Here is a 60,386-nt window from a genome sequence, read left to right as displayed (position 1 = left end):
TTATTGCTTAATATTTTTATTTATGGACAATCCTGTATTCTAGCAGAGACTCAAGGAGATCTCTGTACACCCGTGTTCATAGCAGCATCATTCATAAGAACCAAAAGGTGGGATCAACACAGGTGTCCACAGACAGATGAATCAATGAGCAAAGGTGGTCTATCCATACAATAGGATGTTATTCAGCCTTAAAAAGGAAGGAAATTCTGACACAAGCTACAAGATGCACGAAACTTGAGGACACGCTAAGTGAAATAAGACAGACATAAAAGGACAAATTTGTATGATTCTACTCCTGGGGTACCTCGACTGGCCAAACTTCTAGAGACGGAATGTGGAATAGTGGTTGCCAGGGCGTGGGGAGGGGGCAGGGGGGTTCATCTTTAATGGGGACAGAGTTTCCATTTAGGAAGACAAAACAATCTGGAGACAGATGGTAGTGATGTAGCACAGCAGAGTGAATGTACTTTAATGCCACGGAACTGTATGCTTAAAAATGGTTCCAATGATAAATTTTATGTTATATATTTACCCACAATAAAAAAAAATCATGTTTTCTAATGGGGAGTTATGTATCTTCCAGGCACTTGTTTTATTATTAAAAATTAATATCACCAAAGAAAAATATATACTACCATCAATCTATGAGCCATTTTCATATCTTATCCTTAATCATTTTTCTCTTTGCTCATTGATACAGTGCCGGAATTATCTAGAAAACTTATTAAAGTGCATACTGATTTAGGATGTCACCTTGTGGCTTCACAGCCCTTTTTAAAGTTCTATTTAGTTTTGTGAAAATCGTAGCTAGTGGTAGGATATGAGGAAGAGGCATAAGCAATGAGAAATCTTGTTTCTGTGTTAGTTTGTGCAAAAGTATCCTTGGGAACGGTATAGAAACAATGTTGTAATTCTTTAGCTAACTTTTGAAACTGTTTAATTTCTCTTTAGCATCTTTTGGGGTGCTGCCTCCCACAAGCTTACTCTCTACAAAGTATTCTTCCAAAGGACTTTCTGCCCATTCTGAATCTCAAGGTTGAGGTTAATGAGAGGAGCTTGTGGGACCTCTTCCTGCTGACATCTGAGGACCTACTCAGAGTAATGGCCTGAAAGCTGAGGAATTCAAGATAAACGTCACTGCTTTCCCCTCAAGAAGTCCTCGGTTGAGTGGGAGAACCAGATTTGTAAAACACACACACAAGCAGATAGGTGCTGCGGGAAGGTGTTTAGACAGTGGCAGGGTAGGGAGACGGGAGGGGAATCAGTAGGTGAATGGATAAATAAACTGTGGTACATCCAGACAATGGAATATTATTGTCGTGTAGCTCATTTAAAAAAAGGAGCTATTGAGCCATGAAAAGACATGGCTTCCGGAACTTCAATGCAGAGCAGTAAGGGAAAGAAGTCAATAAGGAAGGCTACACACGGTTCGATTCCAGCTACCGGACATTCCGAAAAAGGTGAAACGATGGAGATGATAAAAAGATCAATGGCTTCCAGGGGCTGGGGAGAGGGAGGGACGAATAAAAGGAGCACAGAAGATTTTTGGAGCAGGGTAAATACCCTGTTTACAATTATAACGGTGGATACATGTCATTAGACATTTGTCCAAACCCACAGAATGTGCAAGGCCAAGAGTGAACCCTCACGTAAACCACCTGCTTTGGGTGACTTTGATGTGTCAGTGTAGACCCATCCATTGTAACAAATGTACCTCTCAGAGGGGTGGGGGGGGGGGGGGGGATATTGATCAGGAAACAAATGTACCTCTCAGAGGGGGAGGAGGGATATTGATCAGGAACGAGGCTGTGCATGCCTGGGTTATCTCTGTACCTTTCTCTCATTTCTGCTGTGAACCCAAAACTGTTCTAAAAAGTAGTCTAGTTAAAAAAAAAAAAAAAAATCCAGTGTTGGGTGTGAGAGAGGGGTAGGACCAAGAATCGCCCTGGGTTTCTGGACGCCCGGTGGATTGTGAAGTCATTTGGTGAATTTAAGGCTCCCAGAGGAGCATCATATCCTAGACTAGCGCTGCAAGGCGCTTTCTGGGGAGCAGGGCTCAGATGGCAGAACCCTTTCTGTGTAATAATGCAAAAGCCACTGCGATCTTTCAGCAGCACGTGGAGAGCCAAGATGAATGAGGGCGAGGGGAAATTGGGGTGCTTTGACACCAAGGCTTCTCCTGTGGTGACACTTAGTGACCTTTGGTAACAGAATCTAATTCCAGGATTACCAGTGTTTTCAGGGCGTTGATTTGGTAACGTAGCCGCAGCCAATCGGCTTCTCTGATGTTAACAACCTCAGCCCCAGCAGAGAGTTGAGAGCTCTCTCCTTTCATCTGTGGTGACAAAGACCCACTTAATTAGGCGAACAGAGCTGCAGACTATTTCAGGCTTGCTCTCGGCGAAGAGTTGCACGTCATTTGCCAAAAGGGAAGTAGATTCCGGAATGTCCCCCTTTCCTAAGGACCCTGGTGTAAGAGCCTCACTGCCAAAGAGCATGATACATATGTTAGCCTGGGAGGTGCTTCCACATGACTAGAATGGGCTCGATATGGATCTTTCACATGTGCTCGCACGAAGACAGCACTGTGTGCAAAGTGTCAGCTGGAAAAGGGTGCAGGGCGGGACCAAGAAGGACCAGCATCCGTGGGGCCGTTCCCATCCCTCCTCCTGCACCGGAGGGAGATCCCAACCAGCAGCTGTGTCTTGAGTTGAAATGAAAATATGAGAAGAGAGGCCAAAAAAAGGTTAGAAATTTCCTAAAGTTTGTCCTAAACAATGTGGCGCAACTGTAGGTGGTTAGGAAACCCCAGAGACTTATAAACCAAGGCGAGCCCTGTAAGGAACACAGTGATTCATTCTGTGCAAAGATTTCTGGCCAACCTTAACGAACAACAAAGACATCAGCAAAATCGCACAGCGGAGACTGCAGTGAGTGGCTCTGGACGTATTACGTTCAAAATGGTATAGAAAATAATGCTGAGTGCCTGTAGCTTCTCAATCGCCCACCTTAACCAATATCGCTGGTGTTCCAAGATCAACGGACACCATGTGTATGTTCTGTGGTGCTGAGTCCCTGTAGCACCTACAGAGGGCACAGTGCTCCACCTTCTTGTGCTTCAGCTCCGCTGACAAATCCATGACAAGCCATGGTTTCCTCGCGCATGCAGACTCTTTCCACGACCTCAAACCAGGCAGTGCCATGAAGAAGAGAGAGCCTGGGCTCTAGGTTCTAAAATGTGAGTCTATCATAAAAGGTCCTACTTACAGGAGAGTGAAGGCTACGTACATCGTAGGCCACTTCTGGCCATTGAAAATAAAAATGAAGATTCTTCATTAGGTGAATGCCTGATCAACTTTAAAATCACAATAAATGCCACTTTACATCTACTGCCATGGCCCCTCACCGACGTAACAAGTGTCGGCGAGGACACGGACAAACTGGAATGCTCGTGTATTGCTGATAGGAAGGTAAAATGACACCACCACTTTCAAAAACCATTTGGCAGTTTCCTAAGGTAAACATAAATTTACCATAAGACCCACCAGTTCCATTCTTAGGCATTCCAGTAAAATGAAAACATATGGCCACATAAGGACATGTACATAAATGTTCAAAACAGCACTATTCACAAGAGCCCAAAGGTGGAAACAACCCAGATGTCCGTCAGCCGATGAATGAATAAACAGTATGTGGCACATCCAGAGAACGGGGTGCTATCCAGTAACACAAAGGGAGTAAAGGACTAATATATTTACAACATAAATGAACTTGAGAAACACTGAATTAAGTGAAAGAAGCTCGGTGGGAAAGACACCTATGATCCTATTTATATGAAATATTTAGAAAAAAAAAATCTGTGGAGGCAGATTAGTGATCACCTGGGGCTGGGGATGGGAACAGGCAGTGAATGTAGACAGGCAAGAGAGATCTTTCTGGGGTGACAGAAATGTTCCAAACTGGATGCAGTGATCGTTGCACAACTGTAAATTTACCAAAAGTCATTGAATTATATACCTGAAACTGAGGAAATTTTATGGTATGTAAATTATGCTGCAATAAATCTGTTAAAAAATAAGGATGCTGACTATAACCCAGCAATCTGAGAATATATGGGGTGCAGGATGCCTGCTCTAGGAGGCTGCCTGCCATTAGAAAGGAGGAAATTATATTCTCTGTTTAGATGGGCAAGAATCGAGAGGGGCAAGAGCCACTGTCTTGTTTCTGGGCAGATGATGAGAGATTTTCTCTGACCCCTGGAAGATGATAAAGATGAAAGAAAGAAAAAATGATATAATCCCATGGCTTAGCCAGCAGCCCCTCCATCACCATGGCTCACAATCAAGTCCTTTCAGGGTCCTTGAGGAAGCTTGGAGTGCAAGACCTAGCAGGTGATCCTGGGATCGGCATAGGTTTGGCGACTAAAGCTGAAGACCCGTCTTCTGGCAGGGTCCCTCGGGGGGACCCTGGGCAGCAGGAGGGCACAAAAAGGAGCAGAGATGCAGCATATCCTTCTGCAGAGAATCCCATGTTGTAGAGCATCTGTTCCCACCAAAGGAGGGCTAAGACTCTGTTCCTTTCAGCTCGACATCTTTGACACCAAAGTAGTGGTGCTTATAGGATGGGTGGATAGATGGATGGATGGATGGATGGATGGATGGATGGATGGGTGGAGGATGGATGGATGGATGGGTGGATGGATGGGTGGATGGATGGATGGACAGATGGATGGATGGATGGATGGATGGATGGATGGATGGATGGGTGGATGGATGGATGGAGGATGGATGGATGGATGGACGGATGGGTGGATGGATGGATGGATGGGTGGATGGATGGATGGATGGACGGATGGGTGGATGGATGGATGGAGGATGGATGGATGGATGGATGGGTGGATGGATGGGTGGATGGATGGATGGATGGATGGGTGGATGGATGGGTGGATGGATGGGTGGATGGATGGAGGATGGATGGGTGGATGGATGGGTGGATGGATGGGTGGAGGATGGATGGATGGATGGGTGGATGGATGGGTGGACGGATGGGTGGACGGATGGATGGATGGATGGATGGATGGGTGGATGGATGGATGGAGGATGGATGGATGGATGGATGGATGGATGGTTGGATGGATGGGTGGATGGATGGATGGATGGATGGATGGATGGATGGGTGGATGGAGGATGGATGGATGGATGGATGGATGGGTGGATGGATGGGTGGGTGGATGGATGGACAGTTGGATGGAGGATGGATGGATGGATGGGTGGATGAAAATGAACTCCTACTATGTTAAGCAGTATTATAGAAAAATGAGCAAGGTTGGGCAACCACAGAAGATGAAGAAATAGCACTTAGAAAGTGATTCAGGGTGGCCCAGGGCTGTATCTCTCAGACACCCAGCATTACAGCAGCTGATGAGACCAGAAGGTATGGATTCCAGAGCTCTGATGTTTGCTTCTCCTCAAGTAATTCATCTCTTTAAACAGTAATTTTTTTTTACTACACAAATAATACATGGTTATCTTAAATCAAGTTAAAAACTTGACAATAAAAATTTTTAAAAAATCACCTGTCCTTCCTCCATCTGGAGGTAATGGTGTAAACAATTCGATGTCTCTTTCCATACATTTTTATGTACATGCAAAAATATATGGTATGCGTTTAGAAAAACAGCTTCACATGGGACAAAATGTTTTAAAATCTGCTTCTTCACTCAGTAACATATCATGAGTGTCTGTACTGGTCAAGACTCTTTCCATTGTAAATGACAGAAACACAACCCAAGCTGGTTGAGTCACAAAGGGAATTTATGCACTGGGTAACTGAAAAGTCAGGGGCTCAGATGAAGTCCTCAGGAATCCTTCCCGGAGGCTGCCTTATTCTCCAGCAGATTCTCCCTGTGGTGGTCCCTGGTGCCTGCATCTGCAGACCCTGGCCACCTCAGGGGAAAGAAGCTCTCTCTTCTGCACCGATCCAACAATAACAGGGTCCCCTTGGCTCTCAGTGGCCCCTTGGGACTTCACCCCTCTTGTTGGGGAAGGTGCTGCTTTCCTTAGCAGGCTTTGTCTCAAGCCCATCCCCATTGGTGGAGACCAACTCCAGAGACTGAGTGGGAGAAGGCATGATTCCCCAAGGAAACATGGGGTGTGTGATGACAAGGGAGGGGAAAAATGACACCTTCTCCTGTGATACCTCTTGTGTCAACATAGACTCCCCGTCCCAGTTTCTGCTGACATGATACCTTTTCCATGTATGCGTGATGGAGGTTTACTAACCAATCCCCATGATCCTTTCCAACTTATTGTTCTAAAGTGTATTGTAAGGGACATCCTGATGCTTCAGCTTTGCCCAGATCCTTCAAGGACGCTTAACTCTCCTAAGTCAGGGTAAAACGGTTATTGAGTTTATAAACTAGATGATCCGAGGACTCTTGGCAAGACTGCAAAAGAAGCCATACTTTCTTTTACCGCCCTAACCTCCGTCTGTTCACATCCCAGAACTCTGGCCTCTGGTTGTAAAGGATTCCCAGAGAGACCTACCCCCGGTCTCCCACCCAGGCTGGCCCAGACCCAGAATCACATCTCCTTCCTCTCCAAACAAAACTCGTATTTTAGAAGTATGGCTGATCTCAGGATACCCGGGTGGCTCAGTCGGTTAAGCATCAGACTCTTGATTTCGGCTCAGGTCATCATCTCACGGTTTGTGAGTTCGCGCCCCACATCTGGCTCTGCACTGACAGTGTGGAGCCTGCTTGGGATTCTCTCTCTCTCTCTCTCTCTCTCTCTCTCTCTCTCTCTCTCTTTCTCTGCCCCTCCCCCCTCACTCTCTCAAAATAAATAAATAAACTTAAAAAAAAAAAAGAAGTAGGGCTGATCTCACTTCAGACAAAAGCAAGGTAAGTACTTGGACATAGTAAAATCCAAACGATGGTATAGTTTACTTTCTGAAGTGTGGAATGTGTTTGAGGAGAGATGTTTTTTGAGCGGGGTGGGAAGTTGGACTATCTCTTAGTTTCTTCAGGCCTACCCTCCCTCACCCCATAACCCCATAACAAGTGACCAGAAACACAGCCCCTTCTGAAAGGTGGCCTCCTCTTCTGTGTATTTCACTGTCAGGCCAATATGGCCGCCACTGCTGGGATGGGAAACAGAGACAGATCGGAGGAAAGCATGAGTTAAAATCCTGTTCCGACGATAACTTCTGCAAATGACTGGTGAAGACAACAAACGTTCGAAATGTTCTTGGCCTGTGGCAGATACTTCAACAAATGATCGTGACAGGTATAGACCCTTTTGCACTCTCACTTCTGGAGTGTGCTATGCCAGCATCGAAACAGGAATTAGAAGGTCACACCCAGAAGCAGGTGTGTGGGCCTCTAGCACAGCCACTGCCACTAACAGATCCTATAAAACAGGTCATGCCCTCTTCTGTGAGATCTTAAATAGTGGCATTCACTCAGTCCACCCTGCCGGGTCGCTCAGAGAATCACACGAGCTAATGCCTGTGAATGTATCAAGAACTATACAAAAACAGGCATAGCTGTTGTTACCCAAGCCCTTTTAGGAAGAAAGATATTTTCATAAGCTCAATGTATGTGGAAAGAAGCAGAATCATGCACTCATAAACCTATTTATCTAGTATAATCAGAGTCAGAACACTACAGAACTTTACCTTTTTTTCTAGCAATGACCTAAAAGCAAAACGTGCATGCTCTTCTCAGTGACAAGTTCAACTGTCAATAGAGGAGTTCAGAACCCAAAGGATATGTTCAAACATATTCCTAACCCTGTGATGTGTCTGGATTGCTCAATTTAGCCTCAGGAAATCAGAAAGAAATATTTATGTGTGAAAAGCACTTTCTCAAGAAAAATTCCACAGGGTGCTCAACGTTTTCTACCCTTTCAGGGGAAATGCTAGAATTGCCTATTCCACTCATTTCTTCAGCAGATACCTCTTTACATCAGGTACCAGATTGCAGGTGCAATAATAATAATAACAATAATCAGGTGCTGGGATTACAAAATAAAATAAGACAGTGCTTAGCCTCAAGTAGCCTCTAGTCTGATGGAAGAAATAAATGAATAAATACAGGCCAGTCTAAGTGCTTGATAAAGCAAGAAAACCCTGATCACATAGTGTGTTTCCTCCACTCTGTTGTGGAGGGTCCTGGAGGTCTGGGCACAGGACACGGGTCCTGGACTCGGGAACACGGGGGCCTTCCATCTGCTTGCGGACTTTCGCCTGGGTGGTATGCAGAGCAAAATATCCATCTCCTTCAAGACAGAGGAAAACTGCCTTGAGGATTTATGCATGACTGCAGCAGTATTGGGGGAGTCTCTGTGCCTGGCCGTTTCTAATATGAGGACTCGTTTTCATAGTTTGGCTAAGGGAGCAGGGGGAAGGAGTTCTTGGGTTTCACACCATTTTCCTAAGCAGTCAAAGCCTATTCAAATCAACCTGATGGGAAGCAGGCACTGGGCCAAGCCACTCCCCAGCTCTGCCTGTTGCCCTACTCCTGACCTGCAGACCCCCGGCCACCCCCTCCCCCGCCCCCGAAGGCTGTCGGTCATCCTGAATCACGAAGCACGATTTCAGAGCACCAATGTGTAGCAGGCAGGGCTCCCGGGAGATGAGACCCAACTTGTTTTTCTTTGTTCATAAAGCCAAAGCTTCACATTCTGTTGTTACTGCCATTACCTGTTTGTTTGTTTGTTTGTTTGTTTGCAGCTCTAGGGGGAATACCTTCAGTCTCAAGGGCACAGCTGGCCTGTAAGTGACCTTCATGTGACTACCCAAAAAAGCCCCCTTTGGACAGGTGATTCAAAAAAACCCCCTCCATGGGGCCCCCTAGGGAAAGGGTTTGGTGAGCTGAGCTCTGGTGGACTTCAGTCCCATCCACCTCTCCCTTGGCTTTGTGCCGTGTGCAAACTGCCCAGCAGGATAGCAGCCCGCATAGGTCCTGCATTCTGAGGATTTTATTTTGGTCTAGAGAGTACTGTAATTTTCGTGTTAAAACAATGCTGAATACGTGAAGGATCTCTTTATTGTGGGGTTATAATTTTGTTCCTGTGTTTTTTTTTTTCTTTATAAAATGCCAAAAGAAGTGTGACTGACATTTTTAAAAACTTACAGAGAAGTAGAAGCTGCCTTGCAGATCCTATTTGCAAGTTCTGCTTCCTGTCTGTGATTTTTATTTATACGTTGTAAAGGGTAAGTGTTCACGTGTCTTTACCTCATTTCTTCTTCCTATTCCAGCCCCGGCTCTCAAATTCTTGGGAAAAGGAATCAGCTTTACACCATCAAGTCAGGATTTTGAGGCAATATTCTGGGATGTCTTCTGGGCTCCACAACTATTTCGAAATGAGACAACCAAATTCTGATATGGCCAGTTTAGCAGAACATTCACAGCATTTCTTCTGTTTGGGTGTGCCCTGGGGAGTAGGACAGAAATGGGGGTACTGGCCATACAGAAGGAACCCCAGCACTGCTGGGGAGCAATGGCTTCCCAGATCCCAGCATCTGCTGCATTAAGGAATATTTACCCTGTACCTAAAGTGCTCCTTTGGTGGTATTTGTTAATTTGATGTTTCACAATTTCTAGAGACTCCTACCGCGGAGCCATGAAGGTTAAATGGGTGAGTGGCAGAATAGGCAAGGTTAAGAAGCCAGTTCCCCAGGGATAATCAGAGCGGGCTCTACCAGGGCTGGAGTAGTTCCTGTTTTTCCTACACTCAGGAATGGACATTGAGGCACAGAGCAGGCAGGAGAGTGATCTGTGCTGGGCTGGCCCAGGACACCGGGGAACAAACTTTTTAAAGTTGAATGCAAGAGCCAGGCATTTCTGGGGCCGGCAGCCTTCGGAGGCCGTCAGCTGTGACAGGTCACCTCCTGGGACACCCACCTGGGCCTTTCTTCTTGGGGGAGCAAGGCTTTTAGGGAAGGAGGAGCGGCAGCGCAGGGAGGGGTGGAGAGGGCTGGCAAGAACCCGAGGCAGCTCTGTTGGCCAGGGCGCCCCCTATTTGATATAACGACTGGGGTTTGAATGTGGAAGCGTGCTCCCCAGATGATGTTACAAACATACATAAACACGGATTTAGACGCATTTAGGGAACACTGTCTCCTAGCCAAGGGGTAAGCGTTTAAAGAGTGTGGCGCTCTTTATCCCTGGAAAGCACACTCGGGCGTGTTTTGGCATCCTGGGCCACAGCGGTGGGATACAGTTGGCTCCTTGGGAAAGGCGCGCGGGCGGGGGTCGCCAAGACGTCCCGAAGGTCCCAGGCCCCCGACGGGGGCTCACCCCGGGAGGCAACGTAGGAAACCCAAGTTGGGGCAGATTCAGGGGAGAGAGGAATGTAGCCGAGTGGTAAATGCGGGGTTGGGGTGGGGGGACAGAGCTGCAGCCAAGAGCAACCAGGGACCATGGCGGGGGGGGGGGGGGGTGTCTGTAGAAAGATAAGGTGCGGGGCACCGGGCAGCCACCCCGAGAAGAAGAGGGGAGATCTTGTCTGAATTAAAGGTGTGTTAACGGAGGAACTAGGAGCCTGACCCGGTGTGGGGGGGTGGGGGGCGGTGGTGAGTTTGAATCCACGCGGGTTCTGCGGATTCTGTTTCACAGGGGAACTGGTCTTCTTGGGGAAAAGGTGCAAAAAAAAAAAAAAAAGTGGACAAGGTGGCAGGGTGTGGCGGGCGGAGCAGGGCGCGCAGCGCGCAGACCCCGGGAGCGGCGAGCGGACGCCCCCTTCGCCCGGCGCGCGGGTGGCGCGCAGGCGGGGGCCGGCGGACACTCCACCCCCCGCCGCCACCCCCGGGCCGGGCCGGGCCGGGCCGCCGGGCCTCCCCCTCCCCTCGCGCTGCCTCTCCGCCGCGCCCCCTCCCCCGCCGAGCCGGGCCGAGCGGCGGAGCCGCGGGGAGAGCGCGGGGCGCGGGCGGCGGGTCATGGCGCGGAGCGGGCCGGGGCGGCGCGGGCGGCGCGGGCGGTGCGGGCGGGGCGCGCTGCTGGCCTGCGCTGCGTGGACCGCGGGCTGGGTGCTGGCGGCCGCGCTGCTGCTCCGCGCGCGCCCGGGCGCCCTCTCCGAGCGCTGCACCGACGAGAAGAGCCGGCGCATCCTGGCCGCGCTGGTAGGTCCCGCCGCCGCACCGAGCCCGCGCCGCGCTCCCCGGGGGCACGGGGCGGGACGCCGTCCGGGGGGCCCCGGGAGCCGGGCGCGGCCGCGGCACCCACGGCGTGTGTGTGTGTGTGGCGGGGGGGGGGGGGGTGGAGGGAGTGCCCGATGCATGCGGACAACCCGGTCTCTCCGCTCCGGAGTCTTCTGCGGGCGCGCGGAGGTGTCTCTCCCTTGTCGCCAAAATTGGTCCTTTGTCCCGAGAGTCTTCCTGCCCAGCTGCTGCCCTGCCGCCCCCGAGCCCGCGCTCGGAAAGTTTGCAGGTCGGCTCTGAGTCTCCGGCCGCGCCTCGCCGCCCGCGTCCGCTGTGGTGCGGCCGGGCTCGGGGCGCTGGCGAGGGCGCGGGCCGGCGGCGGGGCTCGGCGGCGGGGCTCGCCGGCGGGGATCGGCGGCGGGGACCACGCCTCTGCCTCTCGGGTCTGCTTGCCTCGCGCAGAGGCTGTTCTGGGATTCCAACCTGGGGGTCCCTTCCGAGCGCAGTGCAGGCGGCTCGTAGGGCCCCTGTCTCCCTGCGCCCCAAAGCCGCGGCTCTCCCCTGCGCGGCTTGTGGGACCCCCGGCGGAGCGCGCTCAGGCCAGGGGACCCCGGCAGACCGGGGTCCCGGGGGTCGAGACCGCAGTCTCCTCTAAGAGGGGTGGGCCTGAGGGGTCCTAGGCGGGCCGGGCGGTCAGAGACACAGCGTCGGCTTGCAGGCTGCCCGGCGCACTGGGTCCCAGATGCTCTTTTCGCTGAGTCCGAACGTTGGGTGCTGCTCAGTCTCGGTCTGGTCGGGAAGATTATGCGCATTGGGCGACTTGAGGAAAGGTAGGAATCCCCGCAAGGAAAGCCAAAAAGGCCAAGACACTGGCAACTACTGTTCCGTTGGTTTTTTAAGCGGTTGTCCGCTTCCTAAAACAGTGACCGTAGAAGCATTTGCTGTGAAAAATTATTTTCTAAGAAATCCCGAAGGGGAAGAAAAAAAAAAAAAAACGCATGGGAAGTTTACAGACCGATTGCTGACATATGAGTGGCTGTTTTGAGAGTGTAGGTTTTCAAAACTTCAGAGCCTAAAGGTTTAAAAAATTCTTAAGTGAGATGGGAAAAATTAAAGAAGTGAGTGAAACATACAAATGAACAGAAATCGTATTCCCTGATGGGAGTCTGACATGTGTCATCATGAACTCATAATAATGCAAGTAAGACCCTCACCATGGATTCTCTGCATCCTGTCTATCAGTCATCCATCCATTACCAGGCATGTATGGACCCTGACACTGAAGTTCTATCAAGTTTTCTGTAACTTGGTAACAACTCATTGAGTTTCTCAGTGACCTATGTAAAAACTCCTTTCACTTATAAAGGCTTCCCGCCGCCCCCCCCCCCCCCCCCCCCCGCCCCGCCGCTGTTTTTAGGGCGCCTGGCTACTTTTAATGAGCAAAAATAGTGTAGCCAGGATGGAATAGCTGTTTACAAAAATAATACAGTAATCTTTTACATTAAAATAAAAATGCTATTTTCATGTAGTTGTCTTTGGTTAAGTGGGAAAAGGACTAATGGAAATTATATGGCCTAATGTAATTGAGCTAATCATAACTTTCCCAGCATTCCAGCCCATAAATGAAAACCGATTCTGGTTAGAGGCTCTACCGCTGTATCTCCAATGGCAGCCATCTGGGCTCACTTTGAGTCAACACGAAGCTGGAATGATGGATTCTGCTCCCGAAGCCTCTCAATCCCGCCTGTGGCCAAAGGAACGAATCGAAACGCCGCCTCTGTCTGTCTCCCTGAAGTTCGTCTGACCCTGTCTCAATGAACTGAGTTTTTGGGGCGCGTCACCTGGCCGCCCTACTCAAGGCCATTATTTCTTACACGCGTTCGGGGCTTGGCCTTCTCTGCCTCTCCCCCTGCCTCCTCGCCTTCTACCTTCTCCATTCTGGATGTCAGCCCCCCTCAGCACGCTGGTTCCCAGCTCCCCAGGACACTCTGAACTAGAGCAGGGTTGGAACAGCACGGCGGGTCCACACCGCAGACTCCGCTGGGCCCTGGCTGCCGGGCAGAGGCCGCCACTGTGGCCTCCCAGGACTCCAGCTGAATCGGCCCTCTGTCCCCCGGCTCCCAGGCACTTTCAATGCATCCTGCCTGGCTTTTGTCCTTCATAAGAAAACGGGCTGTTATTTTTCTGACTGCTCTCCAGGCCCTCATTAGCTTTCCCTCTGAATACCAAGCTCAGGGGGAGCCACAGGGAGCCCCCTCCCGCCCTGGCAGAGATGGTGAGTGCCTGCTGGTGTCCCAGGCCTCCGGCATGACAGGTGCCATTGCCGGCCTGCGGGGGAGTCTGTAGACAAAGGTGCAGAGCTCCAGTGGCTGGGAGTCGGGCCTGCTGGCACCCCCCGAGAGGTACCCCGCCTGCCGAGGGAGCCCAGTGCGCTCCATGGCCCTGGACGAGGGGAGGGCTGGAAGAGCCAGCTGGCATTTCTCCAAGGAGTCGAGCCCTCCGTCTCCTAGCTTTGCATTTTTTGAGTCGGACTGCTGCGCTCCTCTGCGCCGTGGCTTTCCAGCACATCTCATAATCAAGACATCCGTAAGCCCCCTTCCACTTCTCCGTGAGGTTTCTAGAGCCCTTCTTTTCCGGCGAGCTGTGACAGGGGCCACCCCAGGCTGGCGAGCCTTATGCTGTGTCTGATTATTTACAACCCCGGCTCCCCCATTCTGCTTGCAGAGCGCTTCACACGGCCGCAGAGAGATGTTGCAGGTGCCCGCTGGGCTGACTCCGGGAAGGCCCTGTGCAAAGTAGTTTTCCCTGTATTATTTCATTCTGTCTCCCTCCACAACCCCTGGGGGGTATGGGCTTTTACTGTCCTCATTTCAGAGATGGGAAACGGCGCCCCACAGAGGTAGAGCATCCTGATGGCGCACTGCGTCATAGAGCCCGTGTGTAACCCTGTGCACTTTGGTAGTGGAAACTCCAGCACAAGAGGTGGCTTCCCCAGTGATGAATTTAGTTGCCTCCAGTACAGATTGCTTCTTCATAGGGCAGGCTTACCTTTCTTTGCTGTGGTAGAAACCCCATGACCCCAGTGGGACTACAGCATCCGGAAAGATTTTACAGGAAGGAAGGACTCTATTTTTCTGAGTGCTTTGGCCATGTTTGTGATATGTATCTTCCAAGGCATTTCCAGGGGCCAAGAAGGGCTGGAGGGTGAACTGGCTCAGTGTTCTGAGATTTTGCAATGCACAGATAACTGCTCAGGTGAAGAATTCTATAGTGGGATATGTTGCTAACCACATAGAGACTTAATGCTCCTCGAAAACAAGAACAGATACACAAAAGAAAACCCAGCCCTCAGGCATGACCTCCGGGACCCCGTCAGCAGTTTCCCAGACTAGAGTGGACAGGTTTTGTTTTTGCCTGAGAACCATGATACACGCTGGAGAGATCCTAACCGACAGCCTCTGAGACGCTTCCTACCAGACCTGAGAATTCTGGCAGTGTGTGTTTGCACGCATGTAGGCTAGAAATGCCAACCCACTGTGAGCTCAGATAATCACAAAATGCCAGTCAACTACAAGGAGAGTTTATTAATTTTTTTTTCAATATGATACCTGTGGATTTTATACGTGCACTCATTTGGGCACAGGGTTGTACCTGTCTCCACGCTGGCAACACCCCTTCATATGCAGAGAAAAGTGATTTTAAAAATTGAGTTGAAGTGAATAAACTGCTTTTTTGAGCTCAAAAATAGCTACTTCAGTAAGACATGCGGCACATAAAGTAATTTCACTATTGTCTCTAACATGATGACAATTTTTAATTAGCTTGTAAACTTGTAGTTTGTACTTAAGTTCACTGTTTTTTATTTTTTGTTTATTTTTTTTAAGTGCTGCTTTATTTTTGAGAGAAAGAGAGAGAGAGAGCAGGGGAGGGGCAGAGAGAGAGACAGAGAGGAGAGGGAGAATCCCAAGCAGGCTCCACACTGTCAGCCAAGAGCCCGACATGGTGTTCAAACCCCTGAACCCTGATTTCACGACCTGAGCGTAAGCCAAGAGTTGGAAGCTCAACCGACTGAGCCCCCCAGGCGCCCCGCTAAATTCGTTGTTTTTCAAATAGGAGATTAGTTCTTTCTCTGTGTTTAGGAGGCTCAGACATGCAAAAAGATGCTGCAGACCAGTCCATCACTGGAACCAGCACAGCCACAGTGGATGAATTTCACACTGTGTATAAGGGAGTGGGAACGGAAGTGGCAAACGTACATCCTCAGACAGGGTGCTGACAAAGAGTGGCTCTGACTAACCACGCTGTGTGTACCCTGTTGTAAAGCAAATTCTCTCCTAGGACGAGCTGGGTGACGGGGGCACCAGAAGTTAGGGCACAGATCTGAGGCCTCACCTACGGCAGCTGGCAGGCCCCCCTGGGATTCGGGGCACCCCGTTCCACTTCCCGGCCTTTGCGATGGCCGACACTGCCTCCCCGCAAGCTGCCAGCCGCGCAGGAGGCACACTGACGCCCCAACGTGTTAAGCTTCAGAAAACAGCCCATAGTAATGTTCCCCTCCAAAACGGATGGGCTCTACCCCCAATTCGATGATTATTCCGTTGTTCAAAACGTCTTGCGACTCCTGTTTGGAATCGCCGTCCGGATTTGTAGGGGCAACGCCGTAGAGACTTTCATTTGAGTTGAACTCGATTTCATCTGTGCAGGGTAGTTTTGTAGACGACACTGTGTGGTGGGGAGCCGGTGGGGGAGAGGATATCGCAGGCGAGTGTGGTGGATGGAGAGCTGGGGGCAGAGGACAGAGGTGAGGACCCCCAGGGGCAGGGGGGCTGTCTCCCTGGGAAGGTTGATCTGGCACTTGGGGGCCAGAAGCAGTTTTGTCTGGCAGAGACCCGGCATTTTTTCATAGGCCAGCCCCCTCGATCACACACAGCTGCTGGCACTAACTTTGCCTCCCACGCTGCTGACCCGGATCTGGTTCTCTGAACATACCAGGCCACTTTGCAACTCCGGCTCTTTGCACAGGCTGTTCCCGGAAAAGGAGCTGCCCTCTGTCTCCTCGTCTGCTAGGCGCACCTGCCGTTTGGCTTTCAACACTGAACTCAGGAGCCTCTCTCCAAGAAGAAGCCTCCCCCACCTCCGGCCGTCTAATGGCCAGGGCTGGAGAGGGGGGTCATCACTGAGATGACCAGGTCCTCTGCACCTGTGACCTTGGCTGACCTTCACAGGTCTCCTGTGACACCGTATTAGCACCCCATGCTACAGACCTGGAAACTAGCCACAGCTGCTGGGGGCGCCGAGCTGGGAGACAAACCCAGTCCGCCCGGAGCCAAGCCTGGCTGTGCACCTATCCTGCACAGGTCATACTCTGCTGTCCTTTATGAGTTTGGAAGGCAGCCACCGCTGTTCTGGGAACTCCTGAGCCTGGTGCCTGTGGTGGGTAGTGGCTCAGCTCACGGTCGGCTGGGTTAAGTTGGGAGAGAGAGCGGCATGGTTCATTTGGAGCTGGCTGGGGGTGGCTGAAGCAGCAAGCCCTTGCCCGTGGCCGTTGACAGCCTCAGAGGATTGGAGGGGTCTTCTTGGCCCACAGGTGTCTCTCCTGGCCAGGAGCAGTTCTGGATGAAAGTAAAGCCCCGGGCCATCGTAGCTGACGCCCTCCGCACTCCCCACTCACCGTCCAATGGACTCTGTCCATCTCCTCCCTTCTATCAGCCCAGGACTCCCCTCCTCCCACCAGACAGGTGCCGTCACCTGCTCTTTGTCTGTTCTGTACTTCATACAAAAGCACTTTTGATCAAGTTACAAATGTGACAACACTCTAAAAGCATTCTGGAATTTAATCAAATAACTTTGGAAATCATACTTAAAGAGGAATTTGAGGGCTTTATAAGGAAATCAAAAAAAGTTTTTATTTTCTGATCAGGTTTACTGAAGAAATGTGAAACTCTGTAAATTCCAGAGAGAGTAGGAGAAAAACTACAAGTCAGATGAATGCCCCACGGTATTTCCATCCTTCATAACCTTTCTGCTCCTGGTCGGCTAGACCACTTAACCCTTTCATCCCCACCTCTCCTCCACGAGGAGCCTGAAAGGTCCCAGGGGAGCCTGAGTCAGCTTTCTTACCAGGGGTGATATGGAAGCAATTCTAAGCAGACAGTGAGTGACTCAGAGGGTCCTGATGCTTTCAACGCTCAGTTCTTGACCCCAAGCCTTGGAATTAGAAGGATGGCATTTTGCCAACATTGTGTTCACGTTAAATACGTTAAAGGTGACTGCAGCATGGAGTGTGCTTGAAACAGTGGTGCGGGTGTTTGTTAACGCAGCTTCATTACAGGTGTCTGTTTTCCAAAGACAAAAAGGCTGCCCCAGCAACAGGAGGGCATCCCCAGGCTCCGGGGTCAGATTCACGACCGGCACAGGACTCCGTTGCTTGAATCCTAGCATTTGGCAAGTGTGACACATCCACTGCCCAGCATGATACACGGAGATGGAAAGGCCACAAAGGCAGAAAGGGCTCCCAGGAGACTCCCAGGGTCAAGTCACATGGCGTGGCCTGGGTCTTCCAAGCTCTTGTCCTGGTACTTCCTGAAACGGTCCCGAAAATCCACTTACTTCTTTTAAGAACTGGGAATATTTCTTTTTTTTCTTTTAATTTTTTTAATGTTTATTTATTTTTGAGAGAGTGAGAGAGGCAGAGTGTGAGTGGAGGAGGGGCAGAGAGAAAGGGAGATACAGAATCTGAAGCAGGTTCCAGGCTGTGAGCTGTCAGCGCAGAGCCCAATGCGGGGCTCAAACTCACGGGCCACGAGATCATGACCTGGGGCGAAGTCAGACGCTTAACCAACTGAGCCACTAAGCATCTCAGAATGTTTCTTTTTTTTTTTTAATTTTTAAAAATGTTTTATTTATTTTTGAGAGTAAGAGAGAGAGAGAGAGAGAGCAAGCAGGGGAGGGGCACAGAGAGAGGAAGACACAGAATCCGAAGCAGGCTCCAGGCTCTGAGCTGTCAGCATAGAGCCCAACATGTGGCTCGAACTCACAAACCATGAGATCATGACCTGAGCCAAAGTTGGACATTTAGTCGACTTGAGCCACCCAGGCACCCTGGAATATTTCTTTTTAATAAGCATTTTGGTAATGCATGCTTTGAACAATTAAACTAGAGTATTTATGAAGGTCCCCAATCCTTTTTCTCACACTTTGGGGCCAGGCATATGTTTTCAAATGCACGCTTTTGGGGGCATTGAAAAGATAATATGGGGCATATACCTTATATTTTGGATATGAAGCAGAACCAGTAATCAAACAAAATAATTCTGCAGCACAATCTATGCAAATTCTCACCAAGTCAAAGACCTGCAGACTAACAGCCTCCCACACTATTCAGTTGGGTTTTGATTCCACGTGAGGCTCAGAGAGTCACGAAAAGGTTGTCTTTTCAGGGTTTTTTGCATTTTGGAATTGTTCACACATCCAGGCATGGGAAGTACATTGACTTTGAGCCACTTACAGTACAAAGCCAAGAGCGTGGACGACCACAGCCTCTGAAGGGCTTGGAATTAGGTACCCGGCCACCGTTCAAGGGCATCTCGTGATGTCTTGCACTTGAATGAATGAATGGTTTCCACACACTTTTCTCACAGCCTGCCCGAAAACTGAGCAAGGGAGGCAGACCGGTGAGCTGCAGGGAGGGGAGACGAGGCTCAGGGCGGTGGGGCAGCCGCCAGGGATGCCGTGGCACAGCCGGGCGTGGCTGAGCCGCACCGTGCTGAGCTCCAGCTTGTCACTCTGGGCACCTGGTCGTGCACGAGACAGAGTGAAGACGACGACGTGGTGGTCCTGCCCTTGTCTCATCACCTGATGAGGACTGGGTGGCCCCCTTGCTTAAGGTGCAGCAGAAGGTGAGGCCCGCGTGTGCCCACGTGGAGGGAGGATGCATCTGGAGGGGGTGGGGGAGAGCAGGTGGAGTTAGAACGTAGGCTCGGCTCCTAATAAAGTGTCTAGGGCTGTAGGTTTCCTGAAAGATAAAACAAAGAAGGGAGCCGAGAAACGGTCCTTCATTTTACTCTGTTCCGCACCAGCTCTGTCCTCCCCCTTCTACCTCGTCCCAGCGGGACCACCGGCCAGGGCCCACGGGACCGTCTTCTGAGGGATGTTTGTAATGTGGTGGTGGGGTCACCGGGTCCCCTCGTGTGGAACCCATCCTAAGAGCTGCTCGAGTTTAGGAGAAACGCCCATCTGAGGGCTCCTGGACCTCCCTCACCACCGCCAGGAGCCAAACACACCCGACACTTCTAGAATGTATCCCAAGCAGCTCCTGTGTCCCCGGTGCCTGTCCTCTCCAGTTGTGCTGACACCATCGTCCACGAGGCCCCTTCTAACTCCCGCTTCCTGTGGTGGGTTCTCCTCCTCACCACTGTAATCCTTCCAGAGCTGCTGGCCCTGTAGGCCACCCTCCTTGGTGTCACAAACAGCAGGCTGAGGGAACACGCCTGCAGGAGAGGTCCTTCCTGTGGCCGGCCCTGGGTACCAGGTGAGGCTCGCTGGGGACCCACCTTCTGGGCTCTGACTCTGCCATTCTCTGATGGCAGAGGAGGTCAGAGTTCCCCGGGGCAGCCCAGATGTGTGGCCAGAGTCCGGGGCAGTTCAGGGAAGCGAGAGCCAGCAGGCGAAAGGCTTTTCCCAGCATCGCAGGGCTGGATGGGGGAGGCCTGCTTCTCGCCTCCGCTGTGCTGACTCTCGAGGCCTGGGCCTGCTCGAATCACGTGACAAATACGAGCGGCTCCTTTAACTCCCTCGCTTCCTTAGCTCAGGGACCCAAATAGCCCGCGTGGCTCACACCTGACAGGTTTCTCTCAACAGCTGACTGGAAGCGCCCCGAGCGCAGGGCCGGGTCTCGTTGCTCCCCCTGCCCGCCCCGTGACCGACTGTCCCCTTCCTTCCAGTGCCAGGAGTACCGGGGCGGCGTGCTGGTGGGGGACCTCTGCGAGGACCTGTGCGTGGCGGGGACACTGAGCTACCAGCGCTGTCTGTACTACGAGAGAGGCAAGAAGGTGCTGCAGGCCGACTGGCGCGGCCGGCCCGTCATCCTCAAGTCCAAGGAGGAGGCCTTCTCCAGCTTCCAGCCGCTCAGCCTGCCGGACGACGCGGCCGAGGACGGCGGCCAGGACTTCCCGGAGGCCGAGCTGCTGCTGGTGGTGGCCGGTGAGGTCAGGAACGCCCTGGGCCTGGAGCTGCCCAACGGCAGCCTGGGGCCGCTGTGGCCCCGGAGGCGCGGCCGTCGCTGGCTGGGCCAGCTGGCCACCCTGTGGTCCCTGGTCCAGCAGGAGGAGTTCGTCCTGTTCAGCCTGCTGCAGGACCTGAGCCGGCACGCCCCGCCCGTGCTGGGCTCCTGTGGCCACTTCTACGCGGTGGAGTACCTGGCCGCGGGCAGCCCCCGCCACAGGGCCCTCTTCCCCCTGGACGGGGCCGCAGGCGCCCCCCGGGGCGGCCGGGGCCAGGCCAAGGCCATCAGCGACATGGCGCTCAGCTTCCTGGACATGGTGAGCCATTTCGACGACGACTTCTCCCACCGCCTCCACCTCTGCGACATCAAGCCCGAAAACTTTGCCATCAGGAGTGACTTCACGGTGAGTGGCTCGGGGAGGGTGTGTGTGCCATGTGGAGGACCGAGAATCTAGGAGAGGTTTCGGAAGTCACGGGGGACCCCTGGAAGCTTCTGGAACCTTCTAGCCTGGACAACCCGGACCTGCCACGCCACCTCCTTTTGGGGTGTTAATGAGAGAATTTTAACAACGCGTGCACCTTGCACCCCCGTCCTCCAGGAACGGGAACTAGAAGGAAAGGCGCCTGGTAGGGGGCGGAGGGCCCGGCAGGGGAAGGTGCGTCCTTCCTAATGGCTGTTCTGGCTTCTCCAAAGCAGCTTCGCCACATTGTAGACTAATTTGAAAGCGAGCTCTCGTTGAGTCAGAAAACAGTCTTCAGGAGAGCAGGAGCCACCGAGGATGACAAGGAAAGGTGGCTTTTGGGAGCTTTGGTACAACAGCCAGTTGGGGCTGCTGCTTTCTGCCTGTCCATGCTCTGAGATAACGGGAGACGTTTTCTGGTCCTTTCTTCCTGGAGAGGTCCTAGCTAGTCTCCCTTCCACGGGCAGGGCTTCTAGAGGGACAAGTGGAGTTTTGGCAGCTCCTACGAGGGAAAATCCTGCCGGGGGGAAGCATCTGGCTCTGTGCTGCTCTGTAGCAGCAGGTGAAGTCCGTTTCCCGCTCTGGGCAATGCAGGCGTTCATGGAATTAAAGGTGCTGGAGAAGCAATGGCAGGAGGGACTCGGTGTTTCACGAGAAGATAATCCCCTCCCGCTTCCCCCCAACTAGGCTACACCCGCGTGTCGGATTGATGCGTCCTTGCCCCGTGCCCGGGCAAGCGCTGGGACCACTTCCGAAGAAGTAGGTGTGGTGTGGGATGGGCGCTGGGGAGGGGGCCGTGTCCCGGGCCCCCTCCTCCACAAGCTGCGGTCAGTTAGCTTGTCCGCTGCCAGTGCTGGTGAGCGAACGGCCAGGCCGACTTCGCGGGAGCCACACCAGAGAGCTGGCCGCTGAGCGTGCCGGCTCATGGCGGAACGGTGCTCTGCATCCTGGTGAAAAACAGAAAGGGACGCAAAGAGGGTACTCTTACTGCCGGCCAAGGGCTTCCGTGGCAGGTGACATGAGAGTGCCTTCCTACGACAGCCTGAAACCTACAAAACTAAATTTGCCACCTGTGTAAACCCCTTTCCCAACCAAGCCTTTGTCACTGCGAACAGCATTGTGGGAACTTGCCCAAACGCTTTGTCCTAATGCCCTGTCCCTGACTGCCCCAGAGGGACTGATGAGCTGGGAGTGGCTCAAAGTGTGGAAGGGAAGGAGCTGAGAGGTTCCAGGAGGCTCTGGGAGGTTCCTGGAGGGTCCGTCTGCAATACCCTGGGCTCCATGAGACCTCTAGACGTGGTTGTGAGGGGGAGGGACAGCCCAGGACTCTGCCAGGGTATTTTTGGAGTTGAAATCCCAGCCGAGGCTTCCCCAGTTCGTGAGCAGAAGGTTTATGTGCTAGACTTGTAGGACCACCGTTCTCTTTCTCAGAGAAATCCTGGGAACGCAGACACCCCAAGGCCCTGGGAAAGAGGTGTGGGGTGTCCACTCACAACCCCTGGCTTTGGCAGTTATCTGACACCCGTTTATTCATCCAGTGAGTGTCATGGAGTGTCGGTGAGTGGAACTCAACAGGGGCAGTAACAGTCGAGGGAACTGAGAGCCTGTCTGGGCTAGGTTCCCAGAAAAGGCCGTAGGAAGGAGGCAGGGCTGACGGGTCTTCCCCGGGGGAAAGGGAAGCATGGCATGTTGCTGGCTTGCGCACTGCATCAGGGTTGTGCCTTCCAGTATCTTGTGCACAACAGGCGGGAGATATTTGTTTGATGAGATAACGGCGACACTTTCAAACCCAGGCTGTGCCCTGTGGACTGTGCTGGGGTGCACAGGCCCTTACCTCTGCCTGAGTTCTTGCTCAGGGGAGAAGGGGAAAGAAGGACAGAGGGTCCTGTTTGCCTAACCCTGGCATTATTCACCTCCTTACATGCTGAGTCTCAAGAAGTTAACTTTACCTGTGATTTTACAACTTTAATGAAACCCAGCAGTATCAGCATCACCAGGGAACTTGTTAGAAATGCGAATTCTCTGCCTCCCCCTGCCAAGACCTGCTGGGTCTGACCCTCTGGAGGTGGGATGTGGCGACCAGCACATACAGTCACTCACTTTCTCTGGGCCCCCCACTTACAGATCCTGAGAATTTATCCAGTGGTTGCCAAGGAACAGCTGGGAAACACCATCGCTCTGTGCCCCCCGAACCACTGCCCGCAAATGCTCCTTTCGAACAGATACGTTTCCTGCCCCAGAGCCACACTTTTCAGTGGAGAATGAAATAATCCCCAACCCTTTCTAGCCTGATGCCCGGAGAAAGTTTGATGAGACGCAAGTGAAGTAATTCCGTGCGGGAAGAATGTTATGATTCTCTCGATTCTGGTTAAGAAAACTTACTCAGGTTTCTCTGTTGGCTTGGTTGCTGTTCTTATTGTAGGTGTGTACAGTTATGCTCACAATAGCTATAATCCATTCTCCATTATGCACTGAAAACCAAATCTGGCTCTCCCTGGGAGGTCAGAAGGGAGCAATCAGAGATGGGAGAGAGAAGTTGTAAAGAGCTGAAATCGCAGGTAGGGGCCCAGGGGAAGCCGGGGAGAATGTCAGAAAGTATGGAAAGAAGAGAGACCATGTAGTCCCTATAATAAATTACCGAGACGATGGGTATGTGAGCACCGCCTAATATACATTTTCGTGTATTAACTAGGGTACACAGTGAAATAACGAGACAGGAAAAATTGATTAAAATTATAATTTCTGCTTGCTGTGCCTGAATTAGTAATTAGGCAAAGCTCTTGAGTAGGGAACAGTTCTGTATTTTTTATTTTCATTATTCTCCATATATTTTGAAAGAGTGTATTTTTCCTCTTCTGTTTTACTGAATCATCCCCAAGAAAGTTTACTCCCTCTTGGCATCACTCCAGAGGGAAAAACCAAAAACCCAAACTGGGGAGCATAGCTCCCAACACCACCAAGTTGAGGAGGACACGAACCCCAACCAACGCGTCTTTTGAGATGCTACCAAAGGCCGGAGGAAGGGCTGGTATTTGGAGGGTGACCTGTGAAGGCTTGTGAAATGTCACAGACTCCATCGAACTCATCAAATCTTCCAAAAGCTCTTTGTTAACACCTTGAAGCTATGAACTGCGTGATTTGGGCAGACTCCAGGTTTTATCAAGTTTGAGATCAGCTTTTTTTTTTTTTTTTTTTAATACATTCAGGTTGTGGAGGAAAATCCGCATCATGTAGATGTTATTTCTTTTTCTGGTTTTGAAGCCTATTTGGTTTGAAGCCAGGAAGATAAATCTGAAATTCCAGGAGCCCCACCCTGTTCTCGGGCTGACAGTGGCGTTTTGTATTTGATGCTGTTGGACGAGGGTCCACGGGCATCAAACCTAATTCAGGAGCTTTCACACTGCCTTTCCCAGCCACGTTTCTATCCAGCCAGTCAGGAGGAAACCAGTTGGCATAGGTCACACATATGCCATAAATAGACAACCTACGTCCTGCCCTCCACATTCACCGGCACCCCCACGGACCTGCCCCTTGAAGGCAGTTTTCTTCTGTAGCTTCTATTCATAAGGATAAATTATCTGTATTCATGGCTTTCATAATTCTGAGCCTTGAAGGTCAGAGACCAAAGTGATAAAGCAATGGAGGGGGAATTCATTTATTTGTAAGAAATTGCAAAGATTCTACTTTTACAGCCGAAAAAATGTTTCAAGTTGAAAAGCGATACTTGTAGTCAGAGTTCCGGATCCTAGGCTTTCACGAGTGATGGCAAATGTCCTTTTGGCAGGGAAAGCCTTGCGATGTGGTCTATGCCGGGCCCTTGTGTGAGTGAAGCATGCGGCCCCCAGCCTGGCCGGGGCCCCGCTTTCTGGCAGGCAGCGTTCTGCGATCCTGCAATCTGTAGGAGCCTGCACCTCAGAGAGCAGAGGCACACTGGCTCCCTCTGCATTGGCCCCCCAGGGGGTCCTCATGATGGCCATGAGCTGGGGGCCCCAAGAGTACTTATGATGGCCATGTGCTGGGCCCCTGGCATCCTCGTGACAGCCCCAGGAGTCCTTTTGATGGCCACGCTCTGGGCCCCAAGAGTCCTTGTGACAACCATGTGCTGGGCCCCAAGAGTCCTTGTGATGGCCATGAACTGGGCCCCAAGAGTCCTTTTGATGGCCATGAACTGGGCCCCAAGAGTCCTTTTGATGGCCATGAACTGGGCCCCAAGAGTCCTTTTGATGGCCATGCTCTGGGCCCCAAGAGTCCTTATAATAGCCATGCTCTGGGCCCCAAGAGTCCTTGTGACAACCATGTGCTGGGCCAAGAGTCCTTTTGATGGCCATGCTCTGGGCCCCAAGAGTCCTTATAATAGCCATGCTCTGGGCCCCAAGAGTCCTTGTGACAACCATGTGCTGGGCCCCGGGAGTCTTTGTGATGGCCATGTGCTGCTTGGTTACAGGTGGTGGCCATCGACGTGGACATGGCCTTTTTTGAACCCAAAATGAGGGAAATTCTTGAGCAGAATTGCACGGGGGATGAGGACTGCAATTTCTTTGACTGTTTTTCAAAGTGTGATCTGCGAGCCCATAAGTGTGGAGCAGAAAGAGTCAACAGCAACCTGCAGGTAAGCAGCCGCCACCGCGTGGGCTGGGGGACATTGTCCTCTCTGGCTGTCGCCGTGGCACCCCATTCATATGGCCCAGGTCCCCTCTTCCACGCCACCTGGGCTTGATGTGCTCAGTAGGGACAGGGACATCAGGAGTTGGGGTGGTTATTTGTCTTGTCTGTCCCATGGGGCTGTTGGCCGAACGACCCTTGGGGGTCTGATGGACAGGGCGGCCAGCAGAGCCCATTATTCAGCTCCCCATTTCCTCCTAACGTATTACTTTTCTAACTTGAAGTTTTACTCAAAAAATTATCCCTGCCCTGATGCACAGAGCAAAAGAATAGAATTTTTTAAAATTTCAGAGATAGACGTAATGACACACGGGTGTTTCATAAGTGGCAAAGGTCGCCCTCAGGCCGGCGAAAGGAAAGCTGGGTTATGCAGCGAATGGTGTCGGTTAGCTGGGTGATGGGGCGTAACAAAGGACCACATTAACTCCTACTTCACTCCTCACCAAACTCCATTCCAGAGGCTCATGTACTTACTCATAAAAAATACAATCCTAAGTGTGCCAGAGTAAAACTGGGAGAATTTAAAATATTATCTGAGAGTAAAGAAGGTCTTTCTGAGCTCAGAAGGCCACAGGAAGGAGAAATTTAACTATCTTTAAAAAATCCGTATAGCAAAAACGAAATAAAACAAAATCCCCCAAAATACAGGCAAATATTTGCAATTGCTCGTACAGACCAGGAGCATAGAGGACGGAGGGTTCCTCGTCCGCCGGCTGCTGCCGAGGCTCAGGGAGCGTCCCCCGGGAATGTGCTTGCCCAGCAGAGTCTTTGCCATGGCCCCTCCACATGCCGGGGGTAGCATCCAGGGATCGGTCCGTGGGAGAGGGGCCGTATGCAAAGCCCAGTCCCGGCCTCAGTAAGGAACAGTTTTCCTCCTCCCGCAGGTCCGTGGACCGCGTCTCAGTAAATCCCTGCCTGCAGATCTCCGTCTCACAGTCTGCTCTCTAGGAAGCCAACCAAAGCAAGGGGATAATATCCTCACTTCAGTGTATAAAGAGTGTCTGCAAATTAATATGGAAAAGGTCAACAATGTGATGGAAGTGTGAACAAAGGTTATCAACTAGGCCATTCACTGGAAAGGAAGTACAATGTCACATCATCACCCTGACTGCTAGGAACAACGCAAATTACACCATTTTCACCCACCAGTTGGCAAAAATGAAAGACAGCACACGTGTTGGGGAGCGGGAGCCCAGCGTTCTCATCACACATTGCCATGAGAGTGTATCTCAGCACAACTTTCCACAGGGTCAATTTGGCAATATCTACCAAAACAAAAAACACACATATCTTTTGGCCCAGAAATTCCATTTCTAGAAATTCAGTCATAGGTACAAAATGAAAATGACATACAGGCAAGATATTTACTGCAACTTTGTTCTAATAGCAAAAATTAGTAAACAATCTCATTTCCATCAGTAGGAAACTAGTTAAATAATTTATGATCTATCTACACATTTGAGGTGCAGCCATTAAAGTGAACAGGAAATCCTTACAAGGCTCTGCCTGGTATTCTGTTAGATGGGAGTGGAAGGTGTGGAAGAGGGTGTGTAATATATTGCCATTCGTGCAAAGTAGAACAGAAAGGAAAAACATGTATCAGCTTGTGAGTGCATACTCTCTCTAGAAGGAAGGGGTCCCCTCGCGGAGCTGGGAACAGAACATTGGACAATCAGCAGGAGGCACACCGGTCTGTCCTTGGGAACATTTAACATTTTTGCACACGTATTCTCAATTTAAAACAGAAATAAGGTGATTTGCTTTTAAAAATATTCCTGGGGCACCTGGGTGGCTCAGTTGGTTAAGTGTCCAATTTAGACTCAGGTCATGATCTCACGGTTTATGGGTTCAAGCCCCATGTGGGGCTCTGTGCTGACAGCACAGAGCCTACTTGGGATTCTCTCTCTCCCTCTCTCTCTGCCCCTTCCCTGCATGCTCTCTCAAGATAAATAAAATAAAGAAACAATAAAAAAAAAAAGAAAAATTAAAAAAAAAAGGTTCCTCAGAAGTTAAAGTTCCGTGTCTTCTGTGAAAAGCAGAACTACAACACTGAGGCCTCTGCTCAATGAGTCCCAAACAGTGTGATATAGAAAGATAAAGCACATTAATCCCGCCCCTCTCGGTGGAGCCCTCCCAGCAGGAGGAGCCTGTGAAAGCTCTAGAAACAGGAGCATATGTATGTGGAAGGTTGGAGGAGATCTCTGGCATCAGTGAATTTCATACCCTACGGGATGGTGGCTTGATTTTCATTTCTGCTTCCGAAGTAAAATGATTCAAAGTCCCTTCTAGTACAGCCTTTTCTCCGTGAGTCTATCACGTTTGCTGACTACTTCTCCCCACATGTCACTGGACCCTCGGGACAACCCGAGGGTCGTCGCTTGTTATGGTGACCAAATATGCACGAGAAAGCCCAACCTCAGCGATGCGGCCACACAGCCGAGGGGATGCTCCTTATGCAGCACTGGCCGCCCAGGACTTTCTGCTCCCCTTTGTCTTCGGAAGTGTACTCGATGACAGGGACCCTCCCCCGTCTGCGTTGAGGCTGGGAGTGGGACCTTGTTCCCGGTGCCCAGTGGTTCAAGTTCCAGAAGGGAAGGCACTTTTAGAATCAGACCATCTGTGTGGGAAGACGCCTCCCTCGGCAGGTGGGGTTGTATGGGAGGAGCCACGGTCTGTTTGGGCCTGCGGAGCCTCCGTGGTTGGTTCGCAGCCTGCACTAACCACTCTGTCCCCTGCCCCTCAGGTCGTCTGTGACAAGATATTCCGCCACTGGTTCTCCTCCAGTCTCAGGACCTCTGCCGTCTCCGTCCCGCTTCAGCTACAATTGCGGGACGCGGTCCAGGAATGCGCAGACCCTCGGGGCACCTCCGGCAGTGCCCCGGGAGCCACCCCTGACGTGTTCTGGAAGCTTCAGCGCCTCCTTCAAGCCACACAGAGGGAACTGCAGGAGGCAGAGAAGTAGCCACTCCCGTGGCCTTGGGTCCCTTCCCTCTATGTTGGTTCAAGGACGGGACGTTTCCTCTATGCAAATGAGTGCACGCGCAGGTGTCGCTGTGGTCCTTCTGAAATGTGAAATCGCTGATGCCCTTCCCACCGCACGCCAGCCGCCCTCATGTGCGTCCTTCTGTCCCATCCTGGCTTGATTCGCTCCTGATGGAGGCCACCGCGCTGGCCTCTGACCTGCCACCCTTTAAAAGTGACACGAGGGAGGCAGGTACAGCGGTTTCCTCCTGGGGGCCTCTTCGTCGGGAAGCAGCACAAATCCCACTCTGAGGATCGTGCTTGTGCTCACCTGAGAGCCAGGGCTTCCAGCTGTCCTGCCTGCACACGTGCCCGCATTTAAAAAAGTACACGTGCGTGCACACGAGCCCGTGTGCGTGTTCACACGGGAGTGCTCGCGTGAGTGTGCGCACGCGTGCGTGAGGACGTGCCTGCCTGAACGAGCGTGAGCAGGGAGCGCGGGAGGCTCCGGGGCAGGGGAAGGGGTGTCCCCTCTGGGACAAGAGGGCTGCCTTTGTTTTGGAATAAAATACAATCAAAACAGAAGTTGCATCTGTAACGCAAACGTAATCCGTCGGGAGAGGACGTGTCGGGACAGCGTATAGCCGTTTTCCTCCTGAGGGGCCCGTCGATTTTATGGAGCCTGTGTTAGGGAGCACGTTACCGCCCGCCGCGGTGCATCTGCCTTTGGCGCGGGAGATGCAGGCTGGTTGGCACTGCGTCGTGTTGTCCCCGAGAACGTGGGGGACAGCGAGTGCCGCGGTCGGCGTCGGGCAGGGTCAGAGGCGGGCGCCTTGCTCCCAAGGGCACGAACACCGAGGCCCGGGCACCATGCCGCGCGCTGGCAGGTGCCTCCAGCAGAGTCCCGGGGAGGCCTTCCTGAGAGACGAGAGACACGAGGGAACCACACCGTGGTCCCTCGCTGGGCAGGCGGGTGAACCCGTGGGGGGCCAGCCGGGCAGCCACCGGGAGGGAACTCCTTTCTACCGGACACCTGGGACACAGCAGGTGCTCCGCAAGTGACCAGCTGGTGTCCCTAAAGGTAAATCAAGAAAGACGCTGAGAGAGGAAAAGGAAATTCTATTGATGGCTTACAAATCAAAGAGGATGGATTAATCTGAAATAAAAAAAAAAAATGACAAACTGGACAAATTTCAAGCTCTCTTTTCCTTGCCTGGTGCCTTCCTGGTCCAGACCAAGGGGAGTTTCCTGCTTGTGTTCATTTGGATGCATTTCTCCAGGCTGCACCCCGGGCTCATGGAACGGTGTGAGGGGCGGGGCAGAGACAGCGAAGGCCCCACCGGGTCTGGGTTCCCACCTCTGAGCACTTCTGTCTGGTCGCCAAGGTCACCTGCAGTCCTGCCCCCCATCCGTCACCCCTGGCATTTTCTCACGTGACTCAGTTTCCTCAAGGGCCCTCTAATCGTGTATGTGAACGACTCACTCTGCCTTTGTAGCCTTTGGCAGGAAGGAAAACCCCATGGCTGTCACTTCCGTGGCAGAAATACATTAAAACTAAAGTTTGATGCGCAGGCCTTGAGCTAGCAGTTTCTAAAGGAAAAGAGAGTTTGTCTACGGAACAGAGGCTCCTGTCTCTCCAGGGCTGTGCTCTGTGCAGTGGCTTCCTGCAGCCGTGAGGGTCTCACTGAACCGTGCCAACCGGAGGCTCAGGGTCTGTCTCTGAGCGAGGCTTCCATGAAACTGGGTGTGAGATAAAGGGCGAGGGAGGGGCAGGGGGCTTGCAGGCCGTGCTCCTAAAACAGTTGGCTCTCGCACTGTGACAGCAGAGGGGTCTCCCGCGGGTTGACCCTGGCATCACAGCCCTTCATTAGCGTTGGCTCCGAGCCACCTGGCTGGGCAGCAAAGCTGGCTCGGGAAAGGGAAAATGTTCGTTTTCATTTAGACCAAAATGGAAGCACATGTTTTTGTTTATCATGGAGACTACGCAACGTGTAATTTCCCAACACAATAGGGTTGTTATTGCTGAAAAGGAGCAGTTTCACCCCTTTCCCCTGTGTCTGACCACTCGGTGTCTCTCCCTTCCTCTCTCTCTCTCTCTCTCTCACACACACACACACACACACAAATGCCCCTTTCCCATCCTGCCTGGAGAATTCCATAAAATGCCAGCATGTCTTAAACTATCTGTGGTGGGTTTTGTTTTGGTTTTTTAAAAAAACCTCAAACCCTTGCAAAATAACACTTTTATAGAACACAATGAACAAACACTATATTTAATATATATTTTTATATTGTAGCGAGAGCCCATGCGAGCGGGGGAGGGGCAGAGGGAGCCGGGGGTGGGGGGGAGAATCTCGAGCAGGCTCCAGGCTCGTGCAGAGCCCGACGCAGGGCTTCATCTCACAACCCTGGGATCACGACTTGAGCCGAAATCTAGACTTGGCTGTTCAACCGATGGAGCCACCCAGGGGCCCCCAGGATTTGATGTTTTTAATGTGCCAAGTGAGACTGTGTTGCTTATCTGGTTGAGCAACCACCCCCCTTGCAGAGAAGGGGGCTCCGTATGTGGTTTCTGTGTTTGAATAACACTCGGGGGAGAGAAAACTCTCTGAGCTGTGTCCTCACAGAGGAGGACATTCACCGGGTGTAGGCTGCCCCTTTTTAAGTTTTACCCGAATTAATGCAAGTGGTGACCTGCATTCACCTCTGGTCCCTCGTCAGAGGTCAGTTTTCACCATGTATCTTGATAGATTATGGTTATAATGACACGACTCCAGCTTTGAAGCCATGGTGGGTTATAGCTGCCGTGTCCTAACTGCCCGGAAATTGTGGGGGCTACTGACCTCGTGATACCCAGTGGTCAAGAAGGGGTTGGACGGGCCCCTGACGTCACCCGGCTGCAAACATTTCCAAAGCCACCCGTTCTCATCTCCTCACAGGGAGGGAAGAGCTGGCAGTTCCCAGAGGTGCCGCCTCCAGGAAGTCCCCTGGGCCTGCCTCAGCACCACGCTCAGCGCCGGCCTGTCCAGCCACCCAGGAGTGCTCAGGATGGATGCCCAGCATGTTCAGTTATTGGGAGGGCTGCTAGTTTTTTTTAGACTTTGATCTGGAAGCTGTTCTTTGAGCAGCTGGGGGGTGGGGCAGTTTGGCTGCATGAAAGAGCCGTCACCTACACTGCATGGGCATCTGGCTGCGGGAAAACCAGAGCCACCCCGACGGGAACTCACGTAGCTTGCCCCACCTTCCGGATTCTGAAACCCGTAGAAGTCTTCGAACCCGGTGTTGGCCTTCCCTCCCCAACTCGTGTCTTTGCTGGAGCCTACTGCATTCTGCTGCTGAGCGCTGGCACTGACCTTCAGGAGAGGTTCCCGCGGGCAGATGTGACCTCTGGAGCAGATGCATTTGCTGGGCCCTCTTTGAGTGTCTTGGAGGGGCAACCGACCCGAGCAGGAGCTCTGGGAGCTTTGCTTCTTGGCTTTAGGAGACGGCTTCAGCTTCCGAACATGCCCAGCCTTCCCTCCGCTTCTTCTCCAGGGGCTCCGGGCCTGCCTGTACCTCTCTCCTCTTGTGCTCCCCTGCTCTAGCGGTCCCAGGCGGGAACCCTGAGATCAGACCATCCGAAGTTTCATCTCAGTAACACCATTTATCAGTGTCATGACATGGGGCAAGGTATTTCACCTCTCTGCCTCACTTTCCCCATCTGTGAGTGCATTAATGGTTACAATCCCTTGGCTCAGGGCTGCTGTGAGAACCGTGCTGTGCAGGGGTGTGTGGGCACTCCTGGAGAGCACTGTGGTTATTTTCGGCCATTTGAAGCCGCGAGGCTGGCTTGGGGAGGGATATGACGTCTCGTGCTTCTCCTGCCCACCTCCTCCCTGTCTCCTTCTCTGCAGAGGCTCCCCCCCTCTTTGTCTAGCGATCTAACACCGAACTGGGAGGACAGTCCCCAGCCGGGCGCCTCCTGAGACCCGGTCACGGGTTAATCCTAACCCGGGGCTTCTCGGCCTCGCCTCACGTCTAGGGGACCCCGAGCTCGGGGGGGCCAGGTGTGGGTCCTTTCATGAAGTCCACAGCAGGTGCTGACACACACACATCACATGCCTGCAGACTGGTAGAGAGCTTCTGTGCGCCACTGTTTGGGCCTCCCTGCCCCCCCCCCCCCGCCCCCCGCACCAGAATTCTTGTGCTGAAACCCAATTCCGCTGGGGTGCCGCTGTTAGGAGGCAGGGCCTTTGGGAGACAGGTGATGAGGGTGGGGCTCAAGTCAGGGGATTAGTGGCCTTATAAGAAGAGGCTGCTGAGGGCTAGGGCTCCCTGCCCTGCCCTCCCCTTCTTTCCACCCTCCCCTCTCCTCTCCCCTCTCCTTCCTGTCCCTCTCTGTCCCTCCCTCTCTCTGCCCTGTGAGGACACGGTGAGAAGGCAGCCATCTCCAAACCACGAAGAAAGCTCCCCCCAGGAACGGAACTGGCCAGGCCCTTGATTTGGGACGTTTAGCCCCAGAACCGTGAGAAGTAGATGTGTGTCGTCCGTGGCATGTCGCTACAGCAGCCCAGGCTGACCAGGGGGGCTCCCCAGCTCTCGGTGCTGCCCCAGCGCCGTGTTCCCAGCAGAGCCCCTGCCCCCACTTGGCCCTGGGCACCCAAGGTGCCTCCTGAGTGGGGGTGGGGGGCAGCAACTTGCCGTCAACGTCATCGGCCACGAGGGAAAGAGCCAGCTGCCCCCGGAAATCTGAGCATGGTGGGGGAGGGGTCTGCCTGCAGGGACGGCCCCCCCCCCCCACCCCCTGGCCCCTCTCAAAGGCAGCACACGACACCCAGCTAGCACCTGGGCTCTCACCCTGCAGAGGCCGCCACGTATACGCTGCTTCTCCTGGAGGGTCCATCCGCCCTCAGTGCCCTGAGCTTGTTCGTGCCTCCGCGAGGCGTTTCGGCCACGGGCTGTGTGCAGGGGCCAGGGTGGCGCTCAGCCGTGGTGGACAACCCCACGGGGGCACTTGGGCTCGCAGCCCCACCCTGGACGCTCTGTCATTTTCCTGTAAGGGAAACAGGAGAGGGGCAAGATGCCTCCGTAGCCATCAAGCAAGACCCAGGACAAATGAGCCGTTCTGATTCTTAACATCAATTAACATGAAAAGTATGCGATTATAGCATTTGCAGAGTCCTTTTATGGAAAGGAACACACTTACTGGAAATTACAGCCGCCTTGGCAAGTGCAAGGTGTTTGGTCAGCATAGTTCTGGCTAACAATGAAACAAAACACATTTAGAGAACTTTCTGGAGAAAAGCGCCATGAGAAACACCCCAGTCTTCACCTTTATGTTGTTCCAAAGCAGCTTGTCACGTGGGTAGGCTTTCACAAGAGGGGTGAGCTTTCTCATGGCCACCTTCAATTATTTTCTCTCGCTAGTCCCAGCTTCCTCTTATTGCTGTGTGTCAGGACGTGCAGATTGACCTGGCGTGTGAACTGAAGTCAGCTGTGCTCATGGAAGGTTTCTGAACCCCGAGCCAGAGGCTGGGGCTAAGGTTCTGCTTCTCATGTTAACTAGCTGGATCACTGCAGGAGGCAATTACCTCCATTTTCTCTCTTGCAAAATGGGAGATAAATGTTCTCCAGGGAATTGAATGAGCTAAATAGGCTTAAAGAGTCTGGAACTTGGCAAGGGTTAATGCACAGATCAGAAGTTTCCCTCTGAAATGCATGATTTTAATCCACACTAGCCATTGAAAGCCGCCCCATCTTGGTGCATGCAGCTCGGAAGGGGGCTCCTGAAGACGAAGGACAGAGCGGAAAGGGGGGCTGGCGGGGCCTGTTGGGGGGCAGGCTAGGACAGAGCCGAGGGAGGCGTTCCACGACGGGTGTAGAAGGCATCTCTGCTCAGTGTTATTTTTAACTCCCCAGAGTCAGTTTTCTCTCGTCTTCTCAATGTACAACTGAAGGAACCCTGTCTCTTGTGTGAAGAACAACGTCCGGCCACAGAACACACAGCGAACAGTTTAGCTGTTCACGATTCAAGATTATGGTTATGATTATACTTCTACACGAGCAGCTTAGGCTGTCACTATGGCTGGGAATTGACCCTAGACCCGGTCCTAAGGGAAGGATGCTCCAGTCCGCACAAAGCAGGGTCCTGGTAACAACTGCTGGAGCTGGAGGGTCAGACGTTGTAACCTTGGCATCATGGTCTCTGTCTGAACAAGATTGCTCGGTACGGAAAACCGTGGAACGGTGTTTTCCCCGAATTGTCTGAGACGCCTGCCTCAGAATCCTCAAGAAGCTTCTTCAGAATGCACATTCCAAAGTCTGGAATCAGGGCCTCTGGGGCCGAGGCTGCCCCCGTCCCCAAGGTTTCTGGTGCACCCCGAAAGCTGGAGTATAGCTGCTCCCCACATCTGTCCACATCCTTCATCCTGTGACTATAACCGTGGAGGCTGTCATCAGGTGGCCCGGGAACTCGGGCTGGGCTTCCAGCTATAGCCACTCCTCAAGCATGCTCCCCTGGCCTGAGGGCATTTATTTAGTTTTTGCATGAAAGGTCACGTTTAAGTAAGATAATGGCTTGCTGCCCAGTCACTTTTGCATAGTAGGCATGGAGGTGCCGTTTCTGTTCTTACCCCTCTATCCCTGCTATTAATACCAACTGTCACCAGCCCCAGGTTACCAAATTCCCCACTGGCGGTCCCAGGGCATCTCTGCCCGGAGCCTTCAGCTGCCCGTCTTAGCAGAGAAAATGCCATCTTGTCCCCATTTAGTTGGGATGTCCCCCCTCTGACAGCTCCTTGCTCCCTCGGTCGCAGAGTCCAACGAGAATGCTGTAAGCGCACGACAAGGACAGAAACGTGCAGTCCCCCCCTAGGTGTGTGATTTGGGGAATAAGTCATTTTCTCTCTCCGACTCCACCTTCGGTGTCCGAGCTGGAGGTACCCTGAGAGAACTCTCTGGTCTGGGCAAGCGGAATTCCAGGGCCCTTACTACCGGCGGTCACATTTAAGAACACAAGGAAACCGTGTGACCATTTTCAGGAGCTAGAGACGGGTTGTCCCGTGCAGGCTTCTGCCCCTCTTCTTACTAGCATGACCGCGTCTCATCCCTCGCCTTTCTGAAGACTGTTGGTGTTTGGATCCGGCTTCTCAGTGATGGCCATGAGACAGACACCCTTGTCTGTGCTTCTGAGCAGGGCACCCCGTGGGCGCTCCGAAGTGTCTCCTGTCTGGAGACGTCCTGGCTGGCCTGGCGGAGATCCGGCCACCGCCTCGCCTTCCCTGAAACCAGATCTTCAAGGCAGCCCGATCTTCGGTGACCTTGGAAGCACAGACAGGCTCTGAGACCCCAGCGGTGTCTCAGATATGCCAGCTCACCGGCTGGAAGGCAGAGTATTAATCCCAAACCCTCCATTCTTCAGACTCCCTCAGCACGGCCACCCTCCCTTCTCCGCTACCGTTTTGCGTCCTTAACCACTTTTCCTTTTCTCCTCCCCAGCTCCCCCACATGCCTCTGAAGGCGGCGAGTGCGATGAATAAGGGTGGCATCATCCTGAGGAAGCTGCAAAATTCCCCGAATCAGTGCTTTGGGCCAAGGCTTCTGCTCCCTATACAACCCCTCGCTTAACTTCTTCTCTGGCCACGTTTTTAACTTCGCTGTTTTCTCTGAAAATATTTGGCTGAAACACCTGCACGTTCAGCAATTCTCCAAGCCCCATGTGGATCCCGGCCTCGCTCTGGCTGTGGCCTCTCCCAGGCACGGGGCTCGAGGGCAAACCGGCCCCGTGTGTGTGTGTGTGTGTGTGTGTGTGTGGTGTGCCCCCCGTGTGCAAGGGGCCGGCAGCCTCCTTCCTCGGGTGGACGGTGAGACCCTCAAGCCCAGAGCATTTCTCCCAGGCCTGCACCGCCTGCAGCTGAGGGTTTGGATGGGCCCCCAGAGTCTCCCCTTTCCAGGGAGTGTCTTAGTCCGAATGTGTTAACGCGTAGACTTTTCGTTCTAGGAAGGCAAACTATACGCGTCCTTTAAAAGCAATCCCGATGTATCGTGCTTCTTGAGCACTCGTTTTGCAGAACTCTGTGCAGCTGGGACCATGCCTCACACCCACACGGTTTTCTACAAAGGGGCCAATTTCTACAGCAAGGCTTGAGGAAAAAGAGGCAAAGAGCAGAAGAGGCGTAGCTTATACTTGAAGAGTAAAGTCAATGCGATTCATGCTTTTCTCCCCTTGTGGTTCAGTATGCACAACATCACATTTACTATTTTAAGTGTGCAATTCAGCGGCATTATGCACACTCACCGTGTTGTACAACCATCACCACTACCCACTCCCAGACCTTTTGTGTTATCCCAAACTCAATCTCTGGACCCGCCAAACACGACATCCCCCTTTCCCCTCCCCCAGCCTCTGGCAACCACTACTCCCTGTCTCTGTGGACCAGCCTACGCTCGAGACCTCAAAGAGGTGTTGTCTTTTTCTGTCTGGCTTACTTCACTCAGCGTAACGTCCCGGAGGCTCATCCAGGTCGTAACGTATCGGGATTCTCTTACTTTTTACGGCAGAATAATTCTCCCTTGTGTGGACGCACCGCTATCCTGCAGATTTTTGTTTCCAGTCTGGTTGGAATTCACTTCAGTGGGCTTGGGGTCAAAGGTCCATGCCGAAGTCGGACTCCACCGTGGGCCTAGTGCGGGTGAGCTACGCAGGTCCCCCAACCTCCCTACCCACCGGGGAAAATAATCCCAGGTCGGCATTGGGCCGCATGGCCTGTTAGCATGTGGGAGAACAACAAATCACACAGGGTTCTCCCCAGTCCCTTCCAGAACCCCAAGCCCAGTGCAGGGGGGCCTTAATTATTGCCCTTGGCGGATGGTGCATTTTTTACTTTTTTACCAACTGAAGGTTTGTGACGGGCCTGCATCGAGCACATCTGTCGGTGCCATTTGCCCAACAGCATTTGTTCACTCCCTGTCTCTGTGTCACATTTTGGTCATTCTCCCAATATTTCAAACATTTTAAGTATCATTTTGCATTCGTTACAATGACTTCTGACCAGTGATTACCACCCGCTGAAAGCTCAGACGATGGTTAGGGTTTTTTAGCAATAAAGTATTTAAAAAATGTTTTTAGCTTTATTTGAGAGAGAGAGAGAGGGAGAGCCTGACGAGGGGCCCAAACCCACAAACCTCGAGATCATGACTCGAGCCAAAGTCAGACGCTCAACCGACTGAGCCACCCAGGCGCCCCAGCAATCAAGTATTTTTTTAGTTAGGGTATGTACATTGTATTTTTAGACAAACACTACCTCACACTTACTAGGTCACAGAACAGTGTGAACATAACTCTTGGATGCTCTGCAAGACCACGGCGTTCCCTTGACCTGCTTTATTGTGATCCTAGCTTTATTGCCGTGGCCCGGGAGCCTGGCCCGCGAGACCTCTGAGGTGAGCCTCCAGTGCTCCCCCCACTTTCCTCGGTCCTGAGGAGGATCGGGGCGACACGCGGGAAAGCTCTTTTTAAGCTATAATTCCCGCTTCACACAGATACAGGTGCTTCCTCTATGACCACGAGGACGGAAAAGGAACCGACCCTGGGCCCAGGGGCCCGGCAGTGAGGCGGGGGCCGGGGGCCGAAGTCTTTGGGGACCATCGCAGGGTCTGACTGTGCGGACACCCTCCGGGCCGAGTCAGGAAGGAGGCCCCTGAGAGTCCGGGAGGCGGCCTTGCGGGCGCAGGAAGGAGGCTGTTCTTGAGCCACGCGGAGTGGAGGATGGGTGGGATTTGGTGGCCTGTTTGGTGAGGGCTGGGCTCAGTGTTTGGGGGCCCCACACGCAACTGGGTGAGGGTCCTGGGGTTCATGATGAGGGGGCAGGAGATGAGTGGCCGGTGTGGTGGTCCTGGAGGGGCCAGAAGACTTCGGGTTGGATCTTCTGAGCTTGATGGGCTGAGTGTGCCCGGGCAGAGCGAATCCACACAGAGCGCAGAAGGTAAAGGAAATACAGCATGAGCTTCCTGCCCCTTAGACGGGCAAGCTGGGGGACGGGAGGGGACAGAAAATATTCCCCGAGGTTGGTAAGGCGCTTCTCTTTCAGGAGAGAAGCTTCTACTGAGTGAGAGCTCAGCACCATCGTGAGCAACTGGGCATCTGGCAGTAATCGCAGAAAGTACCGGAAGGGCTTTCGACATCCCAGCCACGTGTGCCTGTCAAAAGCAGAGGGCACAGGGCAGCTCAAAGAAAGACCCCATCTGGGGCACCTGGGTGGCTCAGTTGGTTAAGCCTCCGACTTCAGCTCAGGTCACGATCTCACAGTCCGTGAGTTCCAGCCCCGCGTCGGGCTCTGTGCTGACGGCTCAGAGCCTGGAGCCTACTTCAGATTCTGTGTCTCCCTCTCTCTCTGCCCCTAACCCACTCGCATTCTGTCACTGTCTCTCTCAAAAATAAACATTAAAAAAAAAAAGAAAGACCCCATCTGTACACGTGGCCACACACACACACGTGTAGGGTGTCGGGATGGCTCCCTGAGAACAGAAAGAGGAACGAAGGAATTTGCCTTTTTTGTCTGCAGTGAAAGAGACTGGATGTTGAGGCCATGGAAGCATCACGAAATTAAGAAGGTAGGGAGGCAAGTATTTTATTCTCTTCGCTTCCTAGGTGAGGGGCCCACGAAGTGAAGGAGCTCGTCCCAAGTCTCAAGCTAGTCGCAGCCACAACTGGGACAAGACCGGGTGGCCTTCAAAGGCCGCGTAGGTTGAGTCACATAACACACTACTTAATTTGTGCCACGTATTTATTCTATTTCAAACACATATGATGAGTGAGTCCGTAAAAGAGGGAACAGAAAACGAACACCTGAGTCTTTCCAGGCTTCAAGTTGCTTCTGTTTGAGAGACGAGTGACGGTACCACTGAACCAGGGGTGGGGACCCTGGTGGCGTGGCAGTGTGGCGATGAGGGGAAGGGCCGTCTCCACATGTCTCTCTGTCACTTTTGCCTCCAGTGACACACGCATGAGTTACACGGGGGGGCCCTCTTTCCCCGCCCGCAGACCGAGGGGCTGCTGCTCTGGGCTGGCAGGGGGTGCCCCGCCCACGAGGGTGACCGCAGTTACGGTGTCCTGAAGCTTACCGTCACACAGGAGTGTGCAGCATAGGTGTGGCTTCTTTAATTCGCATCGCACCCTGGGGCGGGAACTAGCCCATATTAGAGATGAGAAAACGACGTTTCAGGTCCAATCGTGCGTCAGAGCCTGGCTCCCCAGCCTGCTTTGACCTGCGCCTGCACTGGCCCGAGATGAAAAATGCTTCACCGAAATCCACCTACACGTCATGTGTGGGGTCTGCGGTGGCCACGGTTCCAGCGCTCAGAGAGCTCCAGGCGCCTCTGTGCTGCCTGCCCACAAGCGTCTCCACAGCAGGCTCCCTCCGCAGGCTCCAGGATGCTGTGGGCACTAAGAGGGGGGTAGGGGCACTGCTGACGAGTCCCAAATCCTAGGGGGTCCAGGCTGCACTGGGAGGGAGAGGGGGATGATCCAGGTGACCTGATGGCCGATGCGTGTCGGCAGGATGCCGGTGCTCCCCCGAGACGTGTCCGCAGGATGTAGGTGCTCCCTTGAGACGTGTCCACAGGATGCTGGTGCTCCCGCGGTGCCTTGGCGTGCTTGCTAGGAGCACGAGGGACTTGCTCCCGTTTCGTCCCGTTTGCCCAGCTCACGGTTCTCAGCTGGGGACACAGGGTCAGCGGTACTGACTGAGTACCGAGTGGGGGGGTCAGGCACTCAGCAAACATGCTGTGTCTTGTGCCATTGAATCCTCCCGATTCCGCCAAGGAGGGCTCGCCCTGTGCAGGTGACCCAAGGCTGCAGTCCGGGGCACCGAAGGGCCCCCCACGAGCCTGAACTCACCCAAGTCGCGCAGGGTGGTGGGGGCCCGGCCGGCTTCGCAGCCTTCAGTCTGAGCAGCAGTAGCCACCGGCTGCTCCTGAGGGCGTGAGCTCAGCACCCCCCCCCCCCCAAGGAAACCAAGGACAGGCTCCAAACGTGACTCATTGCATGGTCTGCACCAGGGCCCGGGAGCACTACCTGGGCAGCACTTGCCCCCCCACTGACAGGAGGAAAGGAGGCAGTGTGGTTAACTGTAGAGACAGCGACAAGTCACTTCCCTTCTGAGTCCCCTCCCACAGAAGCTGGGTCCTGGGTGTCCCCCCACACTCTCTGGAGGCTGTGAGGCCTCCTGCTGCGGCTGCCCACCGTGCCCGCCCCCCTCGGCCCCTACGGTGGGCCCGCCACTCCCCGGGCTCTGTTTGGAAGAGTCTGAGAGACACGGAGGGGGGAGCTCCCAGCGGGGGTGAAGCTCTAATTCTGGAGGAGATACCTTCTGTGCAAGGAAACGTCGATACCCTCCGAACCAGTAGCGAGGGCATCACAGTCATTTAGAGTGAGAGGCTTCAGCGACCGGAGACCCGGGAAAGGGCAAAGGGGCAAAGCCCTGTATGAAAACCCGAGGCATGGTTTACCTGTGTTGTAAGAGCTGCCGACACCCCAGAAGACGGGAGAACCTTACGAATGCAGCCTCTTCACGAGAACACTTCGTAGCCTGTAAAAAAACAAAACGATTACACCGCTTTGCTCTCCACAATAATTTATGCAGCCTCTTGGATGGAAAATGGCCAATTATCTTTAATAGCATAACAAGACACAACTTTACAAGTCATCTGGCCATTTTGGAGTATTTACAATCCGGTTTGCTAAGGGCAAGAGTGTGCACCTTGAGGGGGTTACTTCCACTGGTATCCAGGAGCAGACCTGCTTGCCTGGCCTCCCACCTGGGGGAGGCTTTCTGCCTCATTCAAGGCATGACCACTTCCAGAAGCATCTCTGTTAAGGACATCCTCAGGCCTGCGTCTGCAGCAGTGACTCTCATCTCCCCACCCCCACCGCTCTGTTTCCGCCAGGGTCAGAGCCCTAGGAGCTCACCCTGCCCTGGATGACATCAGTGTCTTAGACTCCATCACCTTGGAGACATGTCCTTGATAAATCCTTCAATGAAAACAGCAAGCTGCAGAACAAAATGGTCTATTACAACTCAATTCTTTTTCCATTTCTAAAAATTGAAGTGTGATTGGCATGTAACATTGTGTGGGTTTAAGGTACACGGCATGTTGATACATTACATTTCTATGTTACATATTTTGCCACATGGCTACCATCACAGCCTTGGCTAACACCCCTGTTGTGTTACATAATTATCATTTCTTTTTTGCGGTGGGAACAATTAAGACCTAGTCTTTTAGCATACAATTCAATTTTTATTAAAGGGGACAAAACCCTTATCTGTCTGTGTGTCTGTGTGTGTGCATACACAAATACATATATTTAAAACTCTGACAGTATATACACAAAACTACTGATTCTGATTATCTCAGAGAGGGTGGGGAAGGATGGATATTTACTTCATAAATTATATTCTGCTATGTTGCCTGTTTCTGATGTTCCATAATAGTCATTTTGGCCATTGAAAACGGGTGACAACGTATTTTAAAAGTAGAGGTTTTCAAAGTTTTCCAAGACTCGGTTTTCAGTTTCCCAGGGAAACTTATTTTGAACTGTTGAATTTAATAAGATTATGGGCCAAGGCCTTGGAAAAAAATACGTCTATAAAAATCAAGGTTATTTTTGCCCGAATCCTTAGTGCAGTTCCATGAGTTGGGAAGCAAAGCAGTTCGGCTCTCACGCTCAGAGTGCGTGCTACCTGCCTTCATAAGGCACCAGTGGGGCATCGCTATTTGTTTTCATGCGAGAGGTTTGATGTCATGTTTCCCGAAACTGACAATTATGCTTGTGAATAGGGCCCTTCTGTGGTGGACTGTGCTCCTTTGGGGAGAAAACCGTAGTACCGTGGACCCTTGAACAACACTGGCTCGAACCGCATGGGTCTACTTATACGTGGATGTTTTTCTATAAATACAGACAGTACTGTAAATGTATTTTCTCTTCCTCATGATATACATATACATATATTTAATAGGCTTCACCCCCAGGGTGGAGCCCAATGCGGGGCTTGAACTCTCCACCCTGAGATTAATACCTGAGCTGAGATCAAGAGCTGGAAATTTAATCGACTGAGCCACCCAGGCGCCCCCTTCCTCATGATATTTTTAATAACACTTTCTCTCCTCTAGCTTGTTGTAAGGATACAGTATATGACACATACGATGTACAGGAGATGTGTTAGCTGTCATTGGGAAGGCTTCTGGTCAACAGTAGGTTATGTTTCAGGGGAGTCAAAAGTTAAACATGGATTTTCAACTGCACAGGACGTTGGAGTCCCTAAGCCCTGCGTTGTTCAAGAGTCAACTGTATTTGAACCTACCTTTCATTCTTGAAATGCTTCAAGATTTAAAGCACTGAACTCCAAGACGTGTACTAGATGAAATTTGACTTTACTCTTGATATGGCTTCTGTTTTTGTTTTGTAGTTTTCTGAAGTAATTAATCTCCTATTTTATTTTTTGTAAGTAAGCTATATACCTAAATATAAATAGAGACAAATTATGTGTCTTTAAAATCTTTTTCTCTCTCCACAAAGATGGGGCAAGTTTCTGGCTGTCATGAGAGCGTAACGGACCAAGGACATTGCAGTTGTGAATCGTTTTCTTAAGGCTTTCAAGATACAGTTAAAAAAGAAAAACAAAACAGATCAAAGCAGGCAAAGAAAGGTTGGTAAAACTTATGACAGTAATTGGCCAATTTGGCGTCTTTGCTGTTTTATTTTGCTTCGGTTTGGTTTTTGGTTTTTCTGCTTGTGGATACTTGAGAAAATATATTTACTCTAGAACCACAAGCAAAGGTTATGGTGATGTATCTGAAATCCTTTCTGGATGGAGGAGAGGTATGACTAAGCCCATGTGTTTGGGCCCAACATTAGCTGGTGTGCGAGAGTCGGCTGGAAATGTTCATAAGCACATCTGTGTCTCGGTCATACCTCTGTTCTTGGATCCACCTTCGAGAAGCTATTCTTAAGAGCTCCCTGGGACTGTATCCTCCCCACGGGGGGACCACAATGGGAGGGGCTCACGGGAGGACAGGAAGCACCATATGGTGACTTGGAAAGTTCACGGCAGGGTGGGTGACTCAAGGTCAAAGATGCAACTAATTTTCAGGTCCGTCGGCAAGGACGTCAGAAGACAGCTGTTCTTGCTGCTGCTTCCCAGGGTCCGTGTGGGCTCATAATAAATTCTGATGTGGGTTTTCCTTGGAACATCTAGGCCTGGGATCTCTGATGAAGTTGTCAGCACAACTCGACTGAGCAGCGGAGTCTGAAGATTAAAACAGGAGGCTCGGTTTTAACTAATAAACTAACAAAACAGAAGCTTTAGGTGTCTGCTGTAAGCAAATAGCTGGAATGTGTTTGGTTTGGGGAAGGATCTGTTATCTTAGCTATTCATTTATCCATCCATGGATCCATCTATCATCTATCCCTGTCTGTCTGTCTATCTATCTATCATCTATCTGTCTATCTATCTAGATACTATTTCCTCAAAAAAGAAATAGCTTGCAAAGAGGTTGAGAAGACAGTTTCAAGTTCACAGCACTGTTTCTGGAAAATGATGTTCATGGAGGTGCTGCACGTATAAATGACACAGGTTCGCGCGGGAACTGGGGACCATTCCCAGTGGGGTGCCACATCGTCACAGCCACACCAGCAGAGCCCATCAGCCAAAATCTGCAGAACATTCAGTGCTGGGAGTGAGACAGTCAGGAGTCGGGGGGGGGGTGCGGTTACGAGCAGGCGTGGGGTCCTCCCCAACCCTCTCCCCATCAGGGGAGTTTCCTTTTAAACTGCAGACCTTTTGTGTGGGAGTGAAAGGGGCAAATCACATTCCCCCAGCACCCCCCACCTCCACCCATGAGCTGAGAGCATGTAAGCACCGTTTTAAAGCTTTGCCTGGGTTTTGTGAGGTCAAGACAGCCACCCTTCAGAGGGAGATGCCTTAGAAATGGGTCCGTTTCTTATCCTCAGCAGGTGCGAGGAAGCAGAATCCGGAAATGTTTTGCACTGCTCTGCCCATGGTGTGGGGACGCTCCCAGCTCCCTACACATCATGACCTCGTAAATCGTCCTTGGGGAAAAGTTGGCATCTTTCGTTCGGGTTTGACGGCCGCTCCTCGTTGGGGCTGAGATGGGAGCGTGTGTGCGCGTGTGCGTGCGTGAATCGCACCAGTTTCTGGCAGCTCCATGTTTGGAAGAAAAGGTTGGGGAGGCACTGAGGGGGCCACTGAGGGGAGCCCACACCGGCCTCACCTGGTCTGCCAATACCCTCAGGATGGATTCTGAAGGCCAGCTCCAGCAGGGGGGACACGTCCCGGCCACTGGGCTCATAAGCCAGCCTGCTGCTGGGCAGGTAGCTTTGCGAGGATCTCAGCATCTTCTGGCGCCCTCTTCCCCTTCGACCTTCGCAGTGGCGCCACCTTGCCCCGTTGACAAATGTCCCTCACTACCTGGTAATTCCCCGTCGTTGTTGTTCTAAAACCTTGGGAGGCTCTTTCATGAGGTGGCCGTGTGGAGAATGGAGGGCTGGGGCAGGCCTGGGAGAGGGGTGCCTGGTGTCCCCACCGCTGGGACTGGGGTTTTGGGGGGCAATCCTGATGTGGGGGGCCCAACAGAGGAGTGGCTGCAGGGGCACCGGGGCAGCCCCTGGAGGGATAACTGAAGAGTGGAATTCATTCTTCATTCTTCATTCACATGAAGAAAACCTTTCAGTCAAGTAGGAAGGGACCCCAACAGTCAATTAGCGATCGTAAATAACATATAATGCTGGATAAATTGCTGAAGGCCAGAAAAACCAACCATTTGAAACCGTGGAGAGAAAAATGGGCGTTCCGTTTTCCATAGGTGGCAGGAAGAGTCACTCAAGGGATTCTCGCAAAAGGGACCTGATTTTGGGCGATGTGATAATAAGCCCAGTGGCTAATGGGGATGCAGTAAACTGGAGCATGTCTCTGCTTCTTTTGAGCGTTTGTGGCTTCTCCATAAAACCCGTCTCAGAGAAAACCAGCTAGTTTTATAGCCACGTGCTGTAGTCCCACTGGCTTCTATTTTTTTTCCCAGTGAAATCATACACCAAGTAATTATTAATAGCTCGATGTCAAGACAGGAGGAAGTATTGATCTGAAGAGAGCACTTACCTCAATTGCTACCAGCTTTGGAAATTGAAATTGACGGTGAGCCTTCTGATTCCTTGCAAGAAATACATGGGAGTCAGTAAAAGAAGGCTCATCGGGGCCTAAACAAAGAAACTGGCCGGGAAAGGACAGTGAAAACAGCAGATGAAAATGGTTCCTATGGATGTGTGAGTGGACAAGAGTCAAGGAGAGAGACGCACAGCATACGAGACCCTGTCTGGGTGCCTAACGCAGCGGCTGGAGCCTACTGGTCATTCATAAGGGAAGGCAAACTATCTGCCCCCGGAGAGGCTGTGTTCTGCGCAGTCTGCCCAGAAGGCCTCTGGGTAGAGTTCCCTGCCTCCTGGCAGGGTCGGGGGGGGGGGGGGTCACCGGCGGACTGCTGAGCTGCTCCCCCCTCCAAGCCCAGAAGGGCGGTGCCTGGAACCTGTCTCGGCAAAACTCAGTGGTAAGAGGAGGTGGGCTGATGCTTTCCGCAGGTCTGTGAAGGAATTTGCTGGTCCCGCACTTTCTGAAGGTAGATGATTTGGGAGCAGTGAGGCCGGAGGGGTCACACTGTCTCCACACGGTCCTCACGGGTCCCACAATTCCATGCTGGCTCAATGAACCCCCCACAGCCGTCTTCCCAACACCCACCAAAGATCTCACCAGCTTTCTACTTTAAAATCCCCTTTGTCAGGAGCCTGTGGGGCTCAGTCTGTTGAGCGTCAGACTTGATTTTGGCTCAGGTCACGATCTCACGGTTCATGAGATCAAGCCCTGTGTTGGGCTTTGCACTGACAGCGCAGAGCCTCCTTGGGATCCTCTCTCTCTCTCCCTCTCTCTCTGCCTTTCCTCCATTCACTCTCTCTCTCTCTCTCTCTCTGTCTCTCTCTAAAATAAAAAATAAAAAATAAAATAAAATCCCCATTGTCTATACAAGTTTGTGTGAGATTTTAGAGTTAGTCTGTGTTGAATTGAATCATCTTAGCTCTGCACCAAGCCATGTTATTAAAAAATAAAAGAAAGACTATTTTGGGGGGCACGTCAGGGGCTCAGTCAGTTGAGCATCAGACTCTTGATTTCAACTCAGGTCATGATCCCAGGGTCGTGGGATGAAGCCGCAGGTTGGGCTCCAAGCTGAGTGTGGAGACTGCTTGGGATTCTCTTTCTCTCTCTCTCTCTCTCTCCCTCTGACTCTCTCTCTGCCTCTAAAAATAAAAAAATAAAATAAAATAAAAATATTTAAGAAAAGGCTATTTTTTAGGAGTAGTTTTAGGTTTACAGCAAAACTGAAAGTCCAGAGTTTCCAAGACTCCCTGCCCCACACATGCACAGCCCCCACTGCTATCAACACCCCCACCAGCTGCTGTATTAGGGTCCACTCTGCGGGTCTGGACAGATATATAACGACATGCTCCCATGTAGTAGTTTCGCTGCCCGAGAAATCGTCCGTGTGCCACCTGGTCCAGTAGGAAGAGGGCAGCTCGCAGGGAAGGCGGAGAAGGGCCAAAGGCTGATGAGCAGGTCAGGGTCAGAGGCGGGCTAGAAATGACTGAAGAGGATAGGGTGGGTTCTATTTCCCCAACCCTGAGAGGACAAATCTGATACACAGTGGTCGGCACCTTTCGGGAGCCTTTCGGATTGGTGGGTGACAGGATGGGATGGCCAAATGTAGATTCAAAGGCCAGGGCTTTTTATCTGTTTAGTTCTCTTTCATATTCCAGTGCCTGGCACACAGTAGGTGCTCAATAAACATGTCAGATGACGAGCCAGACTTAACCTAAAGAACAGGGACTTTAAGTTGAGGGTGATGAAGGCTTTCTCAGCCAGGATTGTTACCAGCCTCTGGAACTGATCACGAAATGCTACCTCTGGAGGGAATCAAGTCTCTGGAGCTGGGCCCAATTCAACACAGATTTCATCAGGGCTATAAATGCAGGGTGTTTGGAAGTAAACAAATGGTTTCTTATATTATTCAGTCTAGGAAAGCAGCAGATACACAGTTAGCTTTAAACACAGAGGGAGCAGGGTGGTCAGAAGTGAGTAACCACGGAAGCATGTGCAGCTGAGTTTCCCCAGGCTGGCTCAGCGTGAGACTTCCCCGGAGAGCAAGTGCACAGGCCCCAAACCTTCCAAATCAGATCCCTGGGGGTGACTCCGGAATCTGCTAAAAAAACCACAAAAACTTCCCCACATGATTCTGACGATCAGCTGGTTGGTTTGCCAGATGCTGGTACAGGAAGATCATCAAGTAGGACGTCTTAAAAACGGACTAATGCTAATCAGTGTGAAGTGACGTTTGTGTAAGTCAGCCGACGCGGGGTCCACTGGCCATGGGTGAGGGGCCCCTTACGAATCTGCCTTGCATTCTACCGCACCCCGCCACGTGCAGATTAATTCCCAGTCCCAAGGACTGGCCTCCAGAGAAGTAAACACTCGTTTCAGGGAGCTCACACATCATGCCACCCTGCTTTAGTCTCCTGTGGCCGCTGTAACAGGTGCCAAACCAGCCTCACTGGGCTGGAGTCAAGGTGTTGGCTGGTTCCTCCTGAGGTTCCCGGGGGGAGCCCCTTCCTCACCCCCTCCAGCTTCCGGTGGCTGCTAAGTCCCTTGGCTTGTGGCCTCTCCACACCTGCCTCTGTCCCCCTGGTCACCTCCTTCTCTTCCACAGGCTGACCTGCCTCCCCTATAAACAAGGACACCTGTGATGCTCTACAGGCCACCGAACCTCCAGGGTCACCTCCCCATCTCAAGGTCTGGTCACACCCGCAAAGCCCCTCCCGTCATATAAGGAAGCGTTCACAGCTTCTGGGAGTTAGGACTCGGACATCCGAAGGGGTCACCAGCCAGCCCAGCATAACGCCAGTCTAAATGCAGGCATTTAACAAATTCACTAACCTCCTAAATGTGACTAAAATCAGCTGCACAGAGTGGTGACCATTCTGTTTGACGAGCAAGTGAACTTTGGAGCGGAGGATAGGACTGGGTATGCAAGCGAGGGCCACCGGTGTGAGAAAGCAAAGCCCAGGGAGGGCATGGGGGTGGGGGACAAGGGCAGGAAAGCTCCAGGGAGAAGCGTCACCTGCTTCTGCAGGGATGTGTCTGAGGGAGAGGCGCGTGCACCATGCATGCCTGCCCCCCTCTGTGAGTGACTGCGAGGCTGACGGGCACGGACGGTGGCGAGCGCTGGGGGCACAGGGACGTGCAGCCCCACGCCAGCTGTCATCATTGCTTCAACCTGTCCACAGAAGTCGGTTCTCTGCTGAGCTCGCGAGTTCCCAAAAGGGAATCCTCGATTTTCACTTGGTCGATGTTGTCCTTTTCACCTAAAGCCCCACTGCCCCGAGAAACTGCATTCTTCTGCGAAGCCAGATTTCACGAAGGTGAACGGGCAGGGAGGGATCCGAAGCGAGACTAGAAGATGGCAAATCACAGCCAGAGCCTTTCCGCAAGGTCTCGTTGGTGAGGTTGAAAGAAAGGCGGTATCTTTTAAAAGTACCTCAAGATTATGAACAGCAAGTCATTGACCTTAAATAACTAAAAAAAGAGAAGCATTTTTTTTCCCTTAAAGCAAGAAGTGAATAATGTTTTTGTCTCCGAGACCAAATAAAGTCACTTGAGCTGGAAAGTTCCTCTGAGCAGCTAATGCTTGGAACCGGCTTAAAAATGGGTGTCTGTAGCCCCTACTCTGAGTGTGTGGGAACGCGTTCCTTCTCCGCGAGCTTTGCAAAGCTGTGGGACCGGCATGAAGCCAAGAGGAGACCCCTAGGGAGGTTATCGCCATCAGGGGCCTCTGGAGACGGCGCAGAGTCTCAAGGAGCCGTCTGTGTTTGTGTCGGAACGGAAAATGCAGGAATGATGACGTGTGTCCCTGGGCCCCTGGAGCAGCCCCTAGTCCTCTCTAGCACAATCCCAGTTCCTCCGGCTGCTCTCAGCTGGAGGCGATTCGCCCTACGTTGCACGGAGTACTTAAGGAGCCTGCCGGCTTGGGGTCCGGACCACGCACTGGTGTCCACATGAGAGGCCCACGGAGCAGATCAGGACACCCAGACCACTGTTGCCTAGGTGGTTTCCCTTGAACCAAACAGAGATGGGATCTAGCGCTCCCAGACTTCACTGGGGCCTGAAGGCAACAAAGCACGTGCTGAAATACACAGGTGGATTCAGATGGCGTCACCACTCATGCATGCGAGCCCCAGTCTCTCTGTCTGGCTGCAGATGCTGTCCCCACGAGAGGCACTCAGCACAGAGCCCGTCACGCAGCCAGGGCCCCCAGGGCTTGCGGCCGTCTACACCTCAGGACGACACAGAGCCTGGCACGGATGGAGGTGGGACGCGAATGAATGCTGAGTGGCTTTGGAGAACAGCATTTTCCAGACTGGAGCCCCCGTGAACAGAGAGACAGTGTTGATGTGAGGCCTGCAGTTCGGGTAGCTCCTAGCATCCCAGGACTTGACCTTGCCATTTGGGAATGGCCTCTCCAACTTGTTTCCTGCCTGCATTGATGGTTATTGTCTTTATCCAACATGGCAACGTGAAGGCCATCATTTCAATCTGGCCATCGTGTAGGACACGCTCCCAGCCGATCCCAGCTCTGAAACTGGGGAAGTGGGCCGGGGGTCCCTTCCTCTAGTTGGCGGCTCCTGTCTGCAGAGCTCCTGCAAGGGGGCCCTGGCCAGAGGAAAAGCTGCTGTGGCCCCACAGCTGACGTCGCCCAGATTCTTGTGTCCGTGTGAAATGACTCCATCTGGAACCTTCCACGTCCTGGCTCCGTGCTCCGGAGGTTTTATCTAGAGAGTGGCCCTGTGGCTGGACACCAATGACAACAGTGGAGAGACGCTCTGGGGTCTGGTCCTCATCCAAGTCAAACGGCAGAAATCAGGGGAAAGTACAGGCCAGGCTGTGGGGTCAAAGAGAAGCAAGTCTGCGGGGCCAGCAGAATCTGACTGAGAAAACACGTGAAAACAGATGATCCCGTCTGTGTTGTTACTGAGGCGTCTTCCTCAATCCGAGCTGCCAGGCGGCCTGGAGAGCTTTGGGGGAGGCCCCGCCTTGGGTTACAAACGGGTTTCACCCACGAAAATGCAAGGCTTTGCTCAGTGCGTGTGGCGAGCAGTTCACAATACCGTGCCTGGAGGACATAGGTGTGTACTTGGCAAGGGAACAGGTGTGTAACATGCTAGGGGTTCCACCCGGCCCCCCGCCCCTGAGCGTGAGCGAGAGCCCGACACCATCTGCCAGGAGCTCAGCGGGCACATCAACACAGGAAACCCACACCCTTGGGGCCCCCAGCGGCCTGGCAGGGCTCACAGGGTTTACGTCCTACAAATTTCAAATCCAGGCCAGCTCTTCTAACACAGAGATTGGCCGGACAACACGTGGGGGCCCCTGGGCGCCCACCATGCCAGCCCTGGGGCGGCAAAGGCCAAGAGGACCTTGACCCTGACCTTGGGGCCTCCCGGGGGACCTAGGGCGACCTGCGCCTTTTTCTCTAGGAGACCCTGCAGCCCAGACGTGATTTCTGCCGAGATGATGTTGGCCCAGGTACAGGGTAGAAGGGGGGCGGGCGTGCTCCATGTTGGAACCGTGTGTCCCCTGCTTCCTCCTGTTTAGTCTGGGCCGGTGCTCAGATCGGATGACACAGAGGAGCTGGGTGTTGTGCAGGGACCTTGGGCTCAGTGAGCAGCAGGGAATATTTAAGTGTTTGTGGACGGCCTCGGGATACCGCAGATCTGAAGATGAGCACCCAAGAAATTCGGCCAGGGCTCTACACCTGTCTGCGTCCACTTGGGCAGCCAGCACAGAACGCCTCACACTGGGGGTCTGCAAACGACGCTCATTTCCCACAGTTCTGGAGGCTGGCAGCCCACGATCTGGCAGATTCCGTCTGGGGAGGACCCACTTCCTGGTTCATGGTGGCCGTCTGGCCGTCTTCTCGCCGCGTCCTCGCATGGTGGGAGGGGCGAGGCGGTGCTGTGGGGCCTCCTGCAAAGGCACTGATCCATTCATGGGGCTCCACCCTCACAGCCTCATCCCTTCCCAAGGCACCGGCTGCTAATGCCATCAGCTTGGGGGTTAAGCTTCAAGTTATGAATTCTGAGGGGACAGCCCATGGGTGGCTCAGTTGGCTGGGTGTCCGACTTCGGCTCAGGTCGTGATCTCATCATTCGTGAGTTCGAGCGCTGCGTCGGGCTCTGTGCTGACAGCTCAGAGCCTGGGGCCTGCTTCGGATTCTGTGTCTCCCTCTCTCTCTACCCCTCCCCTGCTCGTGCTCTGTCTGTCTGTCTCTCTGTCTCTCTCTAAAGAATAAATAAACATTAAAAAAAAAAAAGAAATTGTTAACATGCTGATCCTCAATGGACACTGGGCACCTGGGTGGCTCAGTCGGTTAAGTGTCCAACCTGATTTCAGCTCAGGTCATAATCTTGGGATTGTGGGATGGAGGCCTACATCAGGCACCATGCTGAGTGTGGAGCCTGCTTGGGATTATCTCTCTCCCTTTCCCTCTGCCCCTCACCCCATAAAATAAAATAAAATAAAATAAAATAAAATAAAATAAAATAAAATAAAAACAAAATGCTAACGCGAACATTCAGACCGTAGTGACATCCTCTCTAAAATGCTAATGCTCAAAGCTTCCATCCTGTGCAGGCCCCTCCCTAAGACAGAAGCAGCGGCACCATTTACAGCCTTCCCCCCTCCGCAGCAGGTGCACCGTCCTGTATGAACACCCGTCTGCCCTGGGAGGCTGGGTATGTAGCAGGACTGCTCCTGGGGTCACCACCGGGCCTCTCAAGTGCAGGCTTCCTGGTCAGCTTCTAGGGTGAACTGTGCATGGGGAAGGCATGATAGTGAAAACAACAGCCCCAGGAGGGATTTAGTAATAATTCCTGATCTGTCCTCTTCCTTCATGGATAACCAGCAGAAGAGGCCCTTTTGGTGCTGTCACCTGTTGGTGGTGGCTGTTACTTTTTTCTTGTTCTTCACCCACAGCCCTCTGGGGGCAGGTCAGGGTGTCCATGTCTTGGGGGTTCTGAGAGGGCAGAAGTGCTTTCCCAGAGTTGAGGCCCCTTGGTGGGTGGGGGATGGACAGAGCCCAGGGCCCTTGGGAAGGCAGAGCTGTGGAGGTGAAGGCAACAGCCAGCACAGGACAACGGGCCTGGTGGGGGACTGGTTCCCACCAGGGCCCTGGCCGGTGGGCTCAGCCACAGGCTCGCGTACGATGTGGACATGGGAGCAGAAATCTCTGGAAGGCTGAAAGGGGCTGCCGGAGCTGATGTAGCGACCCTACTCACTGATGATCCCCGTGGACATTCACACTCGCGGCTTCGCCCTCACTCACCCTGGTGACTCACGTCCTGCCTCGTGGACCCCAGAGCAGGGAGCTAATCAGTCTCCTTGGATTGGGGACCGAGTGGGCATCAATCCTGTCACCTGAGCCCCTGAGTCAGCACAGGCATATGGAGCTCCCCTCTGCAGTGGTGGAGGCAGAAGGTAATCAAAATCAATTGCTGGGAAACAGTTCAAAAAGCTCTGTCTCTCCCTCCTTCCTGGGCCCCCGCACCCTCTACCCCACCCCTCTGTCCTTTCTTCTCTTTCCTCCTCCCCTTCTCAGTTCTGCTCCCCTTTCCTCCCTAGCGAGGCCGTGAGACTGTCACGTGGGGACCGGCTGGGGGCCCACCCGGAGAGATCGCCTTTATCCTGATCGCGGTGCCCACGGTGGAGAGAAAACACCCCCAGTGTACGAGGCTCTGGGAACTGGATACCCCGCACCATGATAGGCCACCCGCCGAGAGCCGCTTCAAGCTATTTGGGTCATCAATTAGATCAAAGGAGGCATTATAGTCCAGTGAATGGCAGGCTCTGAATAGATGTGAAAATAGCTTTTGCTAGAGTCCCAGCGTTCCAGAATCCAGGGTCGGAAGGACCTAAAGCCATCTGTCTAATCGCTCAGATCAGCTACTTGTTGGAATTCTGTCCGCAGGACCCCTGCCAGGTTGCCCCATCCACCTGAGCTTTCCTAGTGCCCGGAACTCAATACCGTCCAAGCAGGCCCGTAAGGGTGTTCTAAGTGGTATAAAAATTTCTCACGAGTCAAAATCAGTTTGCCATTAGCTTCTGCCCGTGAATCTTATTTTACCCCTGAAGCCATGCAGACTAATTCTCCTGCTTCCATACTTGTTTGCCCCGCAAACATTAGGAAGGCCCCAGAGTGCCTTCCGTAGTGGCCAAGAACGTGGACTTTGGACCCGGATGGACCTCAGACAGAATTCCCAGCTTTGCCATTTTCTAGTGAATGACCTGGGCAAGTGACTTTTTTTAGTCTGCATTTCTAAGTGGGGTTTAAAGACATGCCTCCTTGCAGAAGCTCTGAGAATCGTGGGAGGCGTCTGTGAGGCACCTGCAGGAAGCAGCTGCCCATCGGTTGAGCCCCCGGGGGGGCCTGGTGCGGTGTTGGATCCTGGGGTTCAAAGGAGGCACAGAGGCTGATTTCCTTCCCAGCCAGGGGGGCACAGCTGGCTCCAGGCTTGACGAGTAGGCTGCTGGCACTCAGACAGCATCTTTGGGTTTTTGTTTTTCGAGCTGGACTTGGTTGTTTTATTAATTGAAGATTCCAGCTCTGCCCCCTGATCTCAGACTTCTGGTCGACATGACATGTGGGTGGAGCTGATATGAGAGACCCCCTCTCCCCCGACATGGTGGCCACTCTCCAAACACAGAAAAATGCTTGATAACATAACACAGTTGGAAGTGCAGATCCAAGTGGAAAATTCTCCAGGCCCAAAGACAGGGGAACTCAAAGATACAGCTGGGAAGCAGGATGGCAACTTAGAGGCCTGACGGGCTCTCTGAATCTGCCTCACCTGCAGGAAGGAAGGAGATGAGACCGCAGGTGCCCTCTCTCCGCTGCCCCATCCGCCAAGTACAGCGCCGAGTTGGAATTTGACATTCCTGGGGAGCCAGGGAAGGCTGTCCCATCTGTGAGCAGGAGTTAAGAAAATTCTGCCCATCTGCCTGGGGATGTGGCTCAGAAGCATGCCTCTCACTCTGGGTCACAGGTGGGAAAAGAGCAGAGTTCTGGGCCACTTGCAGGTAGGGTTCGAATCATACCACCTGTGAGGGGCAGAAATCAACATGTGAGCCTGGTCCGGAAATACTGAAACCTGGGGAGCCCCAAAGAGTACCCCCACATCCTGGGGCAGGTGCAGGACTGCATGTGGAGACAGCTCACACTAAACTGACCTCATAGCCAAGTAGTATGCAGCACGCAAAGAAACAAGGTGCCACGTGAGAGCAAACAGATGCGGCGGTGAAGACAGAGAACCTCCCCAGGAGCACCAGCGACAGAAAAATCCAGAAGAGACGTCAGTGTACGTGTGCTCAAAGTCTCACAACACAGGAGGCGCTGAAACAAGCACAGGAAGACCTAGCAAGGAATGAGAAGAAACTCTAGGAATGGGACGGATGGTTATTCTAACGAAGAGTCACCGGATGGCAGCACAATGAGCTAGATGCCACGGAAGAGAGCATTGGTGAATGGAAGAGTGAGCTGGGGAAGTCCCCTGCCGGCACAGAGAGCCAAAGAGAGGGAGAATGTGAGGGAAATGGAGCGTCCCACAAGGCAAAACGAAGACTTTCAACGCACGCCTACGGGGTATGTCAACTGGCCCACAAGTGAGGATCCCTTCCTTCAGAAGGAAGGCATGCAGAGTATGGGGAAGGTGAATTATTTGAAGAAATGAAGCCTGAGCATTTTTAGAATTTAAGGAAGATAAATCTTGAGGTTGATGAAGCACACAATGTCCCAAATAGGAAAAATAAATACAACTCCACTTTCAGATTCATCACAATGAAACTGTGAATATTAAAGATAAAGACAAACTTTAGAGAGAGGTAACATCCCCTTACAAAGGGATGACAATTTGACTAAAAACAGATTTTTCAGGGGCTCCTGGGTGGCTCAGTTGGTTAAGCGTCTGACTTTGGCTCAGGTTATGACCTCACGGTTCAGGAGTTCGAGCCCCGCGTCGGGCTCTGTGCTGACAGCTTAGAACCTGGGGCCTGCTTTGGATTCTGTGTCTCCCTCTCTCTCTGCCCCTCCCCCGCTCGTGCTCTGTCTCTCTCTCTCTCTTTCTCAAAAATAAATGAACATTTAAAAAAACTAAAAAAACCCAGATTTTTCATCGGTAATAATAAATGCCAATCAACCATGTTGAAAGAAAGTAATTGTCAGCCTCAGCTGACCTTCTCTGTCAAGAACAACCATGAAATAACACCTCTCCCTATGGCATTTGCCAGGCCAAGCCCTTTCTGAAAAAAGTACTAAAGGGTGTGTCCGATGAGAAGGGAATGGACCCCCTGAAGGACGATGGGACCATTTGTTAAAAGGACAAATTTGGGGAAACTTAAAAACAAGGTGGGATTAAAATAAATGAATTAAAAATAATGTGGAAAATGAGAAGGAATGGGGAATGAAGACATTCGGAGGGAGTGATTTTGTTCCAGAAAAGAATAGGAATTTGAACTAAATTTAATTTTGAATGTGAAGAAGGAATTGCAGGGAGATTTCATGGAAAACCCTATTTGTTAGGAGAGAGGGAGAGAGGGGGGAGAGAGAGAGAGAGAGAGAGAGAGGGAGAGAAGGAGATGGTGAGGAGGATGGAGGGAGGAGGGCTAGAAGGGAGGGGAGTAAGGGGGAGGTTTGGGAGAAAGGAGGGAGGGGGAGGGGGGAAGGGGAGGAGGGAGGGGGAGAGAGTGGCATTTACTTTAGCTACTGAAATTTATAGGACTTAAATCAGGAAGTTCAAGTCAACCAGACTTTCTGGGGAGAAAAGCCAAGCTTCACCCTGTTATGAAAATTAGAATTCCAGTCTTCTGTTTGGGCAATAACATTCAAGTGGATGTCGGCCACCTGGAGGCAACTGGAGGGAAATGTGGGTTGTGTTGGTTTAGCTCAGCTAGGAAGGCTTCAGCATCAGTGTTCACACTCACCAGGATTTTCGTGGAAGCCGGGGGTGGGGGGGGGGGAATGGAATGTGTCACAGACTTTTTGGTGGAGTTTTGCAGTGGCTAACCAGAGGCCAATCCCTTCACTCTCCTGGGGAAGATGGGACCACTGAGAGAAGGAGGGGCAGCTTCCAGAACCGCCTGGCAAGCCTTAGATCCCCAGTCAGGGTACTGTGACTCCCCACTGTCTCATTTGCTGTCTGTGGCATCACTGTGTGGAAAGCTCCCTGAAACCAGAATTCCCTGGATTGGAAGAGGCTGAAGCTACCCATGACGAGCTGCAGTTCAGAATGGCTTGATCCAGAGCCGTCCAAGCAGAGTATTGTGGGGCGCTGGGCCTGCCCAGGGGGGCAGATAAATCGGGAATTCATACTCCGAGCTTTTATAAGAGCCTGTTTTTTAAGAATGCATATTAAAATGGAATAGAAATACTAACTGTAACTTCCCAACCAGGAGAGAAAAGACAAGGGAACTGAAGAGAATTTGATAAATCCAATGGAAAATAGAAATGCAGGAAAAGGAAACCAAATAAAACAGCAGGCTAACGGGGAATAGGATGCCAGGCCGGAAGGAGTCCCCGCCAAACTGCACGGAGGTCAGAGACAATGCCACCATGTAAGAGGGACAAATAAAAAATGGTAAAAATGGGAAGCAAGTAATAAAACAGTCATTATTTTTTAGTAATATGATCACATATGTAGAAAGCTGGAAAGAATTTAGGATTTAGAAAACCAAGAGGATTAAAGAATAAAAAAGAACCGAGAATTAATTATAATTAATATAAAATTTAGCCATTTTGCAAGAAGCAACAAATGATTAGAAAATGTAATTGATAGAAATGGTGTTTATAATAGCAAACTAGCAACAAAATACTTAGCAATAAATTTAGTAAGAGACGTGTATATCCTTTATGAAGAAAATACCATTTTAGGGGCATAAAGAAGACTTTGGTGTAAAGACCTACAAAGACTGTGTATTCAAAGACATTATAAATATGTCAATTTCCCCTCATAGTTGGTACTGGTGTGTAGAAACTCCTTGAACTTGATGGCATAAAAAGCAGCCATTGCCTCCTCCCCCACTCACAGATCCTGGGCGTTACCACCTGGAAAGCCCACCTTCTGTGAGGCGGGAGGACCCACTTCCTAGCTGGCCCCATCGCTCAGGGTCTGGTCCTGGTCTCAGTGTGGCCCTGGTCACCTGCACGTGGTCTTGTCGGGGTTTGGCCTTCTCCTAGCTGCACTGTGTTCTGAGCAGGAGCCTGCAGGTGGCATTTCATCCCAAGGTAGAAAGTTCTTGGTCTTCCTGGTGCAAGAGCGTTCTTCTTACTGATATCCCTTCCATAGTGTTCAAAGAAAAACGAAGCGGTCCTAGGTAGCAAAAGCCAATGTCCTATTCGTAACACACATGTGTGCACTGCGACGAGGGGGTTGGTCACCCGCGCTCAGGTACCACCTGCAATCTCTCCATTGTTGGAGAGATGAGCATGAGTGGATGTGTGTGTATTGTAAACCTAAGTAGCCTGTTTATCTTCTTGATTTGTTCAATTATTATTTAAGGTAAAATTGAGTATTTATTCCCTGCCTTGGAAAACAGAGAACAGGCACGGTATGAAGCCACCGGAGAGAAAATGCCAGTGGCATTTCTAGAATGGCAGAGACGACTTCCGTGCATGCTAATTACAGGTTTATAGGCTACAAGTTTATAGATCTGCTGATTGCTCTCTTGCAGGGGAAGGTACTACACAGGACAAGGCTGGAAAACACACGATAAAAGAAAGCCTTTCTGCTCCTTTCCTGGAAATTGAGAAAATGTGTAGTCAACTGTTCGGGTAATAAAATGTCCAGGGTTTTTACAAAGTTGGCTATTGCTCAGTGGAAGGCATTCTCTTACCTTTCCTTCATGGTTACAATAAATATGTATCTGCTTTGAGAAAAAGTCCTCAACATGAAAGGACTTAACGTCTTGTCTTTTAGAAAAAAATAGTGAAAAGAAACAGTGGCACAAATTAAATTAATTTTCTCTCAGATGACCTTTAAATGTGATGAAACAGCAGCTTTTGAAAATTGCTGAGAAGCACAGGAGAAGATGTGGAACATCTTCTGGCCGTGAGGAAACGCCAGTCAAAACCACAGTGAGGGGCAGCCACCTGGCTTAGTCAGTGGAGCACACGACCCTGAAGCTCAGGGTCTCAAGCCCCACGTTACGTGTGGAGCCTACTTAAGAAAAAGACAAACCACCACAGCGAGGTACCACTTTACACGCACAGTGAGATACACTTTACACAAACACAATGGAAAATAACAAATGCTGGCAAGGATGTGGAAAACCTGGCCTCTCATAACACTGCTGGGGGGACTGCAAATGGGCAGCTTCTGTGTAAAATGGTTTGGCAGCTCGTCACAAAATGAAACAAGAGTTAACATATGCTCCAGCCATTCCACTCCTAGGTATGTACTGAAAAGAATTGGAAACAGGTGTTCAAACAAACACTTGCACACAGATGTTCTTAGCAGCTCTATGAACAATCTCCCGGAGGCAGAAACAACCAAAATGTCCATCAGCGGGTGGGTAGGTAAACCCAGTGTAGTCTCTCCACAAGCAGAATATCACTCAGCCATGAAAAGGGAATGAGACACTGACATATGCTACCATGTGGATGAACCTCAAAGCCACTCTGCTACGTGAAAGAAGCCAGATCCCACCAGATCCCAATGGCCATATGCTGTAATGATTCCTCCTTTGGGATATGTCCAGAGCCAGCAGATCCAGGGAGACAGAGAACACACCAGTAGCTGCAGTTGGGGGTGGGGGGGGTGCGACAGGGAGAAGGGGAGTGACTGCTGAATGGGTAGGGGTTTTGTTGTGGGGTGATGAAGACGTTCTGGAACTAGGTAGTGAATGCCCTGAATGCCACCGAATTATACACCTTAAGTGGTTCAGAGGGTACATTTTATGTAGTGTGTATTTTGCTACAATAAAATAATTGCAGATCAGAAAGCAGAGATGCAGTATTTTTCCATTGGGCAACTCAGGGTAGACAAAGTTCCCTGGACAGGCTTCCCCCGGAGACGGTTGCCCTCTGGCTGGGCATGGGACACTGGACTACTTTGTGGTAGGGTCCCCTTCCTAAGGAAAGGAAAAAAGAAACTTCAAGGTAACCTGGCTGTATGTGTATGAGACAACATCCCTCACGACCTTGTAACACGAAATCACTTAATCAGGCTACATGTTTGTGTGTTACCCTATATGGGAGACACAGAAGTTAAAACATAAAAAACTACGCCACGTGGCATTCAGGGCTCAGTTCTTTGGGTACAAAACCAACTGAGCAATGCCAGCATGAATAAAGTTGCTTCCTAGAAAGAAAAGTCTCAGGGTCACGACTCTGTGTGAGAATCCTGCTACATTACTTGGGGGCTCGTCCGGGATTCAGAGACAGTGCATTTACACCTCCTTTGCCACCAGGGATTCGAACTGCAGGGCCCTGGGAGAGGTGGACCGCTTGATCTGCAAGAGATTAACCCTTCAGGCACGCGGGGGCAAGGACCTGTGTGGCCCAGGAATCAGCTCAGGGAGCTGCCATCAGACTGGTAAGAACCCGGTTCATTTTGGCAGACCTGCCCATGAGAGGCAGAAGGGGAGCCTGATCACCTCCCAGAGTTGCCGTAGTAATTCCACAAGGGATGAGGAATGAAGCTGCATCTCTAAAGCGTTGGGCACTGGGTGGCAGGTTGGAGTCGCCATGTGACTGTGTGGGGACTTGTCTCTCCTTCATTTCCTGGGTCAATGACTA

The 60,386-nt window shown here is 52.0% G+C and overlaps 1 protein-coding gene across 1 annotated transcript; it reads left to right on the top strand.

Moving 5' to 3' along the window:
• Positions 1 to 10,684: 10,684 nt before the first annotated feature.
• On the top strand, positions 10,685 to 29,033 carry DIPK1C (divergent protein kinase domain 1C). The gene is made up of 4 exons (XM_078435132.2): positions 10,685 to 11,124; positions 20,085 to 20,768; positions 25,270 to 25,434; positions 28,231 to 29,033. Exons 1-4 carry the CDS (start codon positions 10,942 to 10,944, stop codon positions 28,447 to 28,449), a joined length of 1,251 nt encoding a protein of 416 aa, XP_078291258.1. The 5' UTR covers positions 10,685 to 10,941; the 3' UTR covers positions 28,450 to 29,033.
• Positions 29,034 to 60,386: the final 31,353 nt, after the last annotated feature.

The sequence above is a fragment of the Panthera onca genome, chromosome D3 (genome assembly GCF_046562875.1).
Source record: "Panthera onca isolate mPanOnc1 chromosome D3, mPanOnc1 haplotype 2, whole genome shotgun sequence".
NCBI classification, from domain to species: Eukaryota; Metazoa; Chordata; class Mammalia; order Carnivora; family Felidae; genus Panthera; species Panthera onca.
The sequence above is the reverse complement of the archived record's forward strand: the minus strand, read 5'-3'. Positions and strand labels throughout refer to the sequence as shown.

Coding starts and splice junctions, on each gene's coding strand:
- DIPK1C (XM_078435132.2), top strand. CDS start 10,942: ATGGCGCGGAGCGGGCCGGGGCGGCGCGGGCGGCGCGGGCGGTGCGGG. Junction 11,125..20,084: donor GGCGCATCCTGGCCGCGCTG/GTAGGTCCCGCC, acceptor CCTTCCTTCCAG/TGCCAGGAGTACCGGGGCGG. Junction 25,435..28,230: donor GAGTCAACAGCAACCTGCAG/GTAAGCAGCCGC, acceptor CCTGCCCCTCAG/GTCGTCTGTGACAAGATATT.